Source organism: Corvus hawaiiensis, chromosome 9 (genome assembly GCF_020740725.1).
Source record: "Corvus hawaiiensis isolate bCorHaw1 chromosome 9, bCorHaw1.pri.cur, whole genome shotgun sequence".
Lineage (NCBI taxonomy): Eukaryota > Metazoa > Chordata > Aves > Passeriformes > Corvidae > Corvus > Corvus hawaiiensis.
Window position 1 is genome coordinate 7,666,281 of NC_063221.1, and position 60,948 is coordinate 7,727,228.

General features: G+C 48.2%; 1 protein-coding gene across 5 annotated transcripts; it reads left to right on the top strand.

Moving 5' to 3' along the window:
• The first annotated feature begins 45,296 nt into the window (after positions 1 to 45,296).
• Positions 45,297 to 54,236, top strand: GORAB (golgin, RAB6 interacting). 5 transcript variants are annotated; one of them, XM_048313286.1, is made up of 5 exons: positions 45,297 to 45,387; positions 46,258 to 46,639; positions 47,997 to 48,098; positions 49,843 to 49,983; positions 52,510 to 54,236. In XM_048313286.1, exons 1-5 carry the CDS (start codon positions 45,324 to 45,326, stop codon positions 52,970 to 52,972), a joined length of 1,152 nt encoding a protein of 383 aa, XP_048169243.1. In that variant the 5' UTR covers positions 45,297 to 45,323; the 3' UTR covers positions 52,973 to 54,236. The 5 variants fall into 5 exon arrangements, with proteins under 5 accessions (XP_048169243.1, XP_048169244.1, XP_048169245.1 ...); XM_048313287.1 differs by having other exon boundaries at positions 46,258 to 46,627; XM_048313288.1 differs by lacking the exon at positions 52,510 to 54,236 and having other exon boundaries at positions 46,258 to 46,627; positions 49,843 to 49,987.
• The last annotated feature ends 6,712 nt before the right edge of the window (positions 54,237 to 60,948 follow it).

The following is a 60,948-nucleotide window of genomic DNA, read 5'->3' on the forward strand; positions in this document are numbered from 1 at the left end:
AATCACCTCGGCAAGGAGGAGCCATGGCCATAGAGATGCAGGATGAGTCAGACACTTTGCCAGGGCCTGGGAAATCAGAGCGGAAGGCAGGGGTTTCCAGGACTCAGATTAATTGCCGGAGGGGGTTTTCATGGAAGAAGGAGAGGTCAGTTACACTGGATAATGCTTTGGCTTCAACTTTTCCAGGAAGCTGCAGCCCAGAAGATGTCTTTTCCCTGCCAAACAAGGGCCAGTACAACGACACCCTTCCCCCAGGCCTCCACCCACTGTAATGTAATCATTGAAAAGGAAGATTATTTCTTCTGTGCCACACATTAACACTGGAGCTGCCAGAGCAGCGTTCCCATGCTGGATCTGTGCTGCCATGGCACACTGGCAGTGCCAAGGGGGAATGCACTGCAGCCTTAGGCCTGCTCCCAGCTCCAGGAATGCAGGGGTCAGTGAATGGGGCAGTACCATGTTGGCCCCCAAAAACTGCTGTGCTGGAGACAGTATCAAAGGGTGGGAGCTGCCTCTCTGCAGCTCACATCTCTATCCCCTTAGCTCATAGTCATTGAGCTCTGCCTTTTCCGCTGTGCTCTTTCCTCCCCTGTTGCCTTCCCTGCCCTTTTTATCACTCCAGTGGGTCCAGGCTGCAGAGATCAGATGGGCAATCTGCTCAGAATTAACACCACCCCATGGAGGCTGCAGCTCAACCCCTGGCAGAGTCAGGTTTGCAGGGCAGTGAGGTTTTTCTCTCCTATGTGACTTCCAAAGATGCAAGCCAAGCCCAGCTCCTCATAACCATCTGAGGGGTCCTGACAGAAGATAGAAGATCCACCCACAAGGACTGAAGCCTGGCAGGGGGCTCTTTGGAGAAGGCCGCTCTCCTCCTGCCTGTGGGGGATGCAGAGAGCCACGAGAGAAGGTGCCTCTCAGGCACCAGAGAATCATCACCTGGTGACACCACGTCTTTAATTTCCCCACTCTGTCCCAGCACTCTTTTTAGGGAGCTGAGAAGAGGTGAACGCCTGGGTGGCTGCTACTGTCCGCTCAAAGAGCAGCTGATCCCTATGTTTCATTTCAAAGCAAGGTCCTCTCCAGGGCACTCTGTGGGTACATGAAAATACCCTAAAGCCTTTGCAATGGCAAAGCACTACATGGCTACTGTGCAAAGAAATGAGATTCACCCCTGACAGCTGCCCCCATGGAGAGCTCCTCAAAACACTGTCAGGCTTGCACCAGTACCTCTGAGGGGAAGCAGCTGCAATTGTTCTCTCTGTGCTCAGAGGTCCCCAGGCAGCAGCCATGCAGCCCAAGTGCTGCCCATTTTGTCATGTGCCATCCATCACACTGGAGGGATGGGCAGTAATGTCATTGTGGACACCCCTGGTGTGTCACAGCCACTGGGACTCTTTATGCAGTTCCTTGGGACCCACTGCAGGACGGGCAAGGGTGGAAGCTGACTCCGCAGCTGCTTGTGGCAAGTGATGCTTTCATCATCAAAGCAGGATCTCTGGCAGCATTTGTGGGGATTAGCAACAGATCCTGTGCTTGAACCAGCAGCTTCAAGTTCTCCCAGCTCCATTCTGTCACCTTCTTCAGCTGTGTGTGCCTGAACTGAGCTGCCGCTTTCCTGGAATGAAGCAGGATCACTGCAAGCTTCCTAGGCCCGGCCACCCAAACACACGCAGGGATGAGGACTCCATTCCCCATCTCCAAGTGGGACAAGGCAGCAGTGCGAAAGGGTTAAGCCGTGTTGTTGATTGTCACATGGTGCTGGGAATGCAAAGGGAGCGAGAGAGGCAGCAGCACATCTTGAGTGCACATGTGGCCTCTACCACAAACACTTCAAAGTGCTTCCCTCAGACTGACGGAACAGCCTGACGCCGACTGTAAATGCCCTTGACACGCAGAGTGGAAAATATCAAACGCTCCGGCGTTCCCCCCGAAACGCGGCCTGTTCTCGCTGGGGAAGGCCTTAATGAACCTGCGCGGGAGAGGAGGCGGGAGGACAGGAGGTGTTACGGGTGGTTCTCATTTAGACCATGTATGGGTACATGCCAGCCCGGGCAACTGGACTTAATCTGAGGCAAATCCAAGTGCTCAAGGACATTTTAAAAGAGGCTGGGACATCAGCTTGAGGCAGGTCCATGTCAAGATCCCACCACACCTTCCCCCTGCCTTGTTGCCTGCCCCAAATCGTGCCAGGAAGAGCAAAAGGGTTTCCAGGCTGGAGGTTTGTCCTTTTCCCCAAGGAACCTCCATCTCTTCTCAACCCAGTGCTAACTCCACTCCACCAGCCCCAGCCCTGAAATGCCCTCCCTGATCAGGTGCTTTTGTGACACTGGAATCTTCCCCAGCCTTGGCACAGAGCAAATGGCAGAGGAAACCTTATGGTGGCCATGTCCCTCTCCTGGGGCTGTGAGATGGGGAAGACCTCTTTGCCTCATCTTCTCCAAGCAGAACAGGCCTCTCCTGGGACATGGTCCTGCTCTGATGGGGAGGAAAAGCCTTGAGGATTGCAAGAACAGATCTCAATCACCGGTAGCATCATGGAGTCCCTGGGGGTTTTCTGCTGTAACCTTGTCTGGGGCATCATCTGTCCCTGGTCACATTTGACTGGCCAGGACATGCGGCCCTGGTGGCTTTGGCTGCTGTGTAGGTAGGTGACATCAGCCAGCAGTGCAAGAGAGCAGGGGAATGTGTCCCAAAGCTTTGAGGCCATTTCCCTAGGATGGGGGCCGAGCAGGGACCCTGATACAGGGAGAAAGCACCACATTCTCCTTGCTGCATGGAAACCTGCGGGCAGAAGCCAAGGCTCTGCCTGTGCTGGTGGAGATGCCATGAGGTACTGAAGAGTGGCCAAGATACAATAGCTCTTGACCCTGGGCCAGCATGAGAGAGACACGAATAGTCTCTGATGGCCCCTTTTGACCATGATCGCTGCAGACTTAAGGGGAGTATGAGCACGAGTGATGGCAATGGACCAAATGTGCACAGACAGATACAAATCTTTTGCCCAGCAGAAGAAGGGACAGAAAGACAACGAGCCTGTGTGCGGTCTCCTTGGCTCCAGCACAGCACACATCACTGAGAGGCTGAGCAGGGCTGTGATGACTGTAGGCAGGGATCCATTGGTTATGACACATTTGGCATGAATGAAATTGCCTCATAAAATACTTCTCAGATCAGCAAGAACTTGAAGGATCTTGGGAGAGAATTGAAGGAGAGGAAAGTTCAGATGGTCAACAGCAAGACCCCTCCTTGCATCTTGGAAGCAAAAGCAGACGAAGAAGGAGACCACCAAGGGGCAAAAGGTGTAAAATGGAGGTAGAATGGAAGTGTTTCAGGTCATGGAGCACTGGGTCCGCTTCCTGAGGGATCATATGAGCTGGACCACCTCCATCTCTCTGGGAGAGCAACCAATTTTCTGGATAGCAAACAAGGTAGAGTAATTAAGAGGGTTTTAATAGAACATCTTTGGGGAACAGTATTAAGAGGGTAAACAGAACATGTAGATGCCACCATAAACTGCTGAGTCGTAGCAGCACAGATATTAAAAAGCAAATCCAGAAGCCTGCAGTAAACAACAGGAGGTGGAAATCTCCACTGATGGAAAAAAAAGGGAATGGCTTGGAATTTATGAAACCTCCTGGGAAGGTTTATACCCCAGTAAGCTCTTGGTGTCCCCTCTGCTTGGAAAGGATGCTATTGCCTTCTTTAGAGTTGTTGGTTTCTTGGAAGGGCAGGAGGTGGAGTGCCCACCCTCTGATAGATCATGGGAGGAGACTTTGAGGGTGACTTGGCTCAGCTGACTATAGAACATGCTGAGGAGCTTGAGGGGGTGGTGCCTGGGATAATGGGACACAGCTCTGAGGGAATGGGCAGCAAGGGAGATTGGGTCCAGCACCGGTGACCCTCCTGGGTGCCACCAGGGCTGGCAAGGATGGCAGGGGACAGTGGGCTGGCACAGCCAGGGGCCTCCCGCACCATCCCCACAGTGACGGAGAAAGATGGATTGATCGCTGAGTTGTGGATTGATGACTGCTGTCAGCTGGTGGCCTGCCTTGCCTGCCATGGAACGGAAGCAGACTCCATGCCCAGTCTCTTTAAAGGCTTTTTGCCTCAGGATATGATTTATTGTTAGAAAACAAAGGATGTTTAAGGAAAAAAAGCCAACACAAAATAAAACATCACAATTGATGAAAGCTGTCTTTGGTCCCCAGTGGCTTTTTCCCCTCTTGTTAGCCTGGGAGCAGAGAGGGGATACATCCCCCCACAAATAACCATAAACCAGCTTCCTCTGCATTTTAGGTATGCAACTCTCTAGTCCCGTGATGGGCAGGGACTCCATAACCTATTCCCAGGCTGTCTCCCTGCCAGCAAGCATGACACTATGTGCAAACACAGAAAAGCCCTGACCAGAGCTATTTATACGTGATGAGGGACCAGATTTTTAAAAGCACAGAGGTGCCCAACTCTAGCCCCTGGTTCTGGAAAAAGAACAGCTTCCCTGGGCTAAAAATAGTTAGGAGTACAATTAAGGAGTGGAAGGAATTACTTAAACAAAATTGAATGGATGATAATCAGGGAGTGTTTGAGGCTGTTTGGTGAGATGCTAAGATCAGTGCTATCCTGGAAGGCTGAACACTGTTTTGCAGAAGCCAGCCCCGCAAGGAGGGAATGTGGAAGCAGGAGTATTGTAGGTTTAACATATATATCTATGTATACATAGATAAATAGCATTATGGGCATAGATATGTGGCAGTGAAGTGCATATTGATGCTAATGACAAATACAAAAGGAGGAATCTGATAGTGATGAGTAGAAATCCATGAGAATGTGGGAAGAGAAGTTAAAGGTAGGAGTGAAAAGCCTCTTGCCACTAGAGTTAGTGATAATTATTTTAATGTATCAAAAAAAGCCAAATCCTGTAATGAGATCCCAGACAATAATGGGAAAATATTCATCCTGTGTGTAGAAGAGACAAAGTTATTTGTTCAACATTTATTTTTCTCTTTGGAAAGAAGTGGAATGACACATCCATACTTCATGGAGATAATGAAATATTTTGTGTTCTAGAAGTGATGAAGCTGAATGTTAAAGAGCAGTGATTAAAGTTAGACATTCTGCAGGATCAGATAACTTGCATCAAAGGATAAAAAAATTGGCCTGAGAGCTCTCTGAACCATTAGTGTCGACTTTTAAACAAATCTGGGAACTCTGGGGAAGTTCCAGAGGACTGGGGGAAAAATCTAACACGAGGCTAATAAGGCAATAAATAAGATGGGCTATGAAAACAAGCGGTGTTTGGCAGGACGTGGATCCAGAAAGACTGATCATAAGAAAAACCTTTACGGAACACAGTCCATATGGACTCACAGTATGTTGCATAATTAACATCAATCAGCTATGGCTTGCAGAAAATAAAGACTTTTTACTGTCTGTGAGGGGGTAATGACCTTAATTTACAAGGTGGCATCATCCATGTAGGTTTTTACGTGATGCTTGACTTACATCAGCATGGCATCTCAAGGGAAAAAGGAAAGAAAATCATCCCTGTATGAAACCAGTGCCATTGGGATTGGTTTTACTGCCCTATAACGGAGTTGGTTGGAAATCCGGAGATGTTGTCTGGTGGGGTTGTTTCGTATGAGACCTTGCAGGACTCTGATTAATGAGAGGGCTGATCATTGCTGGAGAAGCAGGCCGGCAGTCAGGAGAGGGCTGGAGCTCTTCATGGGCAGGCAGGTCCCCGAGCTCTGTCTGTGCTCACCAGTCCTTGTGTCATGGTCCCCAGCCCCTGCAGGGGAGGGAGCTCTTGCAATGTGCCAGCATTCCCATCTGGATTTCCTCTCTCTAAGACTCTGGGGTTGCTGTACATACCCAATCTGGAGCTGGGATGCAGCCAAAGCATGCCTCTAGATCTGATACTTGGGAAGCATTCTGGGATAACCTCATCTAGGCACAGCTTGGGTCCCTTGGCCAGGAGGACTCCCCTCAACAGTGTGTGTCTTAACCCAGCTGCATGCAGCGTCTTCTGCAGCTGGAAGGTTTGACCAGCTGGAATCATGGCAAGTCAGCCCAGATCCTTGGAGCACCCTCTTGGGCTCATGAGCTACAGGATCCATCAGCCAGAGCAAAGGTGCGTGTGACAGCAAGGGCTGCGCATCCTTCCTGGGGCTGCCCCACAGCTCCAAACCAGCTGTTCCCAGTCAGAGCCACTTATCCTTCCAAGTGGTGGTAAGGATTGTCTCCGTTGCAGTGTGTGACAGTCTGTCTGTTCCCTTCAGCCAAGTTTCCACAGCAGCGGTATTTACAATCAAGTGCTCACACCCAGAGACGTTGAAATGCGGAGACAAATGCTCATGGAACCTGAGATTAGTAATTCCAGCTCTGTTGTTTTCAACCTGCTATGGTTTTTTTGAGTTCTGAATCTTTTTCTTGAGTGTTAAAGACCCCTCTAGACATTTCTAATCTGCATGTAATTGCCAAGCACTTATGAACTCTCATTCCTTATTCACTGTAGGAGTGGCTTGCAGTGTCTTGACTAGGTCATGGGGCACAGGTCATAGCCCCTGGTTTAAAAAAGGGAATTGCTGACCCTGCAGGGCATGGAGATGGTCAGGCTGGGAAGCAGCTCGGGTTTTACACAATGCCTTTGAGCCTGGGGCTTTTGGCAGTCTGACATTTTAGAGATACCTCTCTATGCATGGCTGGGGCACATCTGCCCACGTTGGGAAGCAAATGCAAGGGGAAAGTTGGGTCAGAAGAAGGTGGCTAACCCAGCACAGCACCTCCCTTAGGGTGACCTCCTTCCCTCAAGGAATGGCCTGGCCCAGAGTGGTGTCATTTCTGGGGGATGGTGGCCATGACCATCTGGCTCTGTGGTGCCTTTCTGGGGTCAGCAGAACGGGAAACCAAATTCCCTTTCCTTTGGTGAGCTTTGTGCTCCATAGCTCAGGAATGTGAACCACGACATGTTTGGCTGAAAAATGATCATTCTCAGGAAGGGAACAGGTCTATCATGGTAACGGAAGGGTACAACTCAAAGCATGACATGCAGAAATGACACCTCAGGGCTTCAAATTTGTTCCCTGTCAATGCAGAGGAAGAAAACTGACCTAGATGCCGTTGAGGTTGACAAGTCTTAAATTTAATCTGCTCTAAAGGCAAGATGTGTCCCTGTGTTCCTGTGCACTGTAAGGCTGCAGCTGTTCTACCCATTGGCTTTTCCTGCTCTCTGGCCACCTCACAACCTCTCCAGCAGAGTGGAGAAATATTCCTGTCTGTGCATTGTCAAATGTGGGCTTCAGCTAGGACCTTCCGATCTGAAACTCAGCTCCAGGGAGGGGGCTGTTGCCAGAGGATGCCATCCCTTCTAGGACCCGTCTGCTCTCTGCTGCACAGGAGCCTGTCTCCAAGCACTGTGGTTTTCTTGCCTCCATTGCCCAAAGGAGGTACAGCAAAAACCCTCTGGTCTTGCTGAGCCAGGCTTTTTCAGAGCCCTCCCTCAGCCTTCCTTGAGGTAGGCACATTTCTTCCCTTTTCATTTTCCTGGAGCCCCAAGCTGGGATTTTTGGGGTTGGTTTGTCTGCTGTTGCTGCTTTTGCCTTTTTCTTCCTCTTTGTTACACATCATCAGGCAATTTTAGTTTCAGACCTTGATTCCTGCAACCAAACCTGGACTCTCAATCCAGTCAGAGCTGTGCCAGGGGGTCTGACCCCCATGATCCCAGGGCGTTATTTCTGGAGGTCTGTACAATGCTCAGGGACCTGCAAGAACAAGACCTGGCTGGTGGTACCATGGGGCCCCCCAGGTTTTGCAGGCATGAAGATTACCTGGATCATTCTCCAGCTGCAGCCACTGGAATAATGATTGGGTTTTTTAGTTTTGCCAGTGCAGCCAAAGCCTTGAAGAAGAAAAGGCCCTGCCAAGCCAGCAGAACACATCCATCTTCCCAGTGAAGCAAACAAAAACCAGTTTCAGGTTAATTGATCTGTCCCAAACAAAGCGTTTTGGTTTGGCCTTCCTCACTTCCCCTTCTCCTCCTCTCTTCTCCCATTGCAACTGTTTGGATCTAGGATCTGCTGGATTCAACCCAAAGCCACAGAGGGGTCCAGTCCACTTGAGTTAGTACTTCCCTGCAGACAAAATCCATATCTGAAAACTTGCGTGTGCTTTTAAGTTCAATAATTTCCCCCATCATGAATTCTCTCCTTTGACCTTGGTCCAAATACTTGAGCTCGGCAGGACCTTTGTTTATTCGCATAAGATGCTCTTCTCTTTCAGCGCCGATTGTTCATCAAGGCAAGGACTATATTTAAGCTGTACCCTGTGTTTACACAGTTGGCCAATGTGTTGTTGTGAAACCGTTGATTGAGGCCCGTTGGAAGATGGGGAGCACTTGGCACAGACAGATTTTGTGCTTCATCCATCTGCCAAACACCAACCAACCTCTGCTTTTTCACAGACTCGTGATCTGACCAACTCTGGGCACTGTCACGGGGATGGAGAAAGGCCCAGCTTCTCACTCAAGGGACACATCTTGCCAGGCCTGGAGGCAGTCCTGCTTCCCAGTAAAATGGTTGTAATAATGTTTTAGCATGGGCAAGAGAAAAAATAAAGAAAGAAAGGACCTCCCTAAAACTCGTTCAAAGGGCTGGTGGAAATGGAGTCATGGAATTTTTTTTACAAATACAAAACAAAACACAGCCTGAGGCAGAAACCCAGCATGGAAAATTGGAGCCCGTTTAAAGTCTGGCAAAACTGTAAGTGGAGAAACTTCTATTCTCTTCTATCCTGATCTTAAAAAGCTGCCTGATGTCTCTTCTCAGCTGGGAGGAGAGAGTAGGGGAATGGTGGGTACTCACCTCAGAATGCAACTGGAATGTGTTAGCATTCATCATAGGGATGATGATAAAAGAGGACTGGAGAACAGAAGAGTGTGAGATGTTCCCAGGGGTCGGAGGCATTGTGGAGGTAGCAGAAAATGAAGAAACACAAAGGCCCAGCTCTGGTTCAGCCACTGATCCCATGGTACCAAGGAAAACATCAGAATTCACCTTTCTGTCTTCCCTCCTGACTCTCCTTTGGACATGAACTATGGAAAGGACCTTCCTGTCTTCCTGGGGCTGGTTTGCAGAACTGGTGTGCAGGTGGGGCAGGAGAGGACTTCAGACATGGCCACAGCCCTGTGAGCATCTGTGCCACCATGCAAACTACACACCCCATCCCCCAGCACGTCAAGAAGGAAGGGTGGGGGCAAAAACTGTGTAAGGGTTGTGGCAGAGGGGATCTACTTAGTAAATCCAGGAGGAAATGTAGTTTATCACTATAGGGAGGTAGAAGGACCAAATAATTTTCCCTGCTGGGATCTCTGGGCAGTGCCATGTGCTCATAGTGAGCAGGGAGGGCTGTGAGTGCTGCAGTACAGAAACTGTGCCCCAGGCCAGGCTGGCCATGTCCTACTTTCTCCAGCTGGGACATCCCTGGCCACTGGCTCAGGCCCTAAGGGATGTGGGTCTGAGCCACTTCCCCTCAGCCATCTGGGGAGCATCCTCTCCCCACAAGTCATCCTCATGAGGCCGAAACCTGCTGCATCCTTTGCCGCCACGGACCTTGGCAGGTCTGCTTCAGGCACATCCACACATGGTGTCCCTCTGCCTTCCGCCTCCACAGCTGTGTCCAGAGCTCCTGGCTTGTCCTGCATGGATTCAGTCATGGCTGGACTGCTCCATCACCCTGATAAAAAGAGACAACTCTCTTGTTGTCCCAAATCTGGGCCTGGGGGAGTCAGTCACAGGAAGAGACTGGAAAGAAACAGCAAGCCGCATGTGGCCACGGGACATCTCAACCCTTAGAGAGAAGAATCTGGGGGACCCCCAAATCTGCCTGGACTGGGGAAGGTGAGACAGCAGAGAAGGCATGGCTTCTGTGGATGGATGCACAAATAGGTCAGAAGAACTGGTAAACAGGGCAACCTGTCATTGCAGAGCGCCAGAGTGAACCCAGTTGAGGCCCATATAAGACTTGGTGGCTGCCTTTTCACAGAGCGTTTGGGTTTGTGTCTCATGTTCAGGTAAATCTGGATTGAAGCCAGCACATTGCTATTTGAGCTACTCCAAATGCTGCAGCATATGAGGATGAAAATCAATTATCAGTCTCCTGGCTGTTTAGGCCCTGGGAATAGAAAGCTTTTTAAGAATAAACTTAGGAGCTTTACTTGCAGTCTCACCTTTTTTAGGTTCCAGTGTTCAGCTCCACAAACAGGTTAAAAGTCCATCTACTGGAGAGCTTTTATGGACTCCCTAGATCCAGGAATGAGTTTCTGCTTCTTTTTTTTGTTTACTTAGGACATTTATTCAGCATTGTCCTGACCAGCCAGGAGGACTGGGCCAATTCTTGGTGCTTTTTTGACAAAACCATCATTTAGTCTCAGGTACCTCCTGGCTGTTGGCCACTGGGATGAAGACAGTGGAATCTGAGTGCAGACATACCAGAAGCTGTCTGTTGTACCTGGTCTGGATTGAAGGGGGACAGGCTGCCAGCTACAGCGCCTGGACAGACATGCTGTGGTTAGAGTAGTTTTGATTTTTAGATGGCAGTGGTATTAAATGTGTGTAAAGCAGACAGACTGGTGCTAAAGCACTTACTGGGAACAGTAGTACACCATGGACCACCCTTCCTGATCATATGATGTGGTTCTGTCTATAGGCAAGATATGTAAAAACAATTTAAAATTAATTTAGCTTTTAAACCTTTTAAAAACATATAAACCCCCCAAACTTTTGATATGGGATTGGGCTGCTTTTCCAAGTGGGAAAATGTTCACATCAGGATTGATTTAATTTTTTTCCCCCTTTTAAATCATAAACAGTCCTGGTACAAGAAACGGTAGCTGTTATTGATTAAAAGTTCATTTGCCTTGTCTTTGCTGATGATTGATATTTGGTAAGGAAGGATAGAAGAAGGGAAGGGTGTTGTACTTTGGAGAGCAAAAGAAAATGTGTCACATGTTACCTGCATCTTAGAATAATGTTAGTGTTGGAAGGCACATTATCCTGAAGAATAACAGTTGTTTTAGGGTTCAGCAGCTCCTGGTGCTTTCTGCGTGTGCGCGTGTGTTTGACCATGTCAGACGCGCCCTCTTTAAAAAGCAATGTGATGCAGGAGGGGAGCAAGGCAACTGCAATCCCAAATGGGATTTTTATGGCCCATTGAAGGAAAGCAGCTCCCCACTGGATCACACCGCACTGTTTCCAGTGGCAGGCTGTAAAGGCTTCCTTTTGGGAGCGCGTGTGCCGTGCTGTCGAGTGGGCAGCAAGCGTGGGAGGTGCTCAGGAGCTGGCAGGTTTTCCTTGACACCTCAGAATTTTTATTGGGCTCCCCAAAACCCCCAAACTGCTGTGACAAGCTGGGAGTGCAGGGTACAGCTGGCGAGCAGCCCAGCCACAACCCAGGCTGAGATGGTCCCTGCAGGGATAGTGGCATTGGTTCCTCCCCCCAGGAACGGTGGGCGTGGGTGCTCCCACTGCCCTGCGTGCTGCTCTGCAGGTGGTAAGTGGGTAGTCCACAGGTTTTATAAAATCTCTGACCTTCTAGAAATCTCTGGTTTCAGACAGTTTACATGGAAACCACACCAGGATGCTGGAGGTAGAAAACCCCTTCACTCTTAGGCCTTCAGAGGACTTAGACTCAATGGGGCAGGAAAGGCATTTCTCTGTCAAAACATTTTCCAGGCAAAAAGGGTTGGATTCAGAGAAGATGAAATTCTGTGAATTCATCTCCATTCCTCAAATTGTTGAATTGGGGAAGAGGGGGAAAAGGAAATGTTTTACTGAGATGTTTTCAAAGCAGAATGTTTCTGAGGTTTCCTTTCTTGGCCCAGTCTTTGGTTTCAGGACCTCCTTCAGTTTCAGTAAAAAATAAAATTCTTAAAAAAATATTTAAAACATCTGTCAAAACAGCAACTTCTCAGTAGAACCGAAATCTGCTTTTTCCAAGACTTCATAATTTGCTGAAAATATTTGTGGCAAATTTTCTTCCCAGCTCATTCCCAGTGCTAAATGCCTGTGAACTGGCAGGGCATGAGCACACCCTGATTTGCAGAGCTCCTGGGCAGCTTTTCCCAGCACTTCTCTGAAGGTGCCTCAATGTGTGAAGAAACTGTGGCAAAAAAACCCCAACCAAAAACCAACAAACAACGAATTTTCCAGTAAAGGAGCACCAGGGTTGCATCACATGTACTTTCAGACTTTTTAATGGAAATGTATTGATTATAAATAGATATGTGATCCCAGGGGAAGGTGGGACTTGTCTCCATCGGCTTGGCTTTCTTAAAAGTTAAAGACTTCGTGGAGGTTTTGCTGTCTTGAGTGTTCCTGCCCACCCTGGTGTTCATGTTTAAGGGTCATGGGGTGACGTGCTGCACTCTCCCATGGCAGCAGGGAGCGGATCCTGTGGGGGATGATATTCAGGCAGATGGTTCTGTGATGATCCTGACGTGTTACCCTCCTAATGCACCCATCATTGGCACTGATTTACACCTCAGCATAACGAGGATGTTTTCTGGTCCACTACCTGTGTAAGGGCAGGTTTCTTTACAGCCTCCTGATTTTACTACTGGCTTTCCCATAAACAATGCACCCTGCTACTATTCTCTTATCCCGGGAATGCCATCTGGCTCTTCTGAAGCAGTTACAGTGGCAGGAAGCAGGAATCCATCTGAGACACAGATCCAGAGCCAGGGTCTCTCCAAGGATCAAGTCTGCCCTCATCCCAGTGGCATTGGACAAGGGGGCAGATCCTCTGCCATTAAAATTGATTATTTACAGCAATGCAGCCATGCTCATCCATGGGAGAGAGGGCTTGGCCACATCTTTTCACAGGCCTGAACCTCTCCCAGTTTATTTGGATGATGCAAAATCCCAGCCCACAGGGGTCCAGGGTCTGGGATTTTTCAAAATAGGAGAAGTTGGACCAGAAGAGCTTGGGAAGACCCCTCCCCTCCAGCTCATTAATGACTGTGTCGATTACCATTAACCCCTTGCATGGCCTGGCATCATTCCCAGTGCCTTTCATCCCACAGCACCTCGATTGTGTCCACACTGCAGCGTCCCTCTGCATCCAGCATTGCATCCTTTGTGTCATCCTATCCAGTCACCCCCAGAGACAGAGCAAAGCAAGGATGAGAGATCCCACCTTCCACTGGGTGGGTCTCAGTCCTACAGGCAGACACGGGATCTGGGCAGGAGCGACAGGGGACAAAGTGACACAGGCGAGACACTCCCTCTGCAAGGCATCGCCCTGTCGCTGCCCTGTGCCCAAGGGGCTGGCACCAAACCCGACCTGCCAGGACATCACCCCCCAGTCCCCTCCCTCTCCAAGGGATGGAGTTTCAGGCTTTGCAGCACATCCACCCTTGCCAACTCCCCTCTCCAATGCAGGCGTGCCTAATCACACATAAATACGGCAGTGGATACAGCCGTCTGTGTTGCTCCAGAGAGAGCCTTTGATCCTGGATTGAGAGCTCATGTTTCAGGTGTTTGGGCAAATCAAAAGTACAAAATAGAAACTCCAAATTGCCTTGTAATTTTTAAGAGGCAGATCAGGAAGACACTGCTTGCTGGATGGAGAACAGATGTCTCCCTGCTGGCTTCACCGCTGTCCGGAGCTGGGAAACAGCGTGGCTCCCTTTTCTATGGGTGCCTGCAAGCAGGGATGGAGGGGGTTTGGGGAACGTGTCTCAGAGATTTATGGATCCTGTCTGGGGAGGGAGCAAGTCTTTTTCTGTCTGTTCAAGCCCCAGCTTTGGTTCAGTGCTAGCCCTGCCATCCTCCTCCTTTTCGCCTATGTTGTTTTGGGACTGGAGCCCACCGACAACACTGCAGGCCTTTGTCCCAGGGGTGTCACCTGGGAATCAAGTCCACCTGGGGAGTAAATCAACTCCCTGTGAAGCAGGCGGGGTTAGCAGCTGGATGGTCCCTGAGCCAGGCAGCAGGTAGAGGCTGATGGAGCCACCTGAGGGATGCTATAAAAGGGAAGGGGGGAGCTTCTACTCTCTTTTAGCTCCAGCAACAGTGGGAACTGGGGGGGGATGGAGTGAGGAGGGTTACAGCCAGCATCACTGGGGAGGGCAGCATATGGCTTATTTCCAATGTCATTTTGTGGGCTTTGCCTCTCTGGAAGGGGAGACCTTATTTAGAGATGGTCTTGTTTGTTAGCTCCCTCCACCAGCCTGGGAGGATGCAGAAGGGGTACCCCATGGCAGGGGCTGTCCAGTGATGCCTTGAGGATGCAGGTATGTGAAGTGGGGGTGCACCAATGGGGCCAGCTGGCTGTGTTGGAGGCAGAAAATGTATGGGGTGAAGTACCTGGACCCCATTACTGTTTGGTGATTGCTCCCTGTGTCAGCAGTGCTGGCACAACCTGATGACCAGATGATGCCCCAGAGCTGAGCCAGCTGAGCCCCCTGGGGTGAGCCTGAGGCTGGTAGTCAGGCTGGATGCTCCAGGGAGCATGGTGCCTAAATCCCTTTGCTTTGGTGCCTTGGCTGGATCCCCAAACCACTTGAAAGGCACCGAGGCTGGTGCCTGAGTCAGAGGAGGAGGCAGGCGGGAGCCTGAGGTTAGGGCAGAGTCTGTGAGTCACAGCTGCTGGAGCCACTGGGGCAGCAGCCGGAGGCCAAGATCACTTTTGACAGAAAAGAGCAAAAAACTGCATTTGGCATTGAGAGTAAACCTGACCAGGGCCAGACCAAGAGGCTACTTAGGAGATGGGACAGTTGGGTTTCCCCCTGAAGGCTGGTGGCCAAGGGAGGTCTTGGTACCTGGACAGTCCTGAGCTGCCTTGGTGTTGGTGTGGCAAAGGGTTTCCTTGGGCAGGTGGATGCATGGGGCCTTCTGCATCCATGGGGCTGGCCCTTAACTAGGCAGGAATGTGGGGGAAGATTTTCTAGCAGTAATGGTTATTTTCTTCCCTTTGCATGAGACTCTTGGCTGTGTAATTCCCCAAGACATGAGATGCACTGAATAACCCAGCATACAGTAAAGGTGCCTGAAAGCAGGGACTGGCCTTGCCGATGCTGTGGAGGGGGTGTGGAGGTGGTCCAGGGCCAAGCAGTGAGCAAAGGTCTTCTGTGCTGGACTTGGGTTGTGGATGGGGTGAAGGCAGAAGCCAGGCCCTGGAAATGGTGTTTGCTCTGGCAGAGCTGGTGGCCATCAACACTGGGGTCCTTGGATGGCTTTTAAGGAGGTGTTGGGAAACCAGTGGTGCAGGGTTGGTCTCAGAATATCCCTAATGATATCAAGAGCGTTTCAGGGAAATTCCTAGGTTAAGCTGGAGAGGAGCACCATCAGCCTTGTCCCCTGTGTGGCACCCACTGCTTGGGGTGTTAAGGAGCTTGGGTCCATCTTGCCTGACTGTGGCTCAGTCCTCTTCATCACCCCTCTGCCTACCACCCTGCAGCCTCCCTGCCAAGAGAAGTGCAGTGCTGTCTGCAACCCCCAGAGCATGAGATGGATCTGCTCGTCCTTTGGCCTTCAGCATCTGAGATTTATGCTCCAGGCAGGGAGTCTGTCACCGAGAGCACAGCTTGGCCACAGTCCCTTGGCTGGGTGCACACCGAGTGTCTCATGCCATGTCTGACTTCAAGTTGATAGGTGCCAGCTCCAGCACTGTGTTTGAGACTTCAGTGCTGTGTTCCCCTAAATCCTCCCAAGAGTGGGGAGGGGGATGTGGGATGTGATGGGGCAGCTGCTGTCAATTAGTCCTCTCTGCTAAATTGCTTTTGAGCCCACTCCCTCCCCCTCTCCAAAAAGCAAGCTGCAAACCCCTCTGAGTTTATGATCTGTGAGTTCATGCAGCCTCCATTAATTTTATGAGTAGATTTTCCTATATCTCCTCTCATATATCAGCCCCGGGAGCAGGAGGTGGTGGTGGCAGGGGAGTGTGATGTAACCTGCTCTGACACACATCACTGCTGGGAGGGAGGGTGTGTGAGCGCCTGGCCCCGGGGTGAGCATCGCTCCTGCCTCTGCCAGTCTTCCCACCTTTTCCCACAGCTCCAGGGAAGCTTTGGGCCTCTTCATGCAGAAAGGAACACTTCTGAAGTTCCTGTGGAGGAAGAGCAGCTTGCTGCCTGAGGAGCACTGGGAAGGGGCCCTTGGTGCTGTTGGGTGAGGGACTATAGAAAACTCCATCCCTGATCCAGTCAGCATAAGGAATGGGAAAAGACCATAAATCACTCAGGAAAGCAATACAGTTGGGAACCCAAAAGGCTCCAAGTCCCAGAGCATGGATTGCTGACCAGCTGAGCAGGGCCAGCTTTTGCTCAGCTGAAGGGATGTGACTTGTGCATGCTGTCCGTGTGTCTTCAGAAAGACTGAGATATCACGGGAAGCTGAGATGAGGTACTGAGTCTGGAGTGTCTGCTGGAGGCGATGAACTGGGAACTCGCCATGGAAGCCAAATGGGTGGTACAGATTGGTTTACATTCCTTAGAAAACCTTGAGACCCTTCCCCAGTGAGTAACAAGAAGGGGCTGGGAAAATGCCCCTTTTCTGCTTTAATTTGACCAGTGAAGGCAGGGTAGGTGCCTCTGGCATGCAGGGAGGGTTATCCCCAGAGCCCCTGGGGGCAATGGGCTGCTGGGGCAGAATGAAAGAGGGATGTAAACCATCAGAGGTCCCTATAAATTTGTGAGGTAATTGGCAGCATTGCACTTGTGATGAAATCCAAGAAGGAGCTAAGCCCTCAAACAGGGAAGAGCTTTGGGAGGAGGGTGCAAGGGAGCCTGATGGAAACCCTGGCTGTATTTCAGGCTTGGGTTCTCTTTTGCCTTCTGCTGGGGACCAGCTGCTTGTATGGGTCCAGCCCAGGTGGGACTTGTTCCCCATCCTGGAGAGCTGCAGCTGGGGATGCAGGAGTGGGGACCCCTGATGTGGGTCCTATGTCCCGAGAATTGTCTGAAGCTTTGATTTCTCAAATCACTCCATGTCTGAGGTTAATCCATCAGTAAATGCTGTTTAAAGTTTTAGGGCAGTAATTTGTTCTGGCTGAGTTGTTCCAAGAGGAACCCATGGGGCTGCCGGGAGCCTGGGGTGGGCTGAGGCAGGTTATGGGGTTGCAGCCCCAGAGCTGGGAGAAGGTGTTTGGCTTTGCTCCATGGTCTTTGCCCAGGCCAGCTCTAAGGTGGTGCAGAGCCCTCTCCATGCTGCTGGAGTCATTCTTTTTGAACAAAATCTGACCATTTTTGTTCATCTTGCCAGTGCTTTGCGTCTGCTTCCCAGTTGGCAACACTTGGGAATTTTTTTTCAACTTTCTGTTGAAAGACTTTGGGAATTTTTTTCCCCCCAGGATCAATTTTGCAGTGGAAAAATCCCATTTTTCAGCTACCTCTCCACATGGCCTCTGACAGAGCACCCTCTCCCAAACCAACAGTAACCAGACCACAAAAATTGTTCTCAAAGAAGCAATTAAAAGGAAAGAAAAGGGCACCAACCAAGATCTTTCTATATTCTGAGAAAGCATGTGAATTTCCCTGCTTCCAATTCTTCCCAGAACATCGTAGTAATGTTACAAATTTAGTCATAAAGCTGTGGTTGAATTATAGTTATCATTGTAAAACAATAATAACTATGCAGATCCTTATTATGGTGCATTAAGTTACAATGACAGTAAATCTGTCACAATAACCATGGCAACTCTCTTAGGCATGCAGCGGGGCTCTGTGATGTTATTGATAAAATCTGCTGAACTCTGCTGTCTTACCCTCCGCAGAGCTGCAGGGCCGGTTTATTGGGGATGGTGATTAAGTGATGCAAACCATCTCTCTCTCCCCTGGCACTCATTTGTTCTCCTCGTTTGTGTGGAGCCCTGAGGACGAGGCATTAAACGCTCTGTCAAGGGGCATGGGGAGCAGTGATAATGGGGGACCCCGGTGAGACTCGTGTTTGTAGGATGGGTCAGGCTGGAAGGAATGGGATGTGGGAAAGGGTGGGTTTGGCTTGCTGAATGCTTTTTTGGGGATGGCTGATGTTTGGCTGGTCTGCATGGGATTTCTGGGATCGTGGTGGTGTTGGGTGGGCTCTGGGCCAGCTGCTCCCAGGGGTGGCTTTGTTGGGTAGTTGGTGCCTGTACCTGAAAGCAGAAAGTGGCAAGCAGGGGGGTGCCCCCCAAACCAGCACTTCATGTGGAAGATGCTGAGCCCTCCCTCGGGCTGGAGAGGGTTAATGGCACTGGGCTGCCTGGGCCAGAGCTGGGAGTGTGCCGGAGGCAGGTCAGTGGATGGGCTGACTCAGGCTGTGGTCAGGCTTGAGCACCCAGCACAGAGACTCTCATCGTGCGGCTGCTGCTCTGACATGTTTTATGGCCTTGTGTCATCGTACTCCTGGTCCTGTCCAGCCCCATTGCTGCCAGAATAACCCACAAGAAAGGCTGTTCTCATGAATTTCCCTGACTTGTTTTGGGGCAAGGGAAGATCACACTTTTCTCAATGCCTCTTGGAGCCAAACCACAGCAGCTCCTTCCTAGTTTCCATCGATCTCATGCATGTGCAATCTTACACAAATTCACGGTGCAATGCCAGGCAGGGGCACCACTTTGCCCAGGCAGGGATGTGTGTGGAGGCATCAACAGCTCCTGGCACCATCTCTCTGGGCTGTGACAGCTTGGAGGACTCACCTGCAGTGTCTCCCTCTCTGTTCCATGACAAAGTGAGGCCATTTCATCCTAGAACAGGCTTTGGGTTTGTTAACCCAGTTCCCCAAGGACTGTGTGGACTGCTGCTCCTTGAGGCTTATTTCAGATGAGCACAGCACCGGCTGCAGTTGGCAGAGATGAGGGAGCCAGCAAGCTTCTGGGGTGGTGCGGACTGCCTTGATGTAGGGCAGGGGGCTCCTGAGCCCAGCTCAGCTGCATTAGCCACGTGGAGAAAGCCACGTGGCTGTGCTGGAGCCGGTGACAGGCTCAGGGACATACTGGCATGTCCTGGATGCTGTGCCCATGGGTGACATGAGCTGCCTGAGGCTGAGAACCCACGGGTGAGGGCACACTGGGGAAAAGCCACTCTGCTTGCTGGGCTGGTTCTTGCTTCTTCACCCCTTCCTCTTCCCTGTCAGGGCTGCCGAAAATGGGCATGCTTGTCCTTTTGTCATTTTTCCATTGTAAGGTTTCATGCTGGTTTAAGAAAAAAGGCTAATAATTTATCACTCTAATAGGGTTTTTCTGGCCAAAGAAAAGCCCATTAAAGTCTTGCTAAGTATAGGAACCCAAGTTTCATTGTGAGTGTTTATATTTTCTAATTACTTGCAGATGATGCCAGTGTGTAGCTGGATATTGGACAGTAAGTGCTGGCTGCTTTCTGTGCCATTGGTTTACTGGCTACTCCAAGCAAGTCTGCCATGGTTGGAGAGTCAGAGTTTATTTGGGAAGGAGGGAAGATGCTGAGAGGTGTCTTACCTGTGCAATGATCCTGCAGGATGCCTTTGGTGTTTGCTCCTCTCCAACCACCCTCTTTGCCCCCGGATGGGAGAGCCCAGGATCTGCTGCACTCTGGGCACAGCTGCAATAGGTCAGTGAAGTTGCAGTGAAGTGAGGCACCCCCAGATCTTGCCAGGAAGACAGCTGGCCCTTCTGAGGGATGCTTATTCTTTAAAATATAGCATTTAAAAAAAAATTCCTTGAGGAAAATATTTGCAAATAGTTCTGCTGGGGCATTTTCAGTGCTTCAGTGATTTTATTTAAATACTACGTTGGGTGAAATGTGTCTCGGTATAACACAGCTTTCTACATCCTTATATTGGGAAATTTCCCAGCCCCATGGGAAATCCATCTTGATCCCTCTATGTATCAGCTTTCAGAATGAAGGGAATATCTGGGATGTTCTCATCCCAGCATCGTGTCTGCCTTTGCTCATGCAGGTGAGTGGATTCAAGAGGCTAGCAGAAGGTCAAGCAGAGGGAAGGGCTGGCACAGGATGGTCCAGAAGGATGGAGACAGAGTCCTATTGCTCCTGACCTGCAGCCAGTGACTATATTCCCTTCTGACCCTCACTGTGTTTTGCTCCTAAACACCCTCTGCAAATCTTTCTTTTGACTGCTGGGATCTTTTCAATTCTGTGTAAGGACCTGTGGACAGATGTTGTTTGTTGCTGATTGGAAACTTATCAGTATAATTACGCAAGCATATGTTTTATAGGTTGCATCTTAGCACTGTTAAACATCAATCTGGTATTTACTGTGAGTTATATTAACTGTTAGTGATGACTATTGCACAAATGCTGACATAATTATTGAACAAGAGCCATTTTAAATTGCAGGCTCCCTATATGTGCCACTGTGCAATACTTCTTTGTATTACTGAACTGAGAAAAGGGACTTCAAGTATCCAGACCCCTTGATGTATTTATGTGGCTAAAGGCATGATGGATTTCATATGTTGCAAAACCTGAGCTTTCATTTAAAAATAATAACTGGGCTCTCCAGGTTGCCAGCCCTGCTCTGTGCCTTCATTCCCCCTTACCTTGATCAACAGGAAACCCCCAATGGCCAACACACCTTTCACAGACTCTGAACCCAACCTTTATTTTGTGGTTTGGGGTTTTTTTGTTTTGCCCAAGTCTGCAGATACTATCTCAAGGGCTTGCAGTTCTCATGACAGCTTTCTACTGCAAGGGCACAGAGAGATGTGCTGCAGACAGAGGGGACATTGCCACAGGGTGTGATGGCCTCATTCTGCCATCAGCATGGGACTATTGTAATGTTGGGATCATCCTTGATGTGAAATGTATGGAAGTGGGGTTGCTGTGTCACTTTCTCTGTATTGGTACCCTTGGAGCAGCTTCGATGAGATCCTGCTTTCCATTGGATCTGATGGGGAGGGGGGACAGGGAAGCTGGAAAGGTTTGGTATGTCAGGAGAGCAGACATTTGGGAGCTTGTTAAATTGGGAGAGGGGGGAAGAATATTGATTTTATAAAAAGGAGCTCTAAATGACTCAGGATGCAATAAAAGCTCCATTTCCAGCTGAGTAGATTGGGTTACACTTTGGATTGTGGAGTTCGGGGGAAAATAATGCTGTGCCTCTCATTTGGGTGTGTGTGCAGAGATGGGGCATGACCTTCTCCTGGGCTCAGGAGGCCTTGGAGGGAGATGAGATCTGGGGGTTGGAGCTGGTCTCAGGATCTCTTCTGCTCCATTTGCATGCAGGATGGCACAGCGCAGTCTCTGGTGGCTGCTTATCAAGGAATGTGCCTTTGATGATACAGGACACCTGGGAGCACTAAATAATGACTTATAATAGGCCAGATAAAAATAAAGACTCATTTTGTTCTGGCTGTGGCTCATGAGTGGAAGTTCTCCATCTCTCCAGCTCTCTGAAGGGGCTGGGAATCCTTTGCTGTCTTAGCAGTGTGAAGCCTTGGGCTGCAGGATGGGAAATGAGGAGGGGACTCAGGTCTTGTATGCTGGTGCTGTGAAGCCTTGAATCTCTGTTTTGAAAAACTTTCTCCCTTAGTGACTCTCTGAAGGGGGAAGATGGGTCTTGAGGAAGTCTCCTACACACTGTTCTGAAGTTGTTCATCAGGGACCTGTGATGGGACAGCCATTGAAGGCACCTCAGCTGTGGCTATGGCAGCTGTGTGGGGCTGCTCTGCTGGGAAGCTTGGGAAAGCTGCTTTTTCCCGTGGTTTTTCTGCTTGTGGGATAGAGCAGGTGACTGAGACAAGCACCATCCAATATGTCACCTTGACCACAAGTGATGTGGAGGGTAAGGCTTTGCTGGTCTCATGCACACCTTCCCTGTGGGTCTGGCTTCTTCAGGTAGTGAGGACAACTGGCTTTGGGTGTCCTTGGTCACCCAGAGGGGAAAGGGCTGCATGGAGAGGCAGCTCAGAGCAGGGAGGGGGTAATGGAGCAGCCCTTGCTACCAGGGGAAGGCATTGCTTCTTCATATGTCTTGGGAAACCCTCTCAGAACAAAGGAACCATAAAGGGGGAGAGGTCCAGCACAGCAGTGTCCTTACAGTGTCCTTATTGGAGCCCAGGGAAGGAGCACCCAGCTCCTGCTACCCCTAAGGTATCCCCAAAATGCATTAAAACCACAGCTTGTTTTGTGCCTGCTAGTGCTGTAAAGTCATAGTTCACTGTGCTCGTTGTGCTTCTGGTCTGCTTTCCCAGGAAAATGAGTCCTGCAAACAGCTCTCTGCCTGTTTTTCCCTTTTCCACCCAATAACTCACTTCCAGATTTGACTAACCCAGCAGTAAGGCAGACGTTGTTCAGATTTGTGAGGAACAGGAGCTGATGAGCAGAGTGATGCTGGGGATGTCCCCAGGGAGGACAGGCTGATGTGGGAGCTCAGCATCCAATGCCCAGGAGCCTGTGCCTTCTTCTGATTGGGGTTTCAATCCCTGGGTGCTGCTGGGGCAGGGAAGGGATCCTGGGCTGCTCTGCCTTCTGCAAAGCACAGTCTGGGGCATCCCCACAAGCACAGGCAGGTTCTGTTTGCTCTCAAGGCAGACTTAAAGTTGGTGGATCAAGGGGACTTTACTGCCTTTAAGGAAAAGCTGCTTCCCTGCCTGCACCTTCCTCTCTGAAGAAGCATTAAGGTGCAGAGCTGCAGGGGAACAGGACCTGCTGGCTGGGCTGCAGTGTTAGGCATTGCCTGCCAGTCCCAAGGGCTTGCTGATTTAATATTTTTTACGTCTAATAGGAGCAAAGAAAGGCAAATAGCTCATGAGGAGTCCCACAGCATAAACTATTGGAATAACAGATGGAAATATTATATTTTTTGAAACATTCTTGCTGCAGAGCCGCCTCTTTGAAGTGTGTTTGAGCAGAACACACCGTGCCAAGAACACGGGGAAAAGTTATTTGTGTCAGCAGAGCTGGGAGTTCGGGTGTCTCAGATGCTGCAGAGCCCCAGCTCACTGGACCCCTCACCCTTGCTAGGGAGGCGATGAGGGTCTGTCCACTGCAGACAAATCCAGCAGCTGTGCTCAGGTGACATGGTGAATATGGGGTTTTCCAGAGCTGTTACTGCCTGAGCGTGGTGCTAATGTCCTGTGTTCGCTCACAGCACTGCCTGACTACATTTGCACTTAGACTTTTTTTCTCCCAGATGATGAATGATTTGGGGGAAGGGAGGAGGATTAAAGGTTTATGGGATTTTTCTCCAAAAAGTGGAAGAGTACAATTTTTCCTTCCACCTGATTCTCTTGTTCTTGGAATGAAAAATTCCATATTCAGTCAATTTAGGGGAAGTTCAAGAGGGAATGTGGCACCCCCAGGGCTCTGCCTGAGGATGTGGCATTAAAGAGGAGGCTGTGAGGAAGAGGTGAAGGAAATGTTGATGGAGGCAGGTTGCAAGCACCCAGCACCTCTAATGGAATGGACAGAAAGCTCTTCAACTGGGGAAGCACCCCATTGCCCAGCTCCCCCAGGGTGGCTCTGCAGGCCTGGGGGACACCCAGCACCAAGCCAGGCTCAGAGCAGGGGAGCCCCATCTCCACTGGGCACTGAGGGCACAGCTAGGTGTGTACAGTTAGCAGGGAGAGGTGTAGGTTCAAAGTATGCAAGAAGGAATAAAACAAGGTCAGGCAGAGTGACAAGGCTCTCAGCTCTGTTTAAGGGGCCCCTTTGGGTGAAGAAAAACACTGCTTTGATCTGCAGAAGCTTTTCTTGAGCCCTGACTGTGGAGGAAGGTGGCTCTTGGTGCTGGGCTGGTGGGTTTGCTCCTGAGATGCTGGTGGAGGGCTGCAGCACACCTGGGTGGTGCTGACCTCAAAGCAGGTGTCCTGGGAAAACTGTCCTAGGAATGCAGCATCCTCCTGCTGGCAGGTGTGTGCTTGGTGCCTGCTGTCCTGGGCATGAACAGAAGAGTCACTGGCAGAAGAGTGGCTGTGTCCCCTGTACCCGAGAGGGAAATGGGGTCCCTGTGTGGGAGAGGGACAGGGCAGTGCCTTTTCTAGGTCATGCTGAGTGGGGAGGATGGCTGTGCTGGGTGCAGGGAAGCCACATTGCTCTGTGGGGACATGTCCAAGCAGGACATTGGGACTCCCCAGAAATGTTTTTCTGCCCCTGAGCAGAGAATCGTGACTGTCCTTAGAGCTGTCATGTGCTATGAGTAAGTGTCGATCTCAAAGGATGCTGTGCCTCCAAGGGATTAGCAGGAGAGGCTGCCTTTGTGCTGGTGAGTTTCCTGAGCTGGTCTGGCTGTACGACATCAGGGTGAGCATATGTGGTCCTCTCCATCATGCAGCCTCAACATGTTTTCCCTTCACAGCAGGGAGCAGCACTAGCTGCTGGGGGCCGTGCTGTGACAGCAGGCTGCACTGCCATCCCATACCTGTTTGATCTCGTGGTGCAAAGACGTGTGTGTTATGAGCTTGTGATAAAGTTCCTGTGATAAAGCAGCAAAGATGTGACAGCTCCAGACAAGCCCCTGCCCCAGCCTGGGCTCTGGGATACAGATGTTGGCCATGCCACTCCATGCACTGCTGGTGAACAGTCCTGGCAAAACTTCACCAAGAAAAATATTTAGGACTTGCAGAGGTATTTGGAAATTTGTTTCCTTTCTGATGGGAAGTGAAGTTTGTGGTGCTGTAAGGTGCTGTATGGCTCTCCCTGAGGGGAATCAGGGTATGAGAGCTGCTCGCTGAGTCATGCCAGCATGAGCATGGCAGCCCCACATGCTGGGTCCCCCTTGTCCTTCCAGGGAGTGGAGAGAGGAGTCTGAGGAGTGTAAGTAGGTTTCCATTCCTGGCCGGGGCTATGGTGCTTGTTAGCAAAGGCTCTGCTACTTCAGCAAGGAGACTTGGTTTGGATGAGACTGCAGAGTGTGTGCTTGCTCAGGGCCTCCCCTTTCAGCTCTGAGCAACATTCTCCCTAAGGAATGGGGAAACCGAGGCACAGGGACAACAATGTCCCTGCATTGCCAATGGATGTAGAGCAAGGTCACCGATGTCCTGCTCTTGGTCCAGTGCAGAGGAGTGGCTGGACACAGCTCTGCTCCAAAGGAGCCCTGGTCTTCCTATCTGCTCCAGCGAGCTCTCAGGCAGACAGCGCCGGCTTTGCTTCCACCAGCCTGATGGCAGTTCCGCTCCTAATAAGTTAATCTGATGGGTTTTGTCATGAGCAAAACAAGAAATCACGTTTTTAATAATAAAAAAAGGGTCCTGCATCTTGTTAACATCTGGAGTTCAATCATTTCTGTGCTCAAAACTGTGGAATGCTTCAGCACAATATAAATCTTGCCACTTGCTGTACATGGGCTCCAGATGGGGAGAGAGAGTTCATGTTCACTTGTAACCCAGATGGGTGCTGGCGGCTCTGACTGGAGCCTCCACAGCGTGTGGATCCCCTGCTCCCACGCTGGGTGAGAGTAGTGAACCTCCCAAAATGGGCTTGGCATGGCAGGGTTGTATCCCAGTGCCCCTCCAGAGAGGGGGAATGTCTCCCCACTGCCTAAAAGCTTGTGCCAAAGGCTTCTCAGCACCATGGAGTGATGGAGCCACAGCCAAACACCCCTAGGGGGCCAAAGCAAGTGCCAGGTTGGGCATCTCCACAGAGTAATGCACAAACCACTCCTGGGATCCAGTGGCAGGGCTGGGGCTGTGTCTCCTGACAGCACCCAGTGCCATCAGACAGGACCATGCTGGGGTGATGGGACCCCGAGCCCCCATGGGCTTGTGTCTTCTGCGAGCATCACCACCTTGTTTTGCACCCAGATCACCAATAAATATACAAAATCCTGGAGCAGAGCTGTGGGATGCCTGGCTGTTAACCTAACATCAGGCTGAAAACAAAGCTTTTATCCTTGCTCTGCTCCTTTGCCAGGCCCTAACCAGTTCCTTCCATTTTGCACAACAACTAATTTCCTTAATAATCCCTGGAGGTAGTATTTTCTGAAAATCTGAGTGTACCCATCAAACCAGGAACATCTTTTTAATGAAAGCAAGACAATTTATTCTCTCTGGAAGTTTAATTAAAAAGACACTTAAATTGCATTTTTTGTTTAAAAACCACAATTTTTGCAGCTTGAGATCAAAACTCAATCTTTTTTTTTTCTAGTTTTTTTGACATTTCAGACAAGTCAGGCAAATTTCCACAGAAAAATTTTCTGTGCTTTTAAAAAAAAAAAAAATCTGCCTTTGACTGAAAAATGAACTGCTATGAACTGTTTGTATGCAAATTTTTCAAGCAGACGCAGTCAGGGTATTGATGTGAGAAAGGCAGTAGCAGAGCTGCAGGTAGGAGTAGGAAATGCGTGCCCAGAGAGTTGGGGAAGGTCTGTGCTGCATGTGGGTTGGTTGGTGTTGTAGGTGAGGCACAGCACTTTGGCTTTTCCATGTCTTTAGGGATTTTGGGGATGTCTAGAATGGAGACAGCACAACCAGGCTGGATGCTGAGTTTTCTGTGATAACATGAAGGCTTACAAGCACTGATATACAACCTGTGTGTCTGAATCTCTTCAGGAAAGCCACTAGGAATGTTTTTGTTGGTTTGGTTTTTTTTTTTTTTTTTTAAGGCACGTGGGCACTTCAAGACCCTGCCTACAAAAGTAAGCTCTTAATTTCCATTAAAAACATTGTTTGCCCAAATACCTTCTGAGGCTCTGGGTTTGCCAGCTGGTATCTAGGTCTTATCTGTTCTTTTAGACCTTTAGATACCCTTAAACTGCCTGGCTCTCAGTTCTCAGGGGCATCAAAAGAGAGCAGGGATGTGCCTGCCGGCTTTCCTAAATAGAGATGCTTTCCTGGACAAGGGCTGGATCAGCGTTCTCAGTGTGGCTCTGATGGACGACCTACTGCTCTGACAACCCCCTTCCCCCACTTTCCATCTCTGCCTTATTTATGGGGAAATAGAGTTCAGGCATATGAAAATCATTTTGCTTTTTTATCAGTTTGGCTGGAAAACTCAATCTGCTCCAGTGCAAAGTCAGTGCTGCTTGAAGGCAGCTCTTGGTCAAGAGGACAGCGGTGAAGTGAGGGTCTCGTGGCTGGATTGCTGCAGAGAATCACAGAATATCCTGTGTTGGATAAGGATCATCAAGTTCTACTCCCTGCTTCTCACAGAACTGCCCAAAACCACTGTGCTCCATCCTGCTGGGTGGGATCTGCTGTGTTTGTCAGGTGATCTGGAGAGAGCTTTGGGATCTACATGAGCTGAGATCACCTGTGCATTTTTAATATGTTTCCCTGTGTCAGGCTAAATCTGCAGAGGAGGATTTTGAGATCTGCTTTGAAACATGGAGCTGTTCTTAAGGAGGAGAGGTGATTATTAGAATGGATTGATGCTGGGGTGATGGTAAGGAGAGTGTGTGTCCCTGCCTCAAGTGGAGGGAGCATCTCGAGGTGCATGAGGGGCAGGTGTTGGTTGCCAACACAGCCAGACTGATATGTTAGCCTTTGAAACTCCTTTTTCCACCCAAGAAGGCTTGACTTGCCACAAAATGGATGTTTCCACATAAAATGTCAGGCCTCTTTTCAAAAAAAGCCCCAGTTTTAACTGAAAAACCCAAAAGAACCAAATCGGAAATTAAAATATTTGGATTGTTAAACACTGGGTTCCCAGAAATTTAAAAAAAAAAAAAAAAAAATCAGGCTGAATTGTTTTGGCTTTGGTTCCAGGTTTGTTTTTTTTTTTTCCCTTGGGAAACTATCTACCCTTTATTTGACAGAGGAAGAAAGAGACAGGCAAAATAAATCCATGGCAATCTCTGCCAAGCTGATTTGGGGGGTAAATATTCCTTTCTGACCTTAAAATCAGAGCTCCAGTAGCCCCCAAATACTAGCAGGATGCCCACCCAGCCCCTGGGGTGGTTTTCCAGCACCCAGAACTCCTACCAAACCCATTTAACCATCTTAGCTGGGAGAGAACGGGGAGAAGATGGATTGGAAATCATCTCCCTTGGATCAAAGCCATTTGAAGCTTAAGAAGCAGGCGTGAAAGTTTTATCTCTGGCTGCCCCAGTGTGGGTTTGTTGTTGCTGACCAGGCTGTGGCCCTTCCATGCTCTGATAACCCAGTGAGGAGGAAGGTTCCCGGCTTCTTCCTCAGCTCTTGTAACGGAGACACAAAAGGCGACTCCCTCAGTTTGCTTTTCCCCCTGTCTATGGTTGAATATCTGTAGATGTTGTTTGCTAAACAAGAGCGCCAGTGGCAGAGGAATTAGAAGAAATCCCTTCTTAATTGGAAACAGTGAGTCTGTGTATTTTTTCAGTTGTCTATTTTGGGCCTTGTAAAATTAAAGTTATTAACTGTAATGCAGCGGTTTCCAGATTCCCACAGCCCTTTACAATAGTGGGGAAATTCATCCCAGGTCACTGGGAGCCTTTAATGAATACATTAAGGCTTATTATTAAAATAAAGTACTTGCAGCTTTATGGGAGACATCTGGCAAGGCTGCTTGTCTCTCTGAAGGCTCCCTGAGTATCCTCTCCCGGCGTGCACCACGTCAGGCCCAGCAGAGGCTTTCAGGAGCTGTTCCCCCGCACAAGGATTCCCACAGGAGGCTCTGGAGACACAGAGTGCCTTTGCTGGATGTGATGGAGAGCAGTTGAGCCAGACCTGCCCCTGTGGTGGCTCCAGTGATGTTTCTGGAGCCGAGCAGCCCCTTGCTGCTGCTGCAAGTACCGGTGTGAACCCTTACTGGGATGCTCCTGCTCAGCAGAGTGGATGCACCGGGGTAAAGCTGCTTCATTCGCCAGTGGGATGTGCAGGCAGAGCTGAGCTTGGGCTAACCCCGGGCAGGGAGGAGAGTCTGGGCAGAGCCAGCTGGCCTGGGTGCAGGCAGGCCAGCTTGGAGCCAGCTGCTGGCCGGCTGTGCTCGCCCAAAGCAGGGTGCTACAACCGGTAAGCAGCTTCGTATCGCATCGTGTGGCTGCACCCACACAACACTGCACAGCTACATCGTACAGCAACTCCTGGGGGTTGCACAAAAAGCTGGAAGCTAAATCCTGGGGGTTTAGGGCCAGAAAGCTGCCCGGGCTCCCTGGGCTGGCACTGTTGGGAGCAGGTATCTCGAAGCCAGGGTGTTCGCGTGCCGACGAGAGCAAAAGAGCAAAGAGCGGCTGAAAAGGGTCTGGAATGGCTTGTGATCTTATCGCTGCTTTATCTCTATCCAGCCTTGATCCCGGCAGAAAGCGGGGCCACGTGGCAGTAATTGTGTTAGGAAAACAAACTAATCTCCGAAGGGACAGAGAGCAGCTGTTGGGCTATCGGTGCTATCAGGGAAATGGATGTGGCCTGCCAGCTCGCAGCGCTGCTCCGCTGGAGCAGGGGCCAGCCAGGGGATGGAGGGGGCAGAAAGGAAAGGAAAGTAAGCTTGGGCTGCCAGGCGAGACTGAAGGAGTGTTTGTCGTGGCATTTGCCGAGAAGCTCTTTGCTTGCCAGAGTGTTTGTGAGACATGGTCTGGCAGATCAGCTGCGGGAGTGGGGAGAGCCAGGTTTAGCCCTGGCAGATCCCTCATCACCATCTGCCTGATGTCTCCTCTGTGCTCCGTGTATAGTTTAGCAGCAGGTTTGCAGAGCTTCTTCTTAATGTGTCCCCTGCAAGGATTGCTCTGTACCTCAGGCACCCCAAAACCCGCTGCTGACTGCAGCTTGCCCATCCCAGGGTTGTGCTTGCCCTCCCTTGCCACCCCACTTCCCTCTGCAGCCCAGCCTGGTGACTCCAGAAAGGGTGCAGGGGCCAGACCCCAAGAGTGTGCTGGGGAGATGGAAGAGGTTCCTGGAGATGCATGTGGAGATCAGGCTGCAGCAGGAGGAGCCTTCCTCTGCAATATTTCCCAAAATTTGCAAGGGAGAGGAAACATGCAATGGTCAGGCTGGTTTTGAGCTGGTTATCTCTCCTGTGAAACCATCTGCAGGAAATTATTTATAATGGTCCTACAACTGTTGTGCTTGGCCCTCCTCACACCTCTCCTCTCTGCCTGGATCTCTAGCCCAGGAGCTCAGCCATTGCCATGCAGGAAAACACGGGATCCTCCCCCAAATCCTGAGTGTGAGCATCTTTGGGATGGTGGAAGGTGGGGAGGAAAGCAAATGGCAGAGGCAGGTCAGTTCCCCAGGTTGCACATGTGCCCCCACTTCCCAAAAAGCTGAATCAGTCCCCTGGCTCTGAATAATCCCAAATTTGGGGACGGTTAAAATCTAGCTCTGAAGTGTCTGGCTCTGACCCAACATAAACGTTGTTGTTTCTGGATTATATGTTTAAGAGAAAAGAAAATCCTATCACTAAGTAATGCCAGCAAGATACACAATTGTGTCTTGAATTTAGTCTGGCCTCCATACTCTACCAAGGCTCCAGCTGAGACGGACCTGAAATATGAAAAAAGCCCAGAATTACACAGCTCCCAAAAGTGTGCCTGAAAATAAATTTTTGCCATGTTCCTCCCCAGTAGTTAATTAAGACTTCTATTAAATGCTGACAGGAGCTTGATAGTGTTATACGTTGCAGCAGGCTCTGTTAGTGGTGTTATAATTATGGTAGTAAAACAGTTTCCATTATAGTTCTTCTTTTCGTAAGCTCATAACTCCTGAAAACATTCACTTTTCACGTTTAAATTTTTGCATGCCTGGCCTTAACCAGGTGGGTTGTTTTTATGGGTTTTTTTTTAACTCTGAGAAAAAAATCCATGTACTCATTTTTGAGTTAGGGGGGAGAAAATATGAGGTTTTTTTCAAGTGGAATATAGGTGAGATAAAAAGGTAATGACATCACTTTTCTAAAGAGATGGATAGCAAAAGCCTGTGATACCTCACGCTTGCTTTGGAAAGGGACAGGCTGGGCTTTGCAGAGTGCCTGGGGCATTTCCCATCCAAAATAAAATATTGTATCTCTGACTTAAAGGCCTTTGTGAAGCCAATGGCAGAGCCCCGAGGGAATCCACTTGTCACCCATGAGAAGTGACTTTTGGTTGCAGGTTAAAAATAGAGATTGGTAATTAATAACTCTTCCCTTCTGGCAACATTTTTGAGGTACTGACAGTATTTCTCATCTCTCGTGGGGATGAGGAGTCAGTTCTGAAAAATTTTGTGAACTAGAAAACCAAAGGGTAAGATCTTTTAAGGTCAATGAAAATATTTTTCTTTGATAATTTCAAGCTTCCTGTTTTGATAGGATTTTTTTCCTGTAAGCAGCTTAATTCTGAAGAGAGAAGACCTTTTCAACTAAAGCCCTGGGATGTGAAGGAAGTGCAAAAGCCAAACATTTGGACAATTTGGACAAGGGTTTGAGTTTTTTTCCCAGTTGAAACAACTGTCCAAACCACCCTTGCCTGCAAAAACTAAAACAGGCATTTTCCCACCATTCCCCTGCCCAGGCCCATGGCACAGGGAGTTTTCCAGCTGGCCTACTGAATGGCGGACAGATGCAGGGATGGGGCAAATGGGATGCAGCTGCATTGGAGCAGCTTGAACCACTGTGAGACTTCACTGGACTCTTGATTTTAATTGTGGCTCCAGGATTTTGTCCTCCTTCCCAGCCACCACCATTGTGGTCCCTCAGCAGGGACTTCAAAGGCGCAGGAGTCCCTTGAGACACTGAAGATACAGATGAGCTTCTAGCTTTCAGCCTTCAAAAGCGTTTAGGATGATTAAAAGTCTGCCTCTTGATGGGGCCTTTAACCACATGGAAAGTGGAATTTAGGCTCTTAAACTGTTTCTCTGCTTTTGAAATTTGCTTTTTTTGGGACTGGTGGTTCTTAGTTGCCCGTCAAGGAAGGACACCTGGAAGTGAGATCAGGTGGGAGTATGGCTGGAAAGCAATGCCTTTCCAGCATCGTGTCCCTTGATGCACTGATGTGCAAGTTTTCAGGCAGAGCCAAGAGAAAAGGTGTCCTGGAGGAGGATGTAGAGGATGAATGGAGGCACAGACCTGCCCCTGAGAGCTGGCAAATATGCTTTGGCAATGCGAATGAGTGATAAAGCAGGAGTAGATTGGCTGCCCCCAACCCTCCTGGTCTACAAAAGTGGCTCAGGGGGACATCTAGCACTAAACACAGCAGTTACACTCTTTTCCTCCTCTCTAAAATAGGGCCCTGACTGCTAAACTTGGTTGCATATTTATGTATGGCTTCACATTCCCCAGTGATGGCTGCGGGGAGTTTCCAAAGGCTGGCTGGGATTCCTGCAGCTCCTCTCCCAACCCACAGAAGAGAGGACTGGCTGGGATGTGTGCGTGGCAGAGGTAGCTCTGCAGACTGTGCTGGCTTTCCCCTGCAGCGTGCCCCTGCCTGCGGTTGTGGAGGGAGCGCTGCCTCCTCGGTGTGCTGTGCACAGCCCCTGGCTGGCCTGGCTGCTTTCTTTGGCGTGGTGGGAGCTCGCTTGGCTCTGGCGAAAAGCTGTCTTGACACTGATGTAATCGAAATCCAAATATTGCTGAGGGAAGCTTATCTGCAAACGTGCCCAGCCCTGGAGCCAGCACCCCCAGCCCAATCACGCTGCCTGAGGCAGCGCCAGCAGGGTTCCGTGGCTGGTGTGAAGTCAGCTCAAAATGATGGTGTGTAGGCACGCAGCTGAGACCTGGGGAGGAGATTAGAGCTGGAAAAAGCTGCCTTGACTTTCAGACCCAAGGGTCTTTGCTGACCTGGACCCTTTGTCTTTGGGTTTTGCTCCCTGGAGCTTTCCCAGAGGGTTTTCCTGTCTAGATAGGAGGTAGCAAGAGGGATGTGTGCCTCAAGTGCTACCCAAATACCCTCTCTGGAGCAACTCCAAGGAGACCCAAAGGCACAGGCAATGGAAATCTTGGTTTAGGTAGCAGACCCAATGTGTGTCCTTGCTAAAGGCTGGAGGCAAGGAGGAATGTAGGCTGCTAGGTGGGATTCAGGCCAAATGTACATACCAGAAACAAAAGAGAAAAATTCTCCATTGATTGGAGAAAAAAAACCCTTAAACACTCAAAACTGTTGCTTGTGGTGTTGAGTTGGACAAAAAATGGAAGGAGGAGAGAGGGGTCAGAAGGTAGGAAACTGCACCAATGCTGCTCCTGTTAAGGGAGAGGTTTACTCCATAGAGTGAAATTTTCAAAAGATTTGTGAACACTATAAATGCCTTTGGGTGAACAACACTGCAGGTGTGGGATGGTGGAAAGGAAAAAAGGAAAGAAGGTCAAAAGGAAGAAGGTCATATGTCATGATGATTCAGTCAGGAGTTTCTGGTGTCCATGCACAGGCAGCAGTGACTCCTTGGGGATGGAGCATGGATGCTGTGACCTTTAGAGCCAAGGATTGCACCTGGCATGTAGTTTTCAGCTAGTTCCCAACAGACCAGCTTTCTTCAAGTGTGAATCATCTTCTCCTTCATCCCTCTATGCCATCCTCTGGTGTCAGACACAACGGGATCTTGTGTCTGTAGGAAGCAGTCTGTGGCTTTTGAGCTGCTGGCAGTAGCCCGGTGCTAATTTTCAGCTTCTGACCCCACACTTCCAACAAGACTGGAAGAAACTTGAATCAGTGCTGTTCTTCGTGGGTCCATGTCACTTAGTCTTGGTGGACTCTGAGAGGGTTTGTCACTGGGTGCTTCCCCTGTGGCATTGGACTGGTTGTGCCTTGAGTCTGTGCTGGTGCTGCACCTCGTGGTTGGGTCCAGACTTCCGTGCTCTCCCACTAACCTGCTCCCTGCACCCCAAGTGTTTTTCCAGACTGCACCAATAATCGAATGTGCAGAGTTAGCGGGGCACGGATCTGTATCTGAGCCCCGCTTGCCTTCAGTACCCCGGGAGGGAAGAGAAGAAGTGGGGGTGGGGGGAAGGCTTTTATCCCCTTTTAAAAAGCAGGAACATGGGATGTGCATTAGGCTTTCTTCTTCAGGGAGTATTCCTGCGTTTCGCCTCTCGCAGCTGTCCCTGGACGCGCGCACCCCGCGCCCCTCCCTGCGCATTCCTGCACAAACCCCTTTTGTTCGCTGCCCTCAACCAATACACAGGCAGCAACAGCAGCCCAGATGTTCCCTATCAAACTCAGAGCCATGCCAACAAACTTTGGCACACATGAAAGTGTGCTGAGGAATGGGCCTCCGCAAATACCATTTCTTTTTTTCCCCCACCCTTCCATTCCTGTAAGTATTTTTTAAACGCTAATGGTTTCCACGCTGCGACAGCCGGCGGGGGCCTGCCGGGCCGGGCTCCGGGGGCGTCTGGCAAATTAGTGCTGCAGGTATCCCCGGCGCCTCGGCTGGGCTGTGCTAACCTTGAGCCCCTGCCCTGTGTTTTCCCCGATGGCTCTCCAAGGACGGGGCCGAGCCGGGGCTGCGTTCCCATGGGCGATGTTGTTTGGAGGCAGTGACCCGCAGCCCAGCCGGCAGTGGGGAACACAGGCAATGCTTTGGGGGAATTTGCTGTGAATCTGTTTTCTCCCAGCACTGTCAGGAATGGCTTGTGACGACCTAGAAAAGCATAATTAAAGATGCTGTGGGGGCTGAGTGGCCCCTTTAGGCTTGGCTTTACCACAATCCCAGTGCTTGGTAGGCGTGTGGAAGTGAGTTGGGTTTTTGGCTGAGCTGAGATGCAGTTTTTCCTCATCTCTTTCTCAATATCTTCCCTGCAGGCAATTCCTACTGCTGCCATTCATCTGTGAGCCCTGGGTCATGGTGCAGATGGGGCCACAGCACTTCCAGGAGCACTGTTGGCACCGCAGGCTGACAGAGGTGACCTGGAGGACCAGGAGCTGAAGGACAGCATGGCCAGAACTCAGCTCTACAAACCAGAATTGACCTAGCTTTGGCCATGAGCAGATGGATAAGTGCACAAATGAAAAGCTTCCTGCGTCCACAAGATAGAGAACTACTTATGCTGAGTAAAACACAATCTTGAGGCTGAGCACAGATGTGCTTTGATGGAAGAGCTCCCTGTTGAGCCCTGATGTGTAAATGTGGTTAAAAGTTGCTGCAGGCAGCAGCTGCCACCCCTCTCTGCTCCTGTGCAGGCTCAGCTCTGCCCCTCACTGCAGATATTTCTCCTCCCACCTCAAATGGCAGAGCCATGTCCCACCTCTCTGGCTCCGCCACTGAACTCCACAGGGTCAGTGCCACATTTGGTGATAGCCACCCCAACCATGGAGAGACGGGCTTGGACAGGAGACAGCAAATGCTTCCCCTCACTCACTGAAGCCAGCAAAGGCCATTTTTGGCAGAAGAACAATTCTCATCTAATCTAAACAAGAGAAGTCCATTTGTTTCAGCAGCAGGGCTCTTCAAAGACAGCTTGAACTACCTTTTTTACCCCTCCACTATAATGGCAGCAATGCATTTTTTCACTCTTCTCTCACACTGTAAATACTGAAGCATTTTTGCTCAAATTTAAATGAAAAAAAAAAATCTCATCTGGATGAAGACCAGAGCTTGCAAAGTTTCCATGGAGGGTGGTGAACCTCTCTCCCCAGCAGTGGGCTCATCTGAGATCATCTTGAGGAGTGTGCGAAGATTTCCATACTGGAAAAAGACCCTTCTCGTAGGGTTTCGCGTAAGATGGGATGGAAGGATCCATCGAACAGTGAATTTGGTTAAACAAGGAGGAGGCACTCGAGGTTCCAGGGGAGGGAGAACAGCTCCATTCCAGCCTGGAGTTGAAGAGAGATGAAGCAATGATTGCAGAGAGGTTCAGAGGAACCACCAGATGTGCACGCAATAGCCAGGGCTGGGGAAGGGGGAGAAAAGGAGTTTGCACAGTCCAAGAGCAGGAGTCAGCTCTGGCTACAAGGACTTGCTCTGATGGCAGCAACAACAGCTGCTGTAGAGGGGCCTGACTGGGTGAACTGGGCTGGGTGAGGGCAGGGGCCATTTCCAGAGACATCCTTCCCCCTAGGTTTGTGCCTCTTGCAGTGGTGACAGTGATCCTCAAAAGGCAGTGTCAGCTGCACCCTCTGTATCCTTGTCCTGGCTGTGGACCTCATAAAATAAATGTAACCTTTGAGAAAAGGTTAAGAGAAAGAGGTGGTGTAAGAAAAATGGTCCGAGCTGATGAAAGCCCCCTCTCAGGGGGGAGAGAGAAGGGGAAAAAGATGGTGGTTATTTTTCTACAAAGGATTTGTAGGTACTATTTCTAGAAAGTAGGAGAAATTGAGCTCCAGTCTCTGGTTTCCTTCATTAAGGAGGGAAGGCAGCACACTAAATTTGCCATTAAAATAGTAGTAAGAATAATAATAAGAAGAACCATAAATTATACACCTAAATTATCCTATTTAAAAATAAAATATAAAATCAAGAGGTAGTTGTGATTTCACATGTGGTCTGGTTTAAATCCTGGGAGCAAGGTGGCCCCTGAGACCCAACCTGTTGGAGTAGAGCCCTGCTGTGTTCAAAGGCAAGGGTGAACCCTTGCATTTGCTTTCACACTTGGGCTGGGGCTGCTGCGGTTTTCTCTGAGGTTTTCTGAAGCCCTGAGCAAGTTGTGGAAGATCTCTTTTCATGACCAAAGAGTCTGTGGGAAAAATCCATCAGTAGATTTGCATGGAGGGACAGCTGGAATGTGAGGCAAGTCTCTCTCCAGATGCTCGCTGAATTTTGTGGCTTACACAGAAAGTCTGCAATCTTTGAGGCTTCATATAAAACCTGGAGGACAGAGGTCTTCTCTGTAAGCACAGACAGAGTCAGATTCCCCAAATGAGGCTGATTTCAGCAGTTGATCTTCATTTAACACTCCCAAGCCAGATGAAAAATTGCAGACTGAATGTGACCACGTGTACCTAGGAGGGTTTGCCAGTTGCTGGTGCACAGGTGTTGCTCCAGGCAGGATGCAGACGTGCCCTGATGTACGCTGCTAAATAATCCTGCTTTTCTGAGCTGGACAGTCCATACTGGATTCAAAGTTAATGCTGGCTTGTTCTCAAAACTCAGGATATCTGTTTGTCCTCCCCAGCTCATCTTCAGTTTCTCTGTGAGCGTATTGCTACACTGAGCACGTGGACAGGGACTGCAGAGCCTTTTCTCCTGCTAGGAGAGGGGTCTGGAAACAATTACAAGCTGCTCATGCTTAATCACTTGGATAAATCTTAAATGCCTGTCTTAATATTTTGCAGGACTGAAGATGGCATCTGAATTTTTGCAGTGTGCAGGTTAACCAGCAGAGCACACAGACTTTGGCGGTTTTGTTCTATGCATGTTTTGGGGCTCTTGAGTACCCCACAGCTTCTTGAAATTCAGGTACAATTTCAAAGGAAAACTAAAATGCAACAGGGGAAAAAAAACCCTGAAGTTTGCCTGACATTTGTGCAACTTGTCAGCTCAGTCATGTTCTTATGAACCTTTGCTGAACCTGACCATTTGTACCTTGAACTGAACAAGAAGAGAGTACTAAGTGAGTTAAAAAATAAAAAATTAAGTCCCCTGTGAAAATGAAGGCAACCAAAATAACTCACAAATCTAACTCACAAATCTAACTCACAAATCTAGGCTAAAGTCAGTCAATGACAAAACAAAACAACAGAAGTCTTCCTTTCCTTCCTTAAATATTGAAATGTTTCACTTCAGCATTTTCAGGCTGAAGCAGTTTGCTTTATTGAACATTATTTAGTTTGAAGCTTTCTTTTTTATTTGCATTTTCAATAGACCTAAATTTAAAAGGAAAAGGGTTGTGGTTTTTTAGCTTGACTTTTTAAAAGGATGGAATAGTCAGTCTCCAAGCAAATCAGAAGATTTTGTTACTGGTCAAGCAAAATGTTTTTGGTTGACCCAAAATGAATCGAGCTTTCCTCATTATATTAAGTCTTTCCTCTTCAGTTCAGCTCCAAAACCGGAATATTCCACCACTAGAAGAAAACAGTTGCTCCTGTTTCAATCAGAGCTCACTTTATTACCCTCTCGAGGTACTGCAGGCCGAGGTCTGTGATATCAGAGTTTGCAGCCAGGGTGTGGTACGAATCTCTCTCCAGCTATCTCGGATAGCTCACCAAAGAGCTGCTAAGCCTCCCTGGCCAGCAGCCTGCTTGTCTGCAGGCTTTATAGCTCTGGTTCAAACTCTGCCAGTGACACCAGCACCTGGAAATCCTCATTAGTACCTGGCCCTGGTAAGCCTGGTAAGCCTGGGGGCGTCAGCTGGTGTGCAGTCATGGCATTGTTCAAAAACTAAAGTAAACACTCTCTTCCCACAGAAAGTGCTGCAAAAAACCCCTCTACACAAACATTGTGAAAAGCAGCAACCAACTGACGGGGGGGGGGGGGGGGGGGGGGGGGGGGGACTTTCCAAAGCCATGGAAAGAAGTTACCCCCTAAAGCCTCGGTGAAATCCAAGCACTGCAATCCTTTGAAAACCTCCTCACAGATCCAGCCTTGGCAAAAAGCAGTTCACTAAGAGCATCCATAAACACGTGGGGTTTTATATCTTCTTTTTGTGTGCTTGTTTTACAGAGACAAAGCATCGACATTTTGTGAACTTTATTGCAGGAAAGACACAATGTTTCATCTTAAAGACTTGCAAACTGTAGCAGGCGTTATCTGTGGGGTGGCCAGTGGCCAAGGCTGCAGGTGGAGGCAGATCATCCCCCGGAGCTCAGTGAGTGCTCAGGAGCTGGGGCGGCACAGCCCCTCCAGACATGGGTAGAGTTTGTTCAGGGTGACACTGAAGTGCTGCACACACAATTTGCCGTGCTACCTCTGAGCAGCTGTTTACAGTGCTGACGATATCTTGGCTGACCTGGGCCCCCTTCACCTCTCATCGTGGCTGCAGGGCAGTACCAGGCAGCTGAGGGATGGTGAGGTCCTAACCCTGCACATCTGCCTGTTGCAGCTTAAGTGCTTGCAGGATGGGGAGGGGATGCAAACTAGTGCGTGTCCTGAAGTGCCTGCAGCTTGCTGGTCTCCACATTGGCTCCTTGGTCGTTCTGCCGTGTATTTCTTCTTTGTGTTGCAGACATCTCCAGAGACCCCGAACAAGGTGGCTGTGCTCTGGACAAGGCTTCATGAAGAGTGTCTTGCTGCAAGGCTACAGGAAAAGTGAGTGCTTGTTTTGCAAAAAGGTAGGTGTTGTCACACATCCTCCTTTGGCACTGAACATGTGGAGCCAAAGCAGCCTGCACTGATTCAGTGCCAGGCCTCCAGCACACAAACAGCAGCACTTCTGGGGCACTTTGTGGGAATGCAGCAGGATGGGAGCAGAATCCCTCGCCACTCCCTGAGGGTCAGCAGCATTTCACTTGCAGAAGGGAATTGTCTCAGCCCACCAATGCGTTGGGTTGCAGAGCTGGGAGAGGTGAGAGGACAACATTCTCCTTGTATAGCTGGAAGGAGAGACATGAACGGACCAACCCATGCCAGGCTCGGCTGTCACATTGGGGCTAACTGGCACTTTATGGTAATAACGAGATTTTCACATCATATAATACTTTACTGCAAATACATATTACAAGCACTGCTGGCTCTTGGGTTTGGCAGCCATCTGTCCTGTCTTGCCCTGAAAAGACAAGAATTTCCCACACAGACTCTTGCAGAGGTGGCAGGAGCTGCATGGCTGGTTGGCACCCAAAGTGGTACAGCTGGTGGTGCAGACGTGTGTACCCATGGGGAGGGAGATGGGGCTGTGACAGCAGTGGGAAGAGGTGGGAATGGTGTGGGAAGCACCACAGTCACAGGAACAAGGCTGGGAGAGGTGTCAGGAGCTGGCCAGCCCTCAGCTGGCAGCCAGCACCCGCCATGGGATGTGGGTTGTCTCCAATGGGACAACAAAAGTGAAGCAGAAAGCAAGGTTGCAGAGCAGCCTGAATCCATGGGGGCTCTGTGGGTCCCCATTTCTGGAACCTGTGTGGGGATTCACACACCTGAAATCTCCAAAACCTGCATCTTCTGTCCCAGGGCTGCACTGACCTTGCCCAGCAGATGTTTATTGTTAAAAATATCTGGAGACTCTGTGATGGTCTTCAGTAAATTCTCTCCACATTTTGCTGCCCTGACTCCTCATCTCTAGCTTGAGTCTCACTTTCTTCTTCACTTATCCTCCACAGGCCCTGAAAACACATTATCCTGTCTCTTTACAGCTGTGCTTTATATATTTAAAGACTATTATCATGTCTTCTTCCCCACACTTCTCTCCCATCCAGACTAAACAAGCACAGTTCATTCTCTCGAGTGCAGAACAACAATAAGTTTGTTTGATGAATACTCAATTTGTTTAGTGCAGTGGTTCTAATCACTCAAGTTATGCCAAAGATAATAAACATTTAGCAAATTTCTCTTCAAATCTTTAGTTCTATCAACTGTTTTGACAGCTAGATTATAATTTTTACACAAAGGGTTAGAATGAAAGCAATTGCTTTCTAGTTTTTCTGTACAAATATTTGAATTACGACTTTTACATTAAGCAATGCAATTAAAAGCATTCTAGAACTGTCATGAAATATTAACCTTGGGGTTATAAAAAGTATTCTTTTAATGATATGTAGTATCTTTTAAAAGGAATTAGTTGCAACAATATTCCTTAAACTATATAAAAATACATATCAATAATTGCTCATTTCCACTTGTTTTACTGCTCAGCTCTGGTTTTGCCAGCCAAAATGGTAAATTTATAATCTTCAGGATATTTCTGGTAGTAATGATCTTTATTTTGTTTTACCAGCTTCTTTTTTTTTTTTTTTATGGTGCTTTTAATACACCAGCTTTTAATCCTGTTTAGATTTTTTAAATACTTTAAGATGAGGAATTACTATACAATATCTTTGTCTGTATGGAAAATTTATCTTAAATACTCACAGCAAAGAAAGAAAGACTCAAAAAATGTCAGTAGGAATTTTTTTTTTTTTTAAGAAAACATTTATATTGCATGCTGAGCTTCCTTCCAGTTCAGATTTTAGTTTTTGAAAGCTGAACTTATCTTAAGGTAAAAGCTCAGAAGTTGAAACATGAAAACGTGGGGTGGAGGCCTTAAAAGCTGAGAGTGTTGAGGCTCAGTTTCAAAGCAAACACATCACTGTAATGAGAAGTGTCCTGCAAAAACAGCCTGCTCTCCCCACCCAGCTCTGCTGGTCACCAGCTCTGCACAGGATGTAGAGAGAAGCAGGTTTAGCCCTGCAATAGTGTGGAGTCCCTGTGGGACCATCTCCCCCCAGTTCGGCTGCTGACAGCCCAGAGTACCCTTGGGACGTGTGCGTCTTCCCTAGAAAATGTGTACAGATCCACAAATCAAAAGATGTTGAAAACCTTTGGTTTATTTTGTTTAAAAACCAGTAAGTCTTATGACACTTTTTTTCACTCAGTAGCTCTTTAGATAAGTGGATTTTGGTTTCCCTATGAAATTCTTACAAACCAAAAGACTGCCTTGGTCCCAGAAATGACAGTGCTGACGTATCGCACTTACCAGGCAGTGAAGGGAACAGAAACTGAGGAGAAGGAATAATTCTGAACTTTCTAATTCGTTTTTCTCGCCTTGCTCCAGAATGCAAATAATTGATTTCACAGCACAAACACTACTTCCGTAGATACACTGGCATTTTTGCATCAATCCCCAAGCCAGCCCATTGCAGTACTGATGGTAACTGCAGGGTAACACTGGAGTTGCATGTTTGAAGTGTTGCAGGGGTTTGTATCACTAGTTTTAAATGCAGACTACGGCAGAGTAAAACACCCAGCACCCACTGCTAACCTCCTCCAGAGCTGAGAGGCTGTAACAGCCTCCTCTCATTGCACTTGGAGCCCCAGCCCGTGGTCAGGAGGAGGCTGGTGCAGAGCCTGGCACTTCCCTGGACCCGCCCAGGAAGACCCAATTAAAGAATTGGGCGTCAGCACATGGCTGAAGTTGAAGACACACTCAGGCTGTTTCGGATCTGGGCCTGGCAGCCAGGCTAATTCCCACCTTGGTTTCTGTGTCTGGAACTTCCTGACTGAGCCTTTGGGGTGTTTAACCAGTGAAAAAACCCACTGCATGCAGAGAGCAGTACTGATACAAAGCTCTGGGCAGAATGTAATCCACAGCCCCTGGAAAATGGGCAATACTTGGTTGCCTTCAGCCGGCTGCAGAGGAGTTACGGCTCTGTGCACACGTGTTTGCAGCCTCCACACCTGAAGTGCCCTCTTACGTTCAGAGATGTGCTAAGAAATTAAATTATTCATCTCAGGCTTTGAAGCCTGAGACAGTTCAGCAGAAAATCAACAAAATAAATTTTCATGAATCTCAAAAGTGATTTTAAAGGACAAATTAAATCATGAGTTATTATCTAAAGGAAAGGCTTGCTCCTTTCTCTCACAGTGATGTGGCTTATCTGGACACAATGGTTCTTCCTAAGGCAGCCTGTGTTATATCTGGTAAAAGATGGGGTAGTATTGCCAGGGGTACAGTTTGATAGAGTTTTTTTCATTAGAAAGAGGGCTAAACTGATCTAGGAATTTTTGGCTCTGCTATTTTTAGGAAGTTTTTTTCCCCAGGTCTCTTGATTTATACGCCGGAGTCCTTGGAAGGTCATGACAGAGTCTGAAACAGAAGCAGAAAGGAAACTCTCCTTCCCTATGCAAGGCTTTCTCTGTCTCGCATTAGGGCTCAATCCTTTATTGGGAAAATGTTGCTTTGTGTGTTACTGTGGCAGAGTGCAGAGCAGTGCAAGAATCAAGTTTAAAATATACTTCTAAGTCAGGGAGACCCTCCATGGAAGATCTTATTTGGCTCCTAAAATCCCCAGATGTTTTCAGTATGAAACCGATGCAAATTGAAGTTATGCCCTGGTACAAATTACTTCTGTCCTGGGTTGAAATGTCATCTGAGGTCTGACCCTGAGGTCTGACCTGGGCAGCCCAATTTGCCACCCCATGATGACATTTCCACACTGATTTGGGAAGTGAACAAGAAAAGATGTTTTTGTGATCTGTTGGTGCTGGCTGCTTCTACTCACCAGACTCCAGGGCAATTAGGGCAAGAGAAAACGGATGCAGCCATCATGGAGGTCTCCAGGTCTGCTCATGAGAGAGCAGCTCTTGAAGCACAGAAAGATACAGGACTTAAATCCAGCCCCAGACGTTAAAGGAAGGTTTGTGTTGTTCCTGGGGATATCAGTCCAAGAGATGGAAAAGGTTCCTATTTTCTCCTCATTTTACCTTGTCCAGCCTGCGCTGTAGCAGTGTTTGCCTGGAAAACACTTAATTCCTAGGTGGCAAACACTCAGTGCCATGTTCTGCTCACAGGACTTTATCAGCCAGAGAACATGGCCAGCCTCTGTTTTCTAAACCTGCTGTTGGTAAATGCTCCATGAAATGACTTCACTGTGCTGTAATTGTTCCTGGAGCAAGCTGGCCCAACGGCTGGCAATTAAACCGTGGGCTGGTGGAAACTGTTAACAGGGATTGCTGCTTTGCCCATAGCGTTGGAGTTAACAACTCCAAACTCTTTCTACTTTTTCTATAAAATGCGTGGGAGCTTTGTGCCTGGGATATCTGCAGCAATAAAGTGACTATGGTGCTTCACTTTTGTATGTAGCGCTAAAACTTGCAAGAATAAAGAACTGAGGTTCAAGATGAGATCTGGTGTTTGTATTTGGCAAAGCACATTCAGTCGATATCTGTGGGTTTGGTACAGCCCATTACTGTGATTTAGACATCAGATTTAGATTAACGATTCTTATATAATCATCCAAAAGGGAATTAGGTGCCTACGCATTGTTGTAAGCCAACCCTTGTAGGGCTGGCCAACACTGTTCCATTGTAAAATTCAAGCTGACACCTGGTTCTGCCATCTGGACTCCCCAGAGTTTGAGAGCGTTTGAGTCAAGGTTGGATTATGGTTCCCATTCAGATCTCTTCTGTGCTCAGTCAGGTTTCCCAGAGAAGCCAAAATCCTGTGTGAAGGGCTGCTCAGCATCCCTCTGCCCCAGGCTTACCCAGGAAGGACTTCCTGGATGAGATGACCATGCTCTCCTTCTCCTCTGCTGGATCAGCATCTCTGCTTGGCACCAAGTCCTACAGCTAAGCTGCAGGTGAAAAATGGTGACACTCCTGTTCCCCCAAGGCACTCAAATCGGATCAGAAATGCTTAACGCCTGCCAGCTCAGGGCTGCTTCCCCTCCAAGTGGTATTTATGGGATGCGTTAGTCACGGGAGCTGCTGGAAGTGCGGCCGCGTGAGTCGCAGAGTCCTACACAGCCGTGGAGTTAAGGGGTTGCTCAGGGAGGCAGCAGTGCTTCGGAGTTTGACTAATCCCTTACAGATTGGAGCCGGGCAGGGACGTGGTGAGGCACTGAAAACATTCCTGTTTACTGCCCATGATGTATTATTTAAGCCTCCCCTGGGCTGCTGCAGCTAAGCCTGGGGCTCGTGCCTTTGTGCTCCCGCCGGCTCTTTCCCAGTGGGAGGTGAACTTGTCCTTAGGGCCTCTGCCAGGCTTACAGCAGCCACAAGAGCTTGGGATGGACACGAAAATGTTTATTTTTGTGGATACTGAGGGATAATGCTGTAGGTTGTGGGGTCTTTTCAGTTTATACCTAAGGGTGAGAGTGAGTGTGTGTACTCTTGTGCACAATGGTCAAAGCAGATCTTAAAAAACATCAGTATGGGCAAAATAATACTTTTCCGTGATGGTCTTCAGTGCTTAAAGGGAGCTTATAGAAAAAGAGGGAGAGTGACTTTTTACATGGGCAGATTGTGATGGAGCAAGAGGGAATGGTTTTAAACTAAAGGAGGAGAGATTGAGTTTAGATATTAGGAAGAAGTTCTTCCCTGTGAGGATGGTGAGGCACTGACACAGATTGCCCAGAGAAGCTGTGGATGCTCCAGCCCTGGAAATGTTCAAGGCTAGGCTGGACAGGGCTTGGAGCAACCTCGTCTAGTGGAAGATATCCCTGCCCATCACAGGGGTTTGCAACTGGTTGAACTTTAAGGTCCCTTCCAGCCCAAAGCATTCAGGGATTCCCTGATTTCCTCACAGTGTTGTCACTGTAACTTACTAGACATGCTGGAGCAGGATCTCACCTACTCTTACAACTACTTAATTACGAATTATAAATTACATGGGGATACGTGTGGTATTCCTTGAAGTTTGTATGCTTTTTTCGGGAGCGGCTTCCCCTCTCCATTTAAGCCCCATTAGCCGGGACCCAGTGAGCCCTGTACGGTCACAGGATGGACCCGATGAGCTCAGAAGTCTTTTCCAGCCTAATTGGCTCTGTGATTCTTTACGGCACGAGGTTCTCAGGAGTCCCGGGATGTGCCCACGAGGGCAGCTTTCCCCGGAGCACGGGCGATTTCCGGACCCCTCAGGCCCCACACGGACCGAGCCCTCTCCCCCTTGTCCCCTCAGGCCACCATCTTGCCCGCCCCGCCCCGCCGCCGCCGCGGCGCAAGGCCCCCGGCCGGGCTGTCCGCGGCGTTCGCCTGCGGCGGTGGCGCGGCGGTGGCGGGGCAGCCGCGGGGCCTGCGCGGCGGGAGGAGGGAGCGCCATGGCCGAGACCTGGGCCGGCTTCTCGCAGGAGGAGCTGCGGCGGCTGCGGGGACAGCGCCCAGGTACGGACCGCGCCGCGCCGGGAGCGCCCGGGGAGTGGGGACAGCGGGGCCGGGAGCGGCGCGGAGGAAGACTCTGGGCCTCGGCACCCCGTCAGCCCCCGCAGCTGCACCTGCCTCCCATTGCTCCTCAGCACCCCATCTCCGCAGCCGCTCCACCCACCGCTCTGTCCTGCTCTTCAGCCCCTCCATCCATATCTCTGTCCCTCCTCTCAGCCGCTCCATCCACGTTTCTAACCCTTCCCTCAGCCCCTCCATTCACACCTCTATCCCTCTCCCCAGCCCCTACACCCCTCTGTCCATCCCCGCATCAAACGCTTGCCCTTTCCCAGGCAGCCCCTCGGTCTCTCCCATCCAGCTGCATCTCCTCCTGCTCTCCTCATCCACCTGCAACTTCTCCCACAAACATCCCAGCCTCTCCAACCCCTTGTCCTGCACCCACATCTCTGCCTGATACCCCACTCATGCTTCCAGCCTCCTCTTTGCCCGCATGTTACCTCGTTCTTCCCCATTCTTCACTTTATTACCTCAGTTTGCCCACCAGGCTGGCAGGGACCCTTCCTTAGCCCTTGATCTGCCTCTCCATGATTATCCCAAGAGTCACCTCATTCCTGCCTATGGTTTCTCTTTTAGGCCTGCAGTCCAGGCCTCTTATTCCTCCCTCTCCTCATTTAGGGATACTGGTATCCTTGAAAATTCCTGATTCTTAGGCTAACAAAACTTTTCCAGGCTCCTGAGGTTTCCCCCACATTGCCTTCCCGTGACACCCTGGCTTGGGTTTTCCTTATTTTGGTTTTTGCTTGCCCAGCACAGCTTTGTCAGAGTCTGTCTTTGATACTGAGATTTTTTTAAATCCTGTTTCTCCACTGACAGATTTGTACGAGCCCTCGGAGCCGCTGCAGCAGCAGCAGCAGCAGCAGCCTCACCCCCAGGCTGTGACCAAGACTCGGAAGCAGTTGCAACGGGAAAAAGCCCTCAAGCAGCAATGCCAGAAGCTGGGACTGCAGGGAGAAGCAGCCCGTGTCACTCCAGAGCAGTTGCTTTCTGCACCACAACCCAAGCCCTGTCACCCGCAGCAGCCCGGGCCAACACCTTGTCCTCCTGCCGCTGGGGATCAAAGGCAAAGTGACAGCCAAGAGCAGCAGGAGGGAATGACACCGGGAGAGTCTTGTAATGGCAGGGAAAGTGCCCAGCCCCGCCCTGCAAAGCCCAACACCCAAGTGGAGAGAAAGAAAGTGGAATTGTTAGTAAGTCGGTAAAATCAAGGGGTGGGGTTTGTTATTCTGTATTGATTCATTGTTTCATTGTGAAGTAAACTTTTCTGTGTCTGATAGGAAGCTTTGAGAGATAAAATCATTCCCTTTTCTATGTGGCAGCATCTGTATGGAGAAGCAGCTCGTGGCTCCCCTCAAATTCTAGACTCAAAAGGATCCAGGAGGTTCTGTTTTGCAGGGATGAGCCTTGAGAGGCTGTGGCTGATGGTTGTGCTGCCTGTAATTTCCCTGCCCAGCTGCGGGCTGGGATCACCTGCCTGCGGTCCCTACACCAGGATAGCAGCACTTTGAGAAGTCAAATTCCTCCAGTGGATGCAGCTCAGCAGTAGTACTGGCTGTTCATCTCATTTCTGTGGTGAGAAAAGCACAGACACTGTTTGATTCGGGAGCTTTGCAGAGAATTTTTTCTCACCGTGGAAAGCAAATGACATTTAGCTGCAGCAGTCACCTCCTGATTCTGCTGGATTCATCTCAGCCTGGATGCTTGAATTTAAATCTTACTAAAAGTATTTCTATGTGTGAGGTTTTAGGAATAGGGTGATGAGGACAAATCTGAAGAGATGTGCAGAAATGTTTGTTAACAGCTGAGTTATTAGGGTATTTTTCAGTTCAGGCTCCCTGAAAGAGGGCATGAAGAACAGAGTGTGGTGAAAGCAGCAAAGCAGTTCTTTGTTTCTCCTAAATCCTGCCTGGTTGTGTTGACACAGGTTGTGCCCCCTCACCTGAGGCCTGGCCTTCCATCTTTTGGGATGGTTATATCTCTTAGGAGATGTAGCCTAGGAAATGGAATCAATATCAGTCCTTCCCTGGTGGCAAAAGCAAATTCTTGTTCTTCCTTGTTGCTCATTGTCATTTTAACTCTTACTAGCCTTTCATTTGTATCCATTTCATTTGTATCATTCAGCTGTATTGTAAAGCAGACCTGTGAAAGAATCTGTTTTACGGAAAAAAACATTTCCAAACAAGAGGCTGTGTTGGCAGACTGAGCAGATGGTGACTTGTAGCAGCCAGTAACAAACTTGAAACTGCTTCTGCCTGATAGGGAAGCACATCCTTTAAATGAAAAATTCCATCCATTTCTGAAAAAGTGCTCCATGCAGCTTATTTGGTTATGCAGATTTTAGTTCTGATCAGCAGGTTTCATCTGGAAGTGTTTTATTGGTCTGAATGGCTTCTTGCACATGGTTCTTCTTTCCTCAGAACCAAAACGTGTTTGTTTTTCCTTCGACTTTAAGAGTTTGCTCCAGAATATATGACAGTGAATATTTGTGTTAGAATATGGGGAGCAGGGAGAGAAATGAACTTTCTATTAATTTTTATGTTCTTGTCTATGAGCAGACAGGAAAAATCCCGATGGGAAATCCTCCAGCAAGAGCAGCGTCTGATAGAAGAGAAGAATAAACGCAAGAAGGCACTCCTGGCCAGAGCTATTGCTGAGAGGTGGGGGCTGAGCCTGGCGAAGGGGTTACTCTTCATCTGCAACCAGTTACATATCTTGATTTAAATTTCACTTTTTCCTTCTCTCTGTGCTCTGTGAGCAGCTGTGATGGACATTTCCATTCGATAAATGCTGGCTAAGAAGTTGTGACTAAGCTTTTCACACTTCCAAAGCTGCAGCTCTGTGTACAGATGGAAAAGTTAATACACAACTTGAGGATTAGCTGAAGTACTTGAATTTGTTAGTGAGGTCATATTTGGAAGTTGGGGTGCTCAGATGCTCGTCCCTGTTCTGGTCCTGATTTGGTTTTGCTGGATAAAAGGGAAGTTTATGTGATTCATAACCTATGAGAAGAAACTACAGCTATTTTTGTTTAGACTTTCGGCTCACTAGCATGTGAAAAATGTTGAAAAGAGAAGATGATCAGCTTTAAGAAGGTACTGTTTTACCACTGGATGACTAGAAATTATAGAAATGTACATACTTTCACAGTTGTTAGCTCTTGCTCTTCAGGAGACCAGGCTTTAAGGCATTGTACGGTGTTGTCCACCAAGGTAGTTTAAGACTACAGGGAAGGCAAAGTTTGTAGGGAGGGATGTTGGAACAGCTGATAACACTGAATCAAGGACAGTGATGTGAAGTTTTCAGGCTTGCAGTGCTCTCCCAGGCTGGTGTTATGTTCTGCCAATCAAAGCCCTTGGGTAGCACAGGTGAACACAGCCTGTACTCTGCTAAAGTCCTGAAAATTTCGTTTGCCAGGCAGAGATAAAACACAAGCATCTTTATTCTGAGTCAGTGTAGGACATCAAACATGGGTGTGGCCACCAGGCTTGGTTCTTCCTCCTGGAAGCAAAGCCTGAGGAGAGAAAAGACACTGAAGGTGATAGCTAAGGAGTTACTTCTGTCACTCAAAGGCCTTACTCAGGCTCACAGCCATACCACAGGATGTCTGTTTTCCTCCACTTGCATCAGCTGGTCAAATGGGAGATGGTGGCACTGTCTGCACACCTAGTCTTGCTTTCAGGTACCTGCCTTGGGTGTAAAGCAGTGGCTGAGAAGCATCATTTTGCTGGTGGTGATGAATGATGGCAAAGTGATGCGGTATAAAAGCTTGTTGAAAGTCACTTAGCTTCCTTGGGAATTAAATCCATCAAAGCTTGTTGCCGTTAGTAACATTTCATTTTCAGGACTTAGGAATGAACAGACCTAGTTGAAAAAGGTTACATAAGGCTTGATTGAAATCCTTTGTATTTGATGTAAAACTTTCCATTCACTTCATTGGGATTTGGCTGGGCCTTTTGGGAATAATTTTACAAAATGGAAATCAAGCTTAGGTTAGGTGACTTTTTGGCCCCTACTAACTGAGCTTCTTTGAAAGGGGATATTTGCAGGGCTAAAAGCCCTTCCCCCTCTCGCTTTCCCCCCAGGCCATTTCCTGTTTCCTTACACTGAGAACTACTTAGATACAGCAGCTTCTTGTGTGTTTCCACAGTGAAGAAACACAATCCATTTTAGGCACTTTGATTATAGTCATTACGTAATTTTGCCATAGTCCTTTAATAGTAGGCATTTTAGATCCCTGTGGATGCTAAAAAAGATCAAAAGCCCTACACCGTAAAGGAGAAACCTTCTGAATAGGTACTAAAGAAGTCAGTTGCTCTGCAAATGAAATGGGGCCCAGTATGTCAAGAAGAGAGGCTTGAAAAGGAAATTTAAAAAAAAAAAAAAATCGTCTTCCTTTTGCAGATCCAAAAGAACTCAAGCTGAAACAGTGAAACTGAAAAGGATTCAGAAGGAGCTGCAGGCTCTGGATGACATGGTGTCTGCTGACATCGGAATCCTGAGGAACCGCATTGACCAGGCCAGCCTGGACTACTCCTATGCCCGGTAAGAGATACACAGGGAGGAGGGAATGGGAATAGCCCTGCCTGAGAGGAGGGAAAATGCTGTTTCCTCTCACTGAAGCACTAATGAAGTCATGTCACTGTAATAATGTGCAGTTAAAGTGGTCACAGTCTGGGGGGCTTTCAGATCTGGAAGTAAAAGTATGCTTTTTATTTCCTAATTTTTCCTTCGGAATCTGGGAACTGAAGCAGGTTTTCTGACTGGAGACTGCTGTCACAAGACATAGATCCTGCTTTAAGTGTGCAGTTGTCCATAAGCCCTGCTTTATTGTTTCAAGGTTGTTTATTTCTTCTCAGGGGGAAAGAGGTTTTTCTTGAGAAGTCCTGAAATGAAAATCCTGTTCAGGGAAATTTTCTTGTTAGGACGGCTCTGGTCCTGCTGGAATCAATGGGACCAATAAAGCTTAAAACATATAATCCTGCTGAAGTATTTTTGCAACTAGGACCAAAAATTGAAGGAACAGGGAAGCTTTTACCCTTCACAATGTGCCTTTAATCACTCTAGTTGTGATGAGTTCCTTAAAGGCAAGAAATTAATGGAAACACCACATTAGCTGTGGGTAAACCACAACATCAGTAGATAAACAGCAGCATGTTTGTGCAGCCGGTTCATAAAGCAGAAATGCTCACTCGCGGTTTTTGGTTCACCATTCAATGTGTTAAATGTTCATTTCTCCTTCTGACTAATGCCATACCATGACCACAGGCCAATAAACATTGTAATTAGTCTTGAAAGAAATAGGACCAGTAGCTAAAAAAATTAAGATTTCTTTGGTGTAATTATCATTTGAAATGTCTAAGATTAACTGTAGTTAGCATAGCTGATTGCATGTGAATACAAAATTTCATGTCCTCAAGAGAAAAAACACTTCAATAGATTTTAGGTTTCATCTGGTTTCTAAAGCCATTAAATTCTCCTGAAATCTTCTTACCCAAGTTTTGTAATGATGTATCTATTTGACATGCTTACTGGCTAAAGAGCACAAGCAGCTCTTGACATTAGGAAAGCAGTATTTAATGACAATAGCAAAAGGAGATGCTGTTAGGACAAGTGGGTAAACTTCACCAAAATCTTAATGACTTTCATGAATTTAGTAAGTGTTTTCTTGAGGGAGGGATTTGGAAATGTGAGGTAGATACTTCCAGTGTTGTAGATTTTATGCATTATGAGCCAAAGCAAATTTACTTTTAGGTGGAGTCTTTTCAAGCAATTTCTTAGTACTTGCCTTTTGTTCTAGGGCTAAAACACAAAGCATTTCAGTTGGTCAAAAAGTGCAGTATTAAATAGTCCTGAGCAGACACCTAATTAGCAACATTTGACAATTGCTGTGGAATAGAATTTTTGTTAATATGATGTGACTGATAGGTGTGAATTCAGCCCAAAGGTTTAGCTGTGCAGATGTTTCCAGCGTAGCATTTGTTTTGCTGCTTCAGGTATCTGACCCAGAGAAATCCTGACTTTCTTGAGAGGGAAACATAAGTGGGCATCTTCTGCCCACTGCAGACATAGCCTTTTCAGCTGGGTAAAAGTCATGTGGTTACTATATAAAAGAACATATTTGGGAAGGCTTTTCTATGGCTTATTTCCTTGTGTTTCACTAAGCAAAGGACCTCTCCTATCTTTCTGTTGCTTTGTTTAAGCAGATACTGGAATCTGGTTTTATAAAAGTTCTGGATTCTTTATTCAATCACCTTACTAATACTAGTTTTATGAGTGCTCTGTAGTCGTGCTTCATAAGCCTTTATGTGTTCCCTTTCCTGATGAGCAAGACTGCATCTATCTTTCTTTGAATTAGAATACAGAGGTTTACTGATGTAGTGAAAGATACATCATTAATGTGGACACCAGCCATTAAAGTGCTAGATATTCTCTGTGTGTTAACTCAGTTAACACTTAGAGTATTCCCTTTTTGCTGTATTTGTCATCTCAGGAAGTACAAATTGGCAGGAGGTGAGTGTCAGGAGGGATGCTTGCAATAAAATTCTACATCTGTATTGAGGTCATGTGCTGTGTCAGTCTGTGCTGCCCCTGATTTTCTGAACATGTATATGGGTAGCCAGAAAAGTACATGATCCAAATGTCAACGTGCTCCATCGAGCATCTGTATCTGTGGGGAGAAGGTTGGGTTAGAGAAACACCAAACTGCTCTGTGGTGTTTCAGTTCACTAAGTGGGTGTTCATTAGAAGTGTGAAAACACTGCAATTTCTGATGGGTTCTTTCTGCTGCTAGTGATGCATCTCTTCAAACAGGCAGTAAAAATGGGTGTTTGTGATTCAATCTGAGCAAGTGAACTCTTGGAATGCACAACAGCAGAGCCCCAGGTGTCTGGAGAAGTTTTGATCAATTCACTCTTATTTTCTTCACTCTTGCTAATGTGGCAGTGTGTCATGAACAGCTGGCACAATGCATTGCAGAGTACGTTGCATTCCAAGGATTCTTAAAGTCCCTGTGTCAGGTTGCGAGGTGCTGTGAGAATTAACCCTCCAGAAATGCTGCTGGTTTTGCAGGAAGCGCTATGACAAGGCCGAGTCCGAGTACGTGGCAGCCAAGCTGGACCTGCAGCACAAGACGGAGATCAAGGAGCACCTCACGGAGCACCTGTGCACCATCATCCAGCAGAACGAGCTCCGCAAGGCCAGGAAGCTGGAGGAGTTAATGCAGCAGCTGGACGTGGAGGCAGATGAGGAGAATCTGGAGCTCGAGATTGAGGTGGAGAGGATGCTGCAGCAGCAGGAGGCAGAAGCAGGGAGACAATCCAGCCAGTCACACAGCCATGCTGGGACAGCCAAGGAGAACCCTGCTCCCAGTGTTGTGGGACAGGAGAGCCAGCATGCCAACCATGCTGCTGCTTCTCCTGCAGTCTCTGAACAGTCTCAAAACCCCAGGACCAAATCCCTCTCCGACATGGACAGCCAAACTCAGGCAGTAAATGTGACTTCAGGAAGCTCCCCAGCTTGTTCTGCTACCTGACTGCTGGATGCAGATAAGCCAGTGGTTATGGATGAGGTACTCTCTGCAGGCTTGTGGCTGTATGCTGTATCTGGGCTTCAGCAGTGCCAGTAATATGCAGTTCATTTCTCTTTTCCTTTTATACTGTTTTCAAATTTTAAAGGGTCTTTTCTTTCCACAAGACTCATTTGGGGTTCATCATCTATCATCATTCCGGTGTGCATTCATGTTCTACTGCCCAGCTCTTCATGGGCTTTTGTACCTTCCTGAAACACTTGGAAGTGAACAGTAGGGTTTGTCCAAAGATTTTCAGCTTTTTGATATCACAGGTTCCTGTTCTGAGCAGTGTGCAAGAGAAAGATTTCTACAGGAGGAAACATTACACCTTGGTCTGCTTCAGAACACATTCTGACAATTGCAATAGGATGTTTGTCTTCCTTTGTATCCATAAGGGATTAGTTTCCAACCGTTTCTCCTGCTGTGAAACCCAAGTGCTTACTTTAATTGCCTTTGTAGAGGTTGCTCTTTCCTGATTTAAAGGAAATTTGCACATTGAGGCAAACTGCAAAGTCAGTTGTAATACCTCATATTTATCACTTCGTCTGTTCCTTTCAGATGATGCTGAATCATGAAGCTGTACAGTGATAACACTATTAGCTATGAAATCACAGCTGCTATGGTTTAACAAAAATGATGGGTTACAGTTTAAGACATTGCAGAATGTAGAAGTAGAAACACACAAAAGAGAGTGTGTTACATTTACAGCTGTTCCATTGCAGAGATTTTCTCTGTTATAGTTGCCTCAAAGTGCCAATAATTAGCCATAGTTAGCCAATAAGACATCTTGTAATGAATAATCCCCACAGTATATTGGAAATGAGCCTATTTTTGTAGAACATTCAATGCATTTTCTTGCCTGAAGAGCAGGTTAGTACCCCACGAAAGTTCAGCTGATTTGCTCTATTGCTGTTGAAAGGCTTTAAAAAGCTATTCCAGGTGGAGAAAGCCTCAGGAATTAAAAGAGAACATAGGAAAATCTCCCATAGACTGATTGCAGCTGCAAACCATGGAGACTGCACTCCCTGTTAACCTCTTTGTAATAGGGAAGTGTGGAAATGGTTCCTGGAATACCTGACCTGGATGTGTTGGTCTGAGTGTATGAAGGAGTTGCTGAATGATGCCACTGAGTCTGTAAATGGGACACTGATTGTCTCTGGCTTTAACAGTGGAAAAACATGTCACTACATTTCAGTTTTATTCTATTAATAAATCAGTGCATCTTGTACGCAGTGTGTTTACTTTCAGTTGTGATATCTGAGACTAACACAGGGATCCAACACTTTTTCCACAGGAGATGATAAATGGTAGAATCAGATATGTCCTTTGGCAACTTTCCACTGTGTGAAAATAAAACCTCAGAAAAGGCTGTTCCAAAATATGGAAATGTATGAAGTAAAGACATGGCAGGATACAGCTTGGCAGGAATCTTTTCAACTAACTACCTCAGGGCAATGGTGGAAAATCTCTCCTGGTGCCTTCCATACACGGGAGAAAGTGGGATAAATATATTTCCTAGAGCAGCTGCTCATAATTTGGGCTAATTGGAGTTAAAATCTAACTCCATAGTAGTACTAGAAATACGTATGAAGCATTGCTCTGTTGTTGCTGGTACACTGCATTCCCTGTTAATTTGCTGAAAGACCTGACCTAAAAGCAGATTTGATGATATTGTGAGCAAAATTGTGACTGACTTCCTTTGCTGTGTCTGCAGTTGCAGGACACCTTGTAGCGACCTGCTGATGGATCCTGAACAGGATACCAGTTAAGTGCAGTAATAATTTAATGATACCATTGTCGTTTCCATTCTCTGCAGCTGTCCCCAGTTGTTCCTCAAGAGATTAAAAGTCCTAGAGGATAGGTCTGTTCCTCATTACAGCTGTGTTCAGCTCGTTGGAGACACGCAGAAGAGCTTGTGACAGAAGAGCTGAATTGCAAATGGTATCACACAGAAATCAAACAGACACCATGTTGCATGTAATTTGTGGTTCTGTGGTAGGCTAAAATGTGATTAGAGTATTTCTACACCTTGTTGTCACAGGTAAGATTATTGTTTGAACTCTGGAAATGGCAAAAAATTCCAAGTCCAAAGATCTTTTTACAACTGCTTAAAAATACAGGTTTCCTAGAAGGGAGTCAGTTTATATGCAACAAAATTGCTAAAAGGCTGAAAAATTCTTGTGTACCATTCTCATAGTGCTGGTGCTGTTTCTGCCTGAGAGGGAAGATGCTGTTACAATCAGCAGTTTATGTTCTCTTACAAGTCCCTTGTTGAAGTTCTGGCCAGTTCTCTCTTTAACTTCTGAGCCTGCAAAGTGAAGTGGACTGGCTGGAAGCCACGTGAAACAGCCGTATGGAATAACAATAGCAGCCCAGCATTAGGCTGCTCTTGCTAGCCAGGGAGCTCATGAGTTAACTTGTTTGATCTCAGTTATGAAGCCTTTCTCTGACGTGTGATATAAACCACTACCATGGTGTCAGTTCCACTTTGGAAGTTCGCGAATGTTTTGATGGGTGCCAGTGTGCCGGTTTAACATTCCCCTTGTGCCGGAGCCAGGGAGTCCAGTCCTAATTGTAACAACATGTGCGCTGGTCAGAAATGCCAGGAGATGATTTTGGTGCAACAAAAGCCTTGGGGGGTTTTTCTTGTTTCTCCTTGAAGGAAAGAGAACTGTTGGAATTGAGGCTCTTCAAGCAAAAGCCATTTCTATCTTTGTAGTAGCTGATGTTACATTTGGCTCGGCTGTCCCAGGTGTGCACTGAGGGCAGGTGTGCTGTCCACTCCACTGTTGTATCTCTTCAGAAGAATGGAAGAATGGAAAGTTCAGCACAGGTCAGGAATGAGTGCGCAGATTTTTAGTGAGGACCTCTCGCACAGGTAGAGGTAAAAGTCTTGAGTGTGAAGCACGCTGGGGTTGAACACCCACGGCAGGGAAAATAGAGGCATGCGATGTCTGACAGTAACACTGCAGGGCTTGGCACAGGGGACTCTCCTCTGGCAGCGTGGCCATTTCTGTGTTGGATCGCCAGATTACCATTATGGGAAGAACTGGGAAAACACCAATGTACACCACTGAGAATGTCACAAAGCACAGTGTAATTGTCCATGTTGCATTTTGGCCAGGATGTCAGGATTAGCGCTCCCTCCTCTTTCAAGAAATGTTTAAATGAGCGCAGATGGTCATGACTCAGCCTGGAGTTCCCAAGATGTGTAGTGCATGGTGTAAAACACTTGGACAATCCCCAATCTGATTGTATATCCAGCCAGATGAAGCTGGGCTCTCAAGAGGTTTGAGTTGAGGGGAGCTTTCTGGGGAGTGACACAGGTTCTCCATCAGCCATTTTTCTTCCTAATACCTTCTGTGATGCAGTGGAGTCTTTCCTTTGGGCCTGGATCCCATCTGAACCGAATGAGGAAAAACTAGTAAGAGAGAAATGTAGAGACTGGCCTAGTGGTTGGAGGTACTGTGTTTCCTGGTCAGCTGCATTAAGAACCTGCTAGAGAGGATTGCTCATGGGAAGATAACCTCTGGGGAAGTTCTGGAGCCCAAGAAAGAGGCAGAGCAATATCTAATTCCCTCCTTTGCTGGGATTCTGTCTAATCTGTATTTTCTGTTTAGGACAGTAGGACCTAAAGATTAACTGTTCCTAACACCCTTCTGTCAAGGTTCAGGTTTGGATTAAACACCCTGTGATATGGCTTGTCCCAGCCTGAGGCCTGGAACTTTACCAGGTGCACCTTATGTGGGATCTTTGAGCTTCTGTGGGTCCCGGACCGAGTTTGGTACTTTAGTGGGGTTCTGTGTAACAGTGTCTTGGGTCCCTGTGCTCTGCTCTTACACATGCCATAGCTGTGTATAAGGGTTCATGCAGTTGCTGAGAGGTAGCTAAAATTTTTCTGCAGGCCTGATCCATCCCAGAAATCCTATATTCAGCACTTTGGTGTTATATCATGATCCCTTTTCTAATTCCATGGATATAAGCAGGTGTGGCATGTAATGGACAAAGGGTTTTGCCAGTGGCAGTGCAAACAGGGTGTAGAGATGTGGGCTGGTATTATAAAAACCACATGCTTGTTAAGTGCCCTATTTAGGCTGGTCGGCATGGTCCCATTAAAGCGAGCGTTGGCTCCTTTGATGGGGCATGAGACTGGTTTCCTTCATGGTTTCCCTGATTTATGTCCTGGCAGAGAACTTGTACATCAGTGGGGAAAGACCAAGTAATGAGAGAAGTGAGCCAAGCCTCACCCCCTGGGCATGATAGGACATCAGATCCTTCAAATCCTTGCCTTTGGCAGCCTGTTAGTTACAGGGTTTAAATCATGCCTTTTAAGGCTCAGGTAGAGACACTAAAAAGCGTGGCCTTTTCTGAATTAGGGCCTGGATTGTGTAGTTAGAGTCATTTTCTCAATTAGTTAAACATAAATCAGTCTAACGAGGCACTTGGGGGCACTGGGCAGGTTTAGTACCTTGTCTCTCCTGCCTCTGTCCTTACCACTCCCACCTGCTTGTTTGGCTGATCGGCCAGTGATTTTATTTTTCCACGCTGCCAGTGCTGAGCAGTGGGTTTTGATGTCTGAATTGGTTTTCACACCTGGCACATCAGTGCAAGAGGGGAGAACTGGGAAAAATTGCTCTTGGTGAAGTAGGTAAAACAGCTCTCACATGTGGCAGAGATTCAGCACTCCAAGCCACACCATCCTTCAGGGGCTGGGAACGGTGTCCTATTGAATAGGCAGCGGTGGGTGGTGACATGAGTGCAGGAAGTCCAGCAGCAGCAGGGATGGGATATCTGGGACTGGAAAGCACATGCTGGGGCTGCAGCTCTAGAGATGGGTAATGGAACACGTGACTCCTTTTCCAGGAGCCTCTTCCTTGGTTCCACTGCGTAAGGACGGTGCTGTTTTCTGGAGACTGATGGAAATTTGGGATGGGATGGGTTGCCTCGTACCCAGTTCAGCCCAGGGCTCTGGTGGAGGCTTGGGATCCATTTTTTGCAGGTAGCAAGAGAAAAGCTTGGAGATTCCTCGTAGCAAAGAATGAAACCCCGAGAGATGAAAGAACCCATTTTATGACTTGTGATGCCATTGAAATGGATATAAATCATTCCAAGGGAAAGCTGCAGTGTTGGGGATATCCCTTCAGTCTCTTACGTTGTTTAGAATGTGGGAGGATGTGGCAAGATGGCAGAATGAAGGAACAGAGTCACTTCACCCAGACTGTGCATTGGCTGAAGCTGTGGCCCTCCTTCAGTCAGCTTTCAAGGGCTGGAGCTGAGTAACCAAACACCAAAAAAAACCCAAACACCAAAAAAATGCTTTGTGGGTAATAAAAGTGAAATATGAATCATAAATAAATCCCTGAATGATGGGCCTTTTTAACTTCTCCATGCAAAGTTACTTTTCTCTAGCAGTTGGTAGTGCTGGTAATGTATCTGAACATGATCGACTGGTGTGATCCTCTCATGTTCAGGTTATTGGGGCTGAAGCTCACCCTTCAAATGTCTGTCTGACATTTTTCTCTGCAGTAATTGGTCTTTGTTCTGGTTTCCTGGTGTTTCCTGATTATGCAGGGCCAAATTGAGCCCCAAATCTCAGCCTGGGAGGGCATTGCTCTGAACTTGCTGTGGCTTGGGAGCCCTCAAATACTGTGATGGGTTTGTAATGGAACAGCTGCAGACAAGGACACACAGCAGGAGCAGCTCTAAATGCACAATTGCTGACCTTGTGTTGCTCTTGCATTAGTCCCTAACTGTCCTGAAGGAGACCCCAGTGAGTTATTTCACATGCACAGCTTCTTCCTTCAACAAGCCAGTAAAGGAGGTAGTAGAGCAAAGGACAGAGTCACTCCATGAACTACAACATTAGCAATGGTGTCTGGCTGGTGATTGATACCGAGTGAGGCTGTGGCTGCTCTGCAGTCCTAAGTCCAGCAGCAACATAAATAGGAGCCCTTCAGCTGCCTACCATGTAGCTAAAGGGCAGCTGACCTTCTTGACCATTGCCTCCACGTGGACCACTGTATCCCCAAGAGAACTGAAGGGATGGAGAGCTCTGGGAGTCATTCCTAGGCAGCAGGTAACAGCACATCCCTGCTGGTGTGACTCCTTCACAGGCAGGAGCTATCCTGCAGATGGTGTCTCAGCAAACCTTGCTATCTTCCTTCCTTCCTTTTTCCATGTGGGAGGGAAGCTCTTTGCACTACCACTGCCTTCGGAGGTCATGAGCCATCAGCCCATCAGCAATACCCCCCTAGAAGTGTTTGTTGACTGCATTTAAGAGTCACAAACTGGCTGTCCCTTGGATTGTTAGCTTGGGCAACAAACTCATGGGAGAGCTGTGCTGTGAGCCTCTGCCAAAATCTCTCCTTGAGTATACTCACTGCCTTGGGCACATGAGCCAGGTGCAGTGAAACAGCTCTGCCTTTGCAGGCTTAAGTCACTTTCCCCATTCCAGTGTAGATAGACTCTGTCCCAAGGAGGGGTTAATCCAATTCAGACAAATTTCTTCAAAGTTTTCCAGTTTGCATCTGGAGTAGGTTTCTGAGCATCACCCCAAACCTCACATCACATCTTAAATAGTTCTGTAGCTGTTTAGGTGATGACTCTGGTTGCTGATGGTGCATATTTCATTGTCTGTAGTGCTGATGGTCTCCTAGCGGTTGTGTCTCTGGCTTAGCTGTTGTGTGAGCTGCAGCTGCTCCCACGTTTTGGTGGTTTGCTTCATGGAGAAGATGATACTCTTTGGCGTGAGGATGTGCTCATGAAGAACCAGGGCCATTCCAGCATTTTCCTAACGTGCTCCACTGATCCTCCAAGAAGAACATCTTGCAGCTGTTTTAAAAAGTCATGCCTCATTCTCTGCAGGATTTTCTTCTTGCTTCCAGATCTTTTTTCCCCCATCCGCTAAAATACCAGTTGTTTTCTTTTCTTCATTCCTCAAATCAAAATATTTAGCAGTGGACTTTCTCCATGACATCCCACTGCATCCCCTAACTACTGTGGAGTGTTCATCAGTCTCACTGACATTAACCAGTTCTGCAGGAAAACTGCACTGTCAAGCAGGCAGGCTCCACTCCTGGACTTGCTCAGTGTATCTGGTACTGTCAGTGACAGTCCCCCTGTGAGTCTCTCAGGGATGATGCTTTTGCTGGCAGAACTTGAGAAGCTGTTGGAAAATACTTTCCTTGGCCTGGCAAGTTGCACTTGGGCCCTCATGGTGCTCCTTCTGGCCTCAGCATTCACAAAGCTCTATCTGCTTTTCATAGAGGGGAATCACCGTTTGCTTTTCAAGGACTAGTCAGTCTCTTCTGCCCCAGCTGCCTGCCACACTGGAGCCTTTCATTATTCAAACCCTTCCAAGCCACCAGTTTTCTTTTCTCGTCTGTCTTTCGAAGTTTCCCTTCCTACTTCCAGCAGCTGCCGAGAAACTTCATGGACCCATCTGTCCTCCAGGCCAGGCAAATAACCAGCGCTCCTCAGAACCACCAGGCTGAGCAGAATGTGGGTGAGCCCAGGGTGGTACTGGAAGTGCTTTGATTCACAGAATTAAAACTCAGTAGGATTAAGCTCACAGCCAATTTTAGAAGCCCATGTCCCTGCTGTTCTTTCCACTTCTCACAGGCTTTGGGGTTATCCATATTCACGATTACACCCTAAACACTTGCACTCAGAAATCTTTGCTGTCACCTACTGTGTCTGTAACCCCAGAGGTGGCTGTTTTGAGTTGGTCACCTCTGGGGAGGTGACAAATAATAACCCATCTGGGTATTCCTGGGGAGAGCCAGAAGGAGACTTTCTGGTGGAGGCGAGGCCTGGGGAAGGCATTTGGGATGGCTGCCATCCTCAAACACATCAAAGGTGCGAATGGCTTTTATCAAGAGGCAGTAAAACTAATCCAAAGCCCACTTTAATGTATTTGCCACATATTTGAAAGGGAACTG

Coding starts and splice junctions, on each gene's coding strand:
- GORAB (XM_048313286.1), top strand. CDS start 45,324: ATGGCCGAGACCTGGGCCGGCTTCTCGCAGGAGGAGCTGCGGCGGCTG. Junction 46,640..47,996: donor GTGGAATTGTTAGTAAGTCG/GTAAAATCAAGG, acceptor GTCTATGAGCAG/ACAGGAAAAATCCCGATGGG. Junction 49,984..52,509: donor CTGGACTACTCCTATGCCCG/GTAAGAGATACA, acceptor CTGGTTTTGCAG/GAAGCGCTATGACAAGGCCG.